Raw genomic sequence first — 72089 nt, forward strand, 5'->3', positions numbered from 1 at the left:
TCTGGTACAAGTAATGACTTCAAATCTCGACGACACGAAAGGTAATGGAGTGTATAAAATTTATCTAACAAAATATAATACCCGGTATATCTTTAAAGAGTTTCGGCGAGGGAATTCGCAAAAAGCACACTATCTCATATTTCAAAGAGTTTCGACAAGGGAATTCGCAAAAAGCACACTATCTCATATTCTTGAGTTCCCAATACAACTTTGAAATTATAAACGAAAGCTATTTGAATCGACGTAAGATTTTTTTAAATATCTCAACTAACCTAGAAGTATTTACTAATAACATCCTTTGTATCCACTGTATGGCATGTTAACAAGTTCGATAAAGTACGCTTTGCTGTGTACATATATAGACTGAATCTTAGCTATTCTCCGAGAACGAAAACATTCTGCCGAAGCATTACAAAATACGAAAGCATATGATAATGATGATGATGATGAGTTGATAATGATGATGATGATGACGATGATTATTATTTTTTTTTTTATTTATTATTTATTTATTTATTTATTTATTATTTATTTAATTATTTCAAGAGGGTACTGTTAGTCTGAGTAACAAAAAATATTGTAATTTACATTAGAGCCCTAATAAAGAACATTATACAAACAAAGAACATACTAATGTACAACCAAATTGTTGATCATGCCTTTGACAATCATATTTTGAGTAACCTCACACTTTGGAAGAATATTTCGGTAACAGCAAGGCACCAAATATAAAAAATACATCCTAGCATAATCCATCCTGATGGAGAGATTGTTATCGTATGAAAAGTACAGTTATTTTTACCAGCCATATCACTCTACCAAATGTCTTAGCCAGTTGCGCCTGCAACGGGTTTCATAGAAACTAACAAGTGCAATCTTCAGGAAAAATGACGCCTAGATGTTCATAATATGATACATAAATCATAATATGATTGCCATTGGAAGGTAGCTATCACCTTAGAAACAAATTTGAAACATTTGCCTTTCTTAGATTCACCGACGTTGCAATGAATATACAGGCAGTTAAGTATGTGCTGTAAAAGAATTACACTAAATTACTCTATAGCATCGTCCGCGACTTATACAAGTATAATTTGAACTAGATCGGGAGAAAGTTGTACCCAAAAGTTGTACTCCACGGTGATCACTGGTTTGTAAATAAATCTCGGAGTTTGCTGTAGTCAAGGTTACAGTGACCCCTTCACGCACAGCTATTCACGAGAAAATCTCGCAGCATGTCACGTGATCTCTGTTTCTTGTTGTGGAGGTGTTGGCACAACTCCTTCTTCCCTCAGAACTTGTACAATTTCTTTGTGGTTGTATTCTTTTGCGGTGTCCAAGGGGTTGCGATTTCTTACATCGATTGTATTGGGTTCAGCCTTGTTCTCTAACAGGAGTTTGACAGTAGACACACTCCGTAGAATACAGCCATGTGCAGGGCAGTCCATCCATTTCGATTTTTTTGGTCGATACAATTTTTGAGAGTTGTCCCGAGTAAGAACGTCACCACATCATTCTGCCCCAACGTGCTGCCCTGTGTAGCAACGTATCGCCCCAGTCATTCCGCTTTTGAACGTCAGCTCCATACTCAATAAGCTTCTTGACTGCTTCAAGTTTACCGCCAACGCATGCTGCATACAGTGGAGTGTTCTGATACGCGCCTGGTACATCCACCTTTCTGATCTTCGAACAGAAAGCATCAATGGATCGCAAATCCCCTATTCTGGCGGCAACATGCAACTGACACAAACCCTTTGCAAATCTATTGTGTATAGTGATCATGTTTGCTGTTGCCTTATGCTGTAAACCATAAGCGATTTGAACTGCCGTCATGCCACAAAACTGCTGTGCCTGTGGACCAACTTTCATTATGTATAGTTCCCCGTAGTCGCAAAAAGCATATAAAGGCGCAACTAACTTATATTGGTCGTATAGCGCAACAAGGTGCAGCAGGGTTAGACCATCTATGATATCCAAGCCATCTTGTGTCTTTAAGAGCTCAGACATGGTGAACAGATCATCATTTCTTATGGCATCAACAAGGCCTTTGTTCTTTGTAACCTGTTGTTTTCCTGGCGTCCTGCTCGGGGTGCAACTTCTGCAAAGATAAAAAAAAGATCGTCTCTCCTATTTCTAGCTTGAAATGACAGACATGGAGAAAGATAACAGGAAAAGATAACATAATTACTTTTGACAAATTTTGTAAAGTTTGCCGTTAACAAGCATAGACAGGTTGTAGGTTAATGGCAGATGACAGTTTGGATAAGAAGCAAGTTGTGATTGCAAGACACCATTCAGTTAATATTATGTCACAACAAACAACATAAAAATATATGCTAGCACAATGTCCATATTCGATTTTATAAAATGGAAAACATTTCCCTAAAAGCGTTCGATGAGTTTCCGCAAACAATGTCGCGCATTCAATTTCAAAACTCAAGACCAGCTCTGCAGTAAAACAATAAGGCAACCCATTGTCTTAAATAAGTGAAGAACGATTTACCCTTATCTGCCACACGTGCTGAATTTTGTGCTTCTATTTGTCCTTTGATCATTGTATTGTAGTCCCCGATCTGAAGGTGTAAATCCCCATGTACATTGATGAATCCTGAAATTCAAAATCCCAGTCATTACTTCGCACTGCAAATTTGTTCTCTCTATGGGTGAACGCGTACACTTGATAATCTTGATGTTATTGAGAAACATTCGTAGGACCTTCTTCTTCAGCGTTAATTGTCCCCGAGGCTATCTTCCGCCCGGTGTAAAGCGTTGTATTCATTGCTTCGCTTCGATATAGTTTGTGTGAGATGTATGATAGCGTGTGTGCTAGCGTGAGTGCTTCACGAACTCTACGGCGAGTGGAGAGGGCGCAGTCAGAATTGTAACATCCTTAGCTCGGTTATTGAACCAATCTTTTTTGAGATTGGGGATTTAGTCGAGCGGTTTGTCTGTTGTCCTCTGCGCTAGGTGATTGGGTGCCGTGCGTTGTGGGTTCAAGTCCCGGTTGATACCATCGTACTACAATGACATTTATTTGAGTCAAATGCTCAATTACCAATCTTTACGTTATGATTATTGATTATTTAGCTTATAATTTATTTGTTGTGCTCTCAGATTTTGGTTTTTGTGCCTTTGATCTTTCTGCAATTCATGTATTGATAATCTCGTAGATTCAGCCACGGTCGACTCAGTGTTAACGGCCGACTGAGGTAGAACGAGGGACAGGAAGCTCAGGACTTGTTTACCAAAATTAATTAATGGTGCCGCACTCTCTGTTCTGTCCCGACGAAGATTGTTAGTATTCACACTCGTACGTACTCGAGGGTTTGATAAATATTAGGTTTCCCTTCCATCTACGGTTTTATGTGGTCCTGGCGGCCAGCCCATCCTAGTGGCAACTTGAAAGAACTGGCTCAGCGCACGCTTCTCGGTAAGGCTGCATTCACTAATACTCGGGGCCGGAGATTTGGATGTGGGGGCTTGAAAGTTCTGGGAGTAGTATAGAGGGGGCTTTGAAAAATATTTTTGTCTATAGACAAAAATATTTTATTTTCAGTTCCCGCAGTTTGGCTGGTAGCTGTATTTAAAATAATGATCTCGACGGCTCTTATATTAATGGTAATTAAACAAATTTGGAGAATCTAAAATAGTATGGATTTCACAGAATTTGCATAAAAAAATAACAAAATGCACCTGATTACATGGGGCAGAAGCTGCAACTGTTGATACATTTTTTTCAATATTTCCATTCAATGTATCAACTACAGTTCCATGCTATCTAACAACTGCATACTGAAACGCATGTCAATATTCTACTGTCAATAAAGCCTGTATATGTGTATACTATTGATAATGATTTGAATATTTGGCCTATGATTGGGGGGATTTTTGATCATAGAGGGTGGGATTTCAATTTTTCAGGGTATGGAGAGATTTCGATCGCGATTCCGCCAGCCTCCTCTCCGTCAAGTATTTGAGAATGCAGCCTAAGCGAGTCGCTAGTCATGCCACTGCATGTCAGCCGACCGTGGGTTCAGCCTTTAAACGATCTCAAGGGACTATTTATATGATGGCACGCACTTAGTATAGACTTATGTTGCTTTGAGAAAATTCAAACTGGTTAGCTCCTTATATGGCAATGGTTGATATGAGGGCCTTGACGCTTGACAAAATGCCCCTCGGCTCTAACGCTAAAAGCCGTTCGAGGGGCCTTGGACCCTGGTTTTGTACTTAAAGTTATTATAAATGATAATGAACGAGAAATCATAAAGAAATAATTTGACATTGATGAACAACTGAAATAACAAAAAATATTAAATCACAAAATCATAAAGATTTTAACATTTAGAAATTCTCCTGCAATCATATACATGATAGTTAATTACTGCCTGTATACTCACTCTCAAAGTTCTCTTTTAAAATTCCGTCAGTTATCTTCACAATCGTTTTATTGTCTGTGAAAGCAACAATTGCATGAGATTTTTTATAAAGTGTTGACAAACGTATATTTGGCCAATGTACTTTAAAACTTCGCATACTGTACTGTAAATCATCAAAGTAACCTTAAGCCTGACCTGACAACTCCCTGCTGAAAGGGACAAGGTCGCTCATTTGTTGGCCTTGCTAAGAACAACATATTCAATCCACAGGACAACATATTGAATGCCCAGGACAACATATTGAATGCCAGGACAATACATTGAATGCCAAGGACAATATATTGAATGCCCAGGACAACATAGTAAATGCCCAGCACAACTATTGAATGCCCAGGACAACATATTGAATGCCTAGCACAATATGGTTAATGCCTAGGACAACATGATATTAGACCACTTAAGTCAGTCATGGCTTTCCATACCTTATCTTCCATAGTGGCGATGTTTATGAAAGCAAGTCGGAATAGGAAAAATTCATATTTTCAAAAGTTGACAAATGAAAATTTCTTTGCATTTATCAATTTTTTGATATTTTTGCAGTTATGTGCCTTTGTCATTTTGTACGCTGATTGACTTTATGCAAGTGTTCATGTTTTCTTGATATCGCAAAAACGTCAAAAAAAGAGTGATTTTGTCCCTTATTGCAGAAACCGATTGTGGAATAAACTTCCTCTTGAATTTAGACAGAAGCGCCCTCAGCCATACACTAGCTTCAGAAGCAATCGTAAAACTCACTTATTCACTGAAGCGTTTGCTTCATAACTGTTCAGCACTTCTGGAATATGGATACATAGAATACCGGCGCTTTAAAATTATTTGATTGGTCGATTCATTGTATACAGATGTAACTCTTATATAACCGAAGCGTACTTACATACGGGTCTGACTCAGACTGCAACTTCTCAGACTGATATAAGTTCTTGAGGTACTATCTGACAACAACTGCAAAACGTCCATACTTGGCTTCTGCCGCGGCCCACAGACTCTTTACGGCTGTTTGCAGCAGTATTAGGGATTGGTACGTCAACATAACGCCAATTGGCTTTACTTCTGACGGAGTCTGTTTCGGTAAGAAGTCTACCTGTGCTGTCGTCAGAATTATTATTATCATCGTCACTGCTCCCTGCAGGTTCGGAAGGACTGCGTAAACCACACTGCATTTTAGATTCAGAAGTTCTCAACAGTACTGCTTCATTCTCTTTCGCAGGACTACTGGACTCCGTCAATGTGACATCTGCAGCATCATTTCTCTCAGTTTTTCGTGTGTGATTGTCATGAACAGTGTCTACTGACATTTGACCCGGTTTAACGTCATCGATGTCGTCTGACGTATGGCTCGGTGCTTCAGATAACTTTGTTCCCGATTCCGGACAGTCTGTCACCGACATGGATGAATTTGCATCGATTTCAGCTTTGTAGCGAACCAACATTTCGGTCATGTGACAGGCACAGCAACAACGGCCATTTATCAAGTCATCTGCAGATATATTTGTTTGCACGCCCCTGTCTGTAGAGGTTGGGCTGGGAGCGTGAATGTTTGCTGGTGAACATCTGTTTGAACATTTTTGTCTTCAAATACCTTGATCATAATTGACACGTCCGTTACCCTTGTACCGCTGCTTTTGATCACGATGCTGCTTATGCAAGTAGGACAATAACTACTTCTTGTACTCCTTGATAATAGTAAAAGCATTGGCTGTAAAAAATGAGGAAAAGTCACCGTATTGGAAATAAACCTCTTTCTTGCTAGATTCATATGTCACTTATCACCGCATTTAGTTCTTCACCCCTGTGGTGCTAACTATGCCACATATAAAAGTTTTAAAACGATTTGCCATAAAAGACCCTTAAGACTTCAATAGACATGACTTTTTTATGAGTTGGTTGTGCTTAATAGACATGACTTTTATGAGTTTGATTTGCTTTTGCTAACTTGACCTGACAGTAATGTGTGTTTCGCTGTAGTGAGTTTTGAATACAAGATTTACTTGGATAGGAACCAATGAGCCTAAAAGCATCCAGGTCCGTCACTCAGTGTATGAAAATCTTCCAAAATCTCGACTAGCAGAGTTGCCCTATGACTTTACAGAAATAGTCTAAAATCACTGACCCGCGGAAAGAACCCAAATTGCCTTTGGCACATTATGAAGACAAGAACATTTGAATTCTTGTCAGACAAAAGACAGCAGCTATTTTTATTTGCCATGATTTCTTTGGCTAAACAAAACTAACGCTAAACGTATTGCAGGAGATATGAATTAACCAACCATTTGATGGTGTCACCCACCTCGTCCACACCACTATGACTATGTTTACAACATAAGCTTTACAAGTTACACAAAGCGCTTAAGTAAAACGTACAATGCATTCACATTACGTTGGCCAGGTTCGTTCTAAATTTGCCCTGAAGGACATGCTAGTCAATCTAGCATAGGTTTGCCAAGGCTTCTTTCAGTACCATGGTTGCTATGACTGTGGACTTGGAGCTACTGTGGACATACTGTAAACCCTGGAGCGACACCGCTGTAGGGTCTATGGACATACCTGGAAATATGGACGGGAGTTTTGAGTGAGTGCTTGCAATATATAGATATTTGTTGACCTTCAGTACTGTGGAAACGACTGCATTGTAGTGCAGGACTTACCGATATACTAAATGTCTTGTCCGTTAAAATAGTGAAGTTTGGAGCAAGTAACGACCCACGGTGATATACGTCAACGCCTGCTGTCCAGTGTCGACTAACGCCAACCGGAATTTACTTCAAGACGAAAGGCGTCGCCCCTATCGTATACGTATTGAACACAGAAACAAGGTCGCGGATGTTTACAGGTTTACGTGACGTGCATTCGAAATTCATAGAGTATCACATCTAACAAAGGGCAGTACTGAATACTGTTGCAGACAGGAAGCAATCGACCATGCTGAGCTCTCGCCATAGGATCTTGGTGAGTATGGGGAAAAGGGGGAACCATAATTTATGTCAGTTTTTGCGATAAATTGTGTTAGAGTATCTCTTTCTTACTAAAGTTTCTTTCGAACTGACAGTCCGTCAAATTTAGACACTTTGTCTACCATACTGTAGGCAAAATTAAAGGGATTCTGTCGTCGGAACTGCGCTCTAAGGTCGTATGAGATCCATACGACCAATGTAAACACTGTATCCAAGATACAATGGTGATTCATGAAAGTTAAAACATGTCTGTCATAATCTACATCGTATAATTTAAATACTGCAGTTATGACGATGATGTGCAACTAGATATCGTGCACGAAATACACTGTTTTAAACAAGAACTCGCACAGGCAGAGTTACGACGACGATATCGCTTTAAGAAGTGAAACATTTGATGCTATGTACACTAGAGGAAAGCGATGTTTTTGACTATTATGATGGCAAAGATTAACTTGAAACGGTGTTTGTCTAGTCGACGCAAAGCAAATGTTTCGAACCACCGAGTTCAATTTCAACCAACAAAGTCTCATTACTGCTAAACATCTTGATTTAGGCCCGATACTGCGTTTACACACGCTTGTTCCTCAGGGTAGAATGTATCTCGGGGACAAATATTCTGATTCTCAAATTCTTCTAAATAATTTTCTGGTCTACCGCTTGTTGATGTACATTTAAGGTGGAACTGCACCTAACCAACATAAAGTTTATCAAGCAATATTTCTCATACGGATGACACAAAAAACGCTCTTACTCTGTATATTTTCGAAAAGAAGAGTCTGAGCTTTAGAATGGTAACACTGGTTTCCTCGACGGAAATTATTTATTTATTTATTTATTTATTTATTTATTTAAACCTTTGTGCCGGATCTTTAGAAACAGGAAACACAATCAAGGTGCTTTCAAAACACTTTTAACAAAAGTCACAAAACACACACAAACGAAATAGTAACATCTCACAAAGCACGTTTTTAACATGATTAGGTTGCGTTGAGGGCGCTTCTCCCCTTCCAGAGAGTTTTGATGAAGCTCTTGCTTTTGGCACTGACTTTATCAAGTGGATAAAAATTCTTTATAATAATACTACATGCAAAATTAAGTGTAATGGCTTTCTTTCTCGCAATATTCATCTTCATAAGGGTGTGAGACAAGGGTGCCCCTTATCACCGTTACTGTATATTATGGCAGCAGAAGTGCTAGCTGAAAATATTCGTAAAGATGACAGCATATCAGGATTCATACTACCAGACAAACAAGAGGAAAAAATTAAGAGTTTTGCAGATGATACGACTCTTTATTTGAGAAATTTGAAAAGCATTACTCAGTCGTTGAAAATGTTCAACAAATATGAAAAGGCAACAGGTGCAAAGCTGAACAAAAAGAAATCCAAAGGTTTATGGGCTGGGAGTTTTAAAAACCGCACTGATTCAGTGGAAGGGATCGATTTTTCAAACAAGGTTTTGCAGATCTTGGGAGTTGGGTTTGGAAACAGTAACACATCTAGAGAAAACTGGAAAACAGTGATGGAAAAATTTACGAATTGTCTTAAGATCTGGAATACTAGAAATCTGTCTTTTAAAGGCAGGGCAATTGTAGCTAATATGCTGGCTGCATCAAAATTATGGTACCTGGCATCATTTGATCACGTACCTAAGGAAATTATTAATGAAGCAAATAGTAAATTATGGAATTTTATTTGGAGAGGCAAACGAGAAGTTATAAAAAGGGGCATTTTCATTCAAAGATATGATGACTGTGGCAAAAAAGTTGTCGACATTGAAGAAAAAATTAATGCACTCCAATTAAAGTGGCTTATGAAATTATTTGAGAAAAATCAAGATAAAGGGACCCCTAAATGGGCCAGCTTATCAAAATATTTCATAGCGAATTATGACAATAAACTGAATAGTGATTATCACTACCTCCATCTCAATTTCAAAGTCAACAACAAACGAACCCCAATGGTGTATGGGGATATGTTAAATACCTGGAAGTCACTTAGACTTACAAGAGTGAATCTACCAACATCGAAACAGAATCTTCTTAGAGAAGTTCTGTGGTATAATGACAATATTAAGAATGAAGGAAGTGTCTTCTTTATGAAAAATGGTCAAAGAGTGGAGTTTTAAGGCTTAGGGACATCTGGAATGATGACAGAAATGAGTGGCTTCAACCATGGGAAATAATTGCAAAAATTAGAGGAGGTACAATTAGACATGTGCAAGAGGAAATCAAGACAGAGTATGAAACACTCCTCAATGCTATTCCAGATTCCTGGAAACAAATCATCTCTTCAAACATCCAAAATGAAGAAAACTATAATATTTTAGACTTAGAGAATTATGGTCTGACAAAAGTGATGTCAAAACCAAGTCACTTATTGGAAATTAGTTGATAAGAAATGGCATGCAGTCAAAGGTCAAATTGGTCAAAAAAGGGCTGAGAATCTAAGTCTCACTGACAGCTACAAAGCTACTTTATTCAACCGTCTTAATTCAACAGGAATTGTCAGCAATTCAGTAAATGATTTAAATTGGAAGATTTTCCATCGAGGCCTTGTCACAGGAAGCTTGGCCAAAACTTTCAATTTAAGTGATGGGAAATGCCATATTTGTGGCCAAGAAGAAACACTGGAACACATCTTATTTGAGTGTAAATATGTTAAAGAAATCTGGCAGAAATGTATTTCTTTCTTTGTCAGAAAACACAACTTTGATAATAATATCAATATCAAAAGATTAGCAATTGCAGGAATCGAATATGATAATAATGCAACATCTGACATTATTTACTGTATTACTTCCTTTGTAAAATATACAGTTTGGAATATTCGAAATTCGGTTACTCTTGATGGGATTAAAGTTTCCCTTCAATCCTATGTCATGCAATTAAAATGTTATCTTTCCTCATGGATGAATACATTATATTTCACTTATAAGATGATGAACAAAACTGAGGATTTTATCACAAAGTTTTCAAGCCTTGTAAGACTTGAAGGAGAAGAATGCATCCTGAATGCATTCATATGATGATCTTTGCAATTAAACAGCTAATTATTTGGGGTTTTTTTGTCTTCAGACAAGACGCATTGTAATTTTAATGCATTCACAGTTATGTAGATTTGTTTTATTTGTGACTATGTGGAAATAAATTTATCTTTTTCAAAAAAAAAAGATTAAGCTCTTGGTTACCTTTGAAACGGCTTACCCTAGATCATGTTGTATTTCCCACAGATCATTACTGAATAATTATTACGCTCAAAATCCATGTCCCAGAAAAAAAGTTATTTATGATCATTCCGTCATTCATTTTACATCATTCAAATGCACGTGAAATGTCTTTCTGATCTCAGCAACATGTTTACATGCGAAGAGAAAATGATATTGTATCTTCGATTTCAACAAGGCAAAACTTGCGTTTTTTCTGTCCCTTTACTATAAGACCACCCTAACTTATTCCCTTCATGATAGGGTGAGTTTGAGCGTATTTTAAAGAACAAAGCGATGCCGTGATTGTCATGAATATATGGGTCATTTAGATATTTTCCCGTTTATTGTTTTTTTCCCCACAACATGTACTGCTGTACTTTATGGTCACTTATAGCCTTAAAACATTCAATCACCTCTTATGAGATGGATTTGGAATTCGCTCACATAGTTTTTGCTAAGTCATTTAATGTTGAAGTTTGATTAACAAGAAAAATAATGTAAAATAACTTTTTAACGGTAAATTTGCATGACTTATTAATACGTGTGTCAGTGCTGTAAATACTTTTTCATATTTGGGGCGTAAACAATTTCAGTGATAGTGATAAAAATTAATTATGCAAAAACTTGGAACTATTTTATGAAATTTAACATTTCGTTTAACACCTATGGATCTTTCTTGTCCCTTGGAAGTATGATATTTTTGTACATCTCAGTGTTTTTGCTGCAAACGTCTACATTTGTCATCGAAGAAAAGTGACCTCACAGATTCAAACAACACTCATGCTTTCCGCTCAGATGTAACTGAGGCTGGAACTCAAACCAGTGGCCATATCAATTTCAGTTTTGTTTCACACCACTATCATGCGAAAGCTCTGCCATCGATACTGTCGACAAACAATATTAATACAATGAAATTAGTGTCTGTCTATTCGAAAAATGTAAGCTCAACTACACTGACTAAAATACACAGTTAACGCAAAAATGATGACAGACGTCTAAACAAATAGTATGAATATATGTATCCGTTCGTCGGTATCTAGACACAAACAAGTATTTCACTAAACAACGTCACGATATACTCCGAAGAAAATCGCAAATTATCTTATCAATAATCATATATTTTCCACTCAACCGTAATTCTTTTGAAGTTACTTGCAGAACTTGTTTGTTCATAATGTATAAACAACGCGCATTACGGTTTCACATTTTTTGATACTTTATCCCAGACGATTGTTTGTTCAGTAACATTACCCTGGAAATATTGTTCACTTAATGTATTCATAACGCGTACCGTTGTTTGTTTTTTATCCAAAGTTACACGGAAAAGTGGAAACCCGCTGAAGCAGACAACTTTTTATCCCAGGGTCGATTACTGATATATCAGATTTGGATCAAAAGATCAAAAGATCTAAGTTCAGTGAGTTTAAGATTGCAGATAAGCCAGCATATACTCCATTTTCTACGGAACAATACTGGTTGAGATCGTTGTTGGCATCGAGTAAGACTTTTGTTGAGCGAAAACTTAGCATTGTAAGAGTAAACACGGTCCCTTTATCACGTGATAGAAGGACCTTGTAGTAAACAATACATTTTTGAAACGTTAGAGTAGTGTTTTCTGTCATGCTGCAACTTATAGAGCGTTAATAGTTGGTTAAGTTGTAGGAACAGACAAGCACACGAACGGAGTACAGTCCAATGAGACCACAATGGCACTTGCAATGTCTTAATGTATTTTATCTAGTAAATTACAGACTTTGATTGTAGTTTCCTCTATGTACACGCATGGAGTTATGTCCCTTTGTAGAAAGAACGAAGGTACACATTGGAATGCGAAGCAATCAGCACAATGTTAAGGATTCGACTTTAAAGGTATGAAAAATATAAAACAAGTCACTCATCAGACTCAAGTTGTTGTAATACACTATGTAGATTTTTATTCAGTATTTGAAGGCCATCAGCAACAAACAATTTATCGGTTAGATTTATAAAGACAGAAATCTTTTTTTTCCCAAAATGATTTGATATATCAATGTCCTTCCAAAGTGTCACAGTGTCAAACGTTAAAACTGCCGGTCTCTGTATTTCGTTTGAAGACATAAAGTAGACAATTTTTTTGACGCAGCAGGGGAATAATAAGTGCTGTGTTTTGTATCTACTCCTTTAAGATCCAAAGATCAGCAGAGTAAAACAAAATAACACAAATTTTCGATCGCATTTTCGATCGCATTTTTGGTCCATATGTTCACACACGTGAACTAATATGTCTGTCTGTCTGTCTGTCTGTCTGTCTGAATCAAATCTGGTACATGGATTCAGTTTGCAAATGGCAAGACCTAATTAGTATTTGCTTGTGATGCTTTATATTTCATGCTCATTTGCATAATTAATTATTTTGGAAAAAACAAACATTCAATGGGAACGGCTGCATAGAATTGTTGTCATGGCTGTTATAGGTTCATAGATGACACGAATTGATTAAACGATGGCGGGGGATATACATGTTCTATAATTGATGTTCTATAATTTAGCAGGTATTCCTAGCTGGGACTACTATATAGTTCTTCTGAACTAGTCGAGTTGTGGCCGCTAATATTTATACTATAGAGATTATATAAAAGAACGACAGGCCACAATTTGATGAAATTTGCTACAAATGTTGATCACACTAGGATATATCAGCTGTGAAAGGTATTAAGAGGTGACATGAAAGATAATAGCTAAGATGCATATTTACTGAACTATCCTAATTAGGGATATATTTCTGAATTGACTTGATCAAAACCGGCGAAACTTGCTATGTATATTGAAGGTAATATGATATAACATTATTAAAAGTTATTAAGCATATTTAAACTAATTCCTAATTTGTATATTTAATAAACTATGGTAATTAGGGATATATATCTGAATTGACTCGACCAACGTTTACTAAACGTACTACATATTTTGAAGATACTATGATACAACATTCCTGAAAGTCAGACATTTTTACTTTAGCCAATTCCTAATTTGCACATTTAATGCACTTTACGTATTAGAAGGTAAAAATCTGCATTGACTTGACCAAAATTGACAAACTTTGCCATGTATAATGAAGATACTGTGATATAACCCTATTGAAAGTCATTAAGTATTTTCACTTCAACCAATTCAATATTTAATGAGCTTTCTTAATTAGGTGCATATATCTGAACTGACTCGACCAATGTTGACGAAACGTGCTACATATATTAAAGATACTGTGATACATTTTTGAAAGTCGTTAAGCATTTTTACTTAAGCAAATTCCAAATTTGCATATTTAATGAACTTTCCTAATTAGAGATGTAAATCTGAATTGATTCAACCTAAGTTGACGAAACTTACTACATTGAAGATACTATGATAAAACATTATTGAAAGTCATTAAGCATTTTTACTTCAGCCTATAATTCCCAAGTTGCCTATTTAATGTCCCGTCCCAATTTGGGATATTTATCTGTATTGGCTCAGCCAAAGTTGATGAAACTTGCTACGTACATTGAAAATACTTAATACGACATTATTGAAAAGTCATTAAGCATTTTTACTTCAGTCCATGCTCCTAATTTGCATATTAATGAACTTTTTAATTAGGGATATATATCTTAATTTACTCCGCCAAAGTTGACGAAACTTGCTATGTACATTAAAGATGCTATGGTATTATTGAAAGTCATAAAGCATTTTCACTTCAGCCAAATTCTAATTTGCATATTTAACGAGCTTTCCTAATTAGGGATATATACAGGGATTTACTTGATCAAAGTTGGCGAAACATGTCATATGTACATTGATGATACCGGGTTTAAACAATATTGAAAGTAATTTCGCATTTTTATGTCAGCTAATTTATAATTTGCATATCTAATGAGCTTTCGCAGTTTAGTATATATAGCTTGAAAGACTTGACCAAAGACAATTACACTTGCTATATAAAGTGGTGATACAATGACAGCTGTCAAAGAAATTTTAGTATTTTATTTCAACTATATTACGTATTTGTATACTTAATGATCTTTAGCATTAATTTTGGTGAATATTGTCCATGATGTTGATCATAACACTTTCAATCAAGTTGCAAACATGTGACAAAATCTTAAATTTACACACAACAGCAAATATAATGAAACACGTGAGAATTTTTAGTTCATATATCGTTTCTCATAAAATGCAAGCTCTGACAATTCTAAAGCTCCTACACATTTCTATCCCTGTTTATCTATCGAGAGAAAGTTGTTCTCAACGGTATACATCGCTAGTTTGTCAATAAATCTTTAAGTTAGCTTTGGTCAAGGTTACAGTGATACCTTTACGCACAGCTATTCAAGAGAAAATCTCGCAACATGTCACTTTCTCTTTGCTTCTTGTTGTGGCGGTTTCGGCACAACTATTTCTTCTCTCTCAGTATCTGTACAATTTCTGTGTGGTTTCTTGTTTTGCTGTGTCCAAGGGACTGCTATTTCTTACATCGATTGTATTAGGTTTAGCCTTGTTCTCTAACAGGAGTTTGACAGTGGACACACTTCCGTAGTATACAGCCATGTGCAGGGCAGTCCACCCTTCGCGATTTTTTCGGTTGATATGATTTTTAAGAGTTGTCCGGAGTAGGAACTTCACCACGTCATACTGCCCCCAACGTGCTGCCCTGTGTAACAACGTATCGCCCCAGTCATTCCGCTTTTCAACGTCAGCTCCACGGTCAATAAGCATCTTGACTGCTTCAAGTTTACCAGCCACGCATGCTGCATACAGTGGAGTGTTCCCATACGCGCCTCGTATGTCGACTTTTGTCATCTTCGAATAAAAAGCATCAATGGATTGCAGATCCCCCATCTTAGCGGCAACATGCAACGGACACAAACCCATTGTATAGGTGTTATGCACCTGAATCATGTTGGATGTTGCCTTGTGCTGTAACTTGACAGCGATTTCAATTGCCGTCATACCACAAAACAGTTTTGACTGTGGACCAACTTTTATTCTGTACAGTTTCCCGTAGTCGCAAAAAGCATATAAAGGTGCCACTAACTTATATTGGTCGTATATCGCAACAACGTGCAGAAAGCTCAGACCATCTATGATATCCAAGCCATCTTGTGTCTTTAAAAGTTCGGACATGGTGAACAGATCATCATTTATTATCGCATCAACAAGGCCTTTGTTCCTTTGTAAATTGTTGTTTGTCTGGCCTCCTATTCGGCGTGCACCTTCTGCAAAAGTAAAACAAGATCGTCATCCACATTTTCTAGGTTAAAATGAGGGGAAGATAATTGGAAAGATAACGTCATTTTTGACAAATTTAGCAAAATTTGTCGGTAATCGCTGTAGACGGATGCAGGATGACGGCAGAAGATTGTGGTGATGAGAAGTAAGGTGTGATTGCAACGTGACGACACCATATAGTTAATATCATGGTACAACAAATAAAATATGACAATATATGTCAATCACTATGTCCATATTTAAAAATGTAAAAGTTTGCCCTAAAAGCACTTGATATTTCCCTAAAATTCAATTTCAAAATTCAAGACCAGATCTGCGGTAAAACATTAAGGAAAGCCATTGTCTTAAATAAGTGAAGAACGATTCACCCTCTTCTGCCGCATGTGCTGAATTTTGTGCTTCTGTTTGTCCTTTGGTCATTGAATTTTTGTCCCCGATCTGAAGGTATAAATCCCCACGCACATTGATGTATCCTGAAAAGCAAAATTACGGTCATTATTTCGCACGCTGCAAATCTGTTCTCTCCATGGGCGATAATCTAGATGTTCTTGAGAAATGACGTTTATGTGATTCAGAGACTGAGTCACCAATCTCTAGGTTATGGTATTGATTTTCTAGCTTGTCGTTTGTCTTACGCTCAGAATTTGGTTTGTGTATGTGCCTTTGGATCATTCTGTAGCTACTAGCAGTTAAGAGTATTCAGGGGGATCTAAAACGTAAGATTTCGATCGCGATTCCCACCAGCCCCCCCCCCCCCCTCGCCAGTAGTTTTGAATGCAGCCTATTAAAGCAAGCCACTGAAAATGACATTGTTCGTCAGCCGACCATGAATCTCAAGGGCCTCGTATCAGGGTGGTACATTTATATAATGGTACGTACTCAGTATAGCTTTTATGGTCATACAGCAATGATTAATATAAACGGTGGATGAGGACCTTGACGGTGACTCGGACAGGAGACTGACATTCCTCTTATGTCGGATTGTCTGCCCGACCTACCGCTCCTACTCGGTGCACTAAAGTGCCACACTCTGACACCAACCCAAATTTGGTATATTACAGTGTAGTGCATAAAGTACTCAAGTATTTGATCGGGCAGACTATCCAGCGAACAAACGACGTGTTCGTCTCCGTCTTGTGAGAGATAACACACTTGTAAAATCTCCTGCGAAATTCCCTGACACTGTCAAGATTTGTCGGGATGACTGCTGCTGTTGATTTTCCCGACTTGAGTGTTGTCTGAGCAAGAGGAAGCTTTGAGGAGCTGGTAAAGTCCGGTGACGAATGGCCCTGGCTGTAACTGTTACGCTAAAATCATTCGAAATGCCCTGAACCCTGGCTTGCAAACAAAGTGATTATACATGATAATGAACGAGAAATCATAAAAAAATCATTCGACGTCGATGAATTACTCTGTCTTCACATAGATAATAATGTCACTTTCTGAATACTCACTCTTATTGGTCTCTTCTAAAATTTCACCAGTGATCTTCTCAATTGTTTCTTTATCTGTGAAGGCAACCATTGCTGATACTTTGTACAGTGATGGCAAACGTCTATTTGCCCTTGTACTTTAAAACTCCGCGTACTTTCCTGGAAACCATCAAAGCAGCCCTAACCCTGACCTGACAACTTCGTACACTGAAGGGACAGAGTCGCTCCTTTGTTGGCCCTTTTCAGTAATTGTTTTAATATGAAAAGAAGTTTTTTAGTTTAGCTATTGAAAATAGCTAAAATAGTAGTCAACTGTGCACAACCTTGACGTGTGTTTCCAGCCACATAAGATCATAAATTCAGTGAAACATTTCACGGCGTGTACAAAAAACTGAAGTTTCATGCACAATTCTCACCATGCGTGCTGAACACGCGCTACTACATAAAATTTAGACCTAATGCAAGCCTTTTAATTAAACTTAATTGATGTCTTAATGTATAAGGATACAAGTTTTTTCTCACATTGCGGCAATCTTTATAGGAAAACAAATTGGAATAGGACAATTTATAGGTGACAAACGGAAAGTGTTTCATGTTTCTTGATATTTCTTAAAGCTCAAAATAGTGCCTAAATGCAGTAAGTAATACGAAATGTGGGTATGCATTATCATGCCTCGATTGTGGAATAAACTTTCCTTTGAACTTTGGCACAAGCCGTCAGCCACTAGCTTCAGAAGGAACCTTACAACTCACTTTAAAGTGAAGCGTTTTTTTTAATAGCTGTTCAGCGCCTTTGATCTATGGATACTGAGATATCGGCGGTTTATAAATTATTTGATTGGTTGTTTGGTTGTCAATGATTGATTGATTGATTGATTGATTGATTGATTGATTGATTGATTGACTGACTGACTGACTGACTGACTAACTGACTGACTGACTGATTATAACAAAGCTCCATGATGCTACTCTTATATAACCGAAGCGTACTTACGTATGGGGTCTGACCCGGACTGCAAATGCTTTTTCTCTGACATCAATTGCAGAACGTCAACACTAAGAATACTGCCGCACGCAGACTCGTCACGGCTGTTTGCATCAGGAGTCGACATTGGTATACCAACATGGCGGTGATTGGCTTTACGTCTTACGGAGTCTGTCTCGGTGAGAATTCTGCCTCTGCTGTCGTCATTACCACCGTCACTACTGCCAGGTTCGAGATAAGTGTCTATCCACTCTGCTTTTTGTCTGTTTTTTGTCTTTTCGGACGATGTGTCAACGATACGGATGAATGTGCATCGCTTTCAGCTTTGGAGTGAACCACCATTTCGGTCATGTGACAGGCACAGCAACAACAGCCATTCATTAAGTCATCTGCAGATGTATTTGTTTGTACGTCCCTGTCTGTAGAGGTTGGGTCTCGGAGCGTGAATGTTTGCTGGTGAACATCTGTTTGAACATTTTTGTCTTCAAATACCTTGATCATATTTGACACGTCTGTACCCTTGTACCGCTGCTTTTGATCACGATGCTGGTTATGGAATCCAAGCAGGACAATGACTTGTATGAGCTACTTCTTTTACTCCTTCGATAGTAGAAAAAGCAGTGACATTATTGGCTGTTGGAAAAAAGGGAAAAAACAAGTCGAGCTCATATATTTCTTTAATTTATGGAGCGTAATACTGGGCCAATTTTCCATTTTTTCTAAACATAATTAACACGCATTCACGCATGAGTAAACATGGAAGTCATCGTATTAACCTTTTTCTTGCTAGATTCATCTGTGTCAATTATCACCGCATTGAAGTTCGTCACAACAGTAGAGCCAACTATGCCACGTATATATTTTAAAACCATTGGCCGTTAAAGACCCTCGAAAACTTCAATTGACATGACTTTTATGATGTTTGTTTGTGCTTTTGCGAAGTTGATCTTACAGTAATTGTGTGTTTCGCTGCTCTTAGTTTTGAATACATATTTTCACTTGGATAGGATCCAATGAGCCTAAAAGCATTCCAGATCATGTCACTCAGTGTGTGAAAATCTTGCCAAGTCTCGACTAGCAGAGTTGGCCTGTGACATTACAGAAATAGTCTACAATCACTGACCCGCGGAAAGAAACCAAATTGCCTTTTGGGACATGTGAAGAACAAGAACATTTGCATTCTTGTCAGACAAAAAGACAGCTATTTTTTTTTATTTGCTATGATTATTTTGGATAAACAAAACTAACGCCAAACGGATGAATTTTATTCGAACATTAGATAGTGTTACCCTTTTCATCCATGGCATTATGACTACGATTACAACGTATGCTTTACAAGTTTCACCAAGTGCTTAAGTAAAACGTTTAATGCCTCCACATTACGTTGGCCAAATTCGTTCTAAATTTGCCCTAAAGGACATGTGTGTCAAACGAGCATAGGTTCAGGTTTTATTAATCCCATGGTTGTTATGACTAAGGACTTGGAGCTTCTGTTCAAATGCCTGGAAATATGGGCATGGCAGTACATTGAGTGCTTGCAATAGATATTTGCTGATCTTCAGCATTGTGAAAACGAGTGCGTTGATTAAGTAGCTGTAGGACTTACCGATATACAAATATGCCTGGTCTGTTAATAAAGTGAAGTTTGGTGCTGTCGAGTGTCGAACACGTCGCCCGGAATTTACTTCAAGACTAAAGGCGTCGCCCCTATCGTACGTATTGAAGACAGAAAGAATGTCGCGGATGAACGACTATGGTCATCTGATCACGAAGGAATCTAAAAGCCCTTGTTCATTGTTTACAGGTTTACGTGACGTGCATTCGAAATCATAGAGTGTGCCCTGAAGGATGAAGCTCCTCTGAAGCAGAGAATGTTTTTCCCAAGGGTCGATTACTGATATATCGGATTTGGATAAAAAAATCTCAGTTCAGTGAGTTTAAGATTGCAGATAAACCAGCCAATACTCCATTTTCTACGGAACAATACTCCGATGCGATTTTGTTTTGTGAATATCAATGACAAATCGCGTTCCGATTAGAATTGAACGAGATGGATCCGATTACCGAACAACTGTTTGACGTTTGGGGACAGATCTGATTCAGTAAAAAGATTAAAATTATTAAAAGATTTTTTGGACGGATGATTAAATGAACGATTGGCCTAGGACAAGATTTTAGGCATGAACGTTTTACATAAGATACAGTTAGTCAAATATCATTTACGAACTCTCTGTATTGTTCAATCTGTAACATCTCTGTGTCCTCATCTATCACTGTGCCACATGCTACTCTGTCATGTTTGCAACAGTTTAGAGTCTATGTTATAGTTTATCGTTTTTACATCACTGTGATTTATATTTCTAAGATTGGGAGTGTATTACTTAACAAATGCAGGAATGATTAGAATTGTTATTTATTTGGATTATGTTTATAATATTAAAATAACAACTCTTCCAGTATTGCAAAATTTAAAAACCTTCAAGATTTATTTCATAAACTACATCTGTATCTAAAAGAGGAAAACACTACTGTAATCTTATTAGGTAAAGGAGGCCATTTCATTTCGAACAGTTAAACTCTACGAAATATCTGTTCCCCTAGCCGAAGCACCTCATACAAGTGAAAATTTGCTAGTAAGGAAATTGGGTAAGTTGTATGTCTTTCCAAAACATACAAACTCTTCGGTAAATGCCGAGCCTTTGCATTCTCATTACCCATAACACAAATACCATGGATTGTATTGTATTGTTATATTGCATTTATTCAACCATTACCTAAAAAGGTCATGGATGAAATTATTTAGAGGAGACGATTTCAGTTTGATAAAAACAATTTTAGGCAGGTCCCCATTTTCAGCACAGACATTTAGATCCCAGTTGGATACATTTACCTACTCGATTAAAACAGAGTAAACATTTTAAACATAATATCCACTCCGGATTATTAATTAACATCCCCTTTAAAATAGCTTTCCATCAGTATATGCCTTGTGTCTTTGCACTTTGCGTGATTGATAGTCTTATCACGTGACGCACTGGCTAATAGTTGTCATTTACCTAGTGTATTCTGCCTGTTGGCTCGATATTTCAAGAACTACTCATCGTAATTGTACTTTTTGAAATCAAATATTCTTAGATTACATTATAGTATCACATGAATCTCTTTTACTAATGTTAATGAGGAACCATATGGAAGATTTTAAAGTAATTTGTAAGTTTTATGCTTATTTGCATATTTCCTGAATTTGCTCAATGGATGATTCATACCTTGATTGATTGATTGATTGATTGATTTGACCAAAGTTAACAGTGAGGATACTATTATATATAATTAATAAAGGTTGTTTAGAATTGTTACATCCTCATCTGCTACTTACACATTGCATGTGTAACGACTGTCCTTATTAGGGTTTTATATCTTAGTTCACTTGACTTCAGTTAAAGCAAAATGCTATGTATAATGATGATATAATGATATAACAGTGGTGAAAGACATTTACTATTTTCAGTTAATCGGTACTTTGCATAAGTAATTAACTTTCTATACATTCAATACACAATGAAAAAGTAGTTATGAAAGACATATGAATTTCAATATCATCTAATTGGCAATTTGCATATTAAGTGAGCTTTCATAATTTAGCATGTAAAACTTAAAGAACTGGATCATGGCAATTAAACCTGCTATATAGAGTAATTTTTAATGATATGACAGTTGTATAAGAAATGTTCATTTCATCAAATTACAAATCAGAATACTTAAAGATATTTCAATTGAAGCTATACAAGGAATATTATCGTTATGTTGATTATAACAATTTAGTAAAGTTGCAAATGCATGGCAAAAATGTCATAGAAATGTGTCCATTTACTGATACTGAAACATGGGAGCATTTTCAGTTCATATATGTGTTACCACACTGTTAACACTAATGATTCTATCGAGGACTTTTGTCCGTTCTTATTGCAATGAAATCTAGCTGCTGTGTTATCATTTGTACTTACCAACGTTAGAGGGCGCCAGATTAAAATGTTACTCTTATCTGTACCCTTTCCTGATTGGCTATGAAACAGGCAATCCTTTTGTGTATGCCGCCATTAGAAACACTGCCCTATGTGACCCAAAAACGTTAGCAATAATTATCTCGTAAACCATCATTTCAAGGAGTTTTATATTTTTTTATTTTTTGCCCTTCATAGGACACTTTGCCTTATTACATACCATGGGGGAAATTTTGCCTTAAAAGCCGTTATCAATATTTAGATCCAATGGGTGAATTTGATTTGCAGTATAAATTGCATGTAACATTGCATATGTATGCAATGCGTTGTATTTGAAAAAGGTAACACTTTGTACAACACAAAAATTCTAGGGAGAAGAAGGTGGAAAAACTCTTTTCATTGTAGTGAGCATATTACTGTCAAAGTTGTCCGCTCAACATTTCAGAGAGACGATGTCATAGGTCGTATAGTGGCAGCGGTGGAAAACATTTATACTGTGTACGTTTGTTTACTGTAGACCTTGCGTTGAAGTTGGCATGCACAGCGCCATCATTAGATCAGGATGATTTTACACTTGTTTTATATTAAGACAGTGATTGTTACATCAAAATCCTATTTACCTATAGATAGTGATATCATTTTTCGCAATATCACAGGGGATGTTCATTTCATAACTTCTTTTTACGTTTTGTGAATTAAACGATGCTCAATCCGGTTTTCGAGTGCCATCCTATGCCCCATACATTTGATCTTTAACTACAACAAAGTACCCAAAGAATGTTGACCTTAGCATGTTTGACGGTCAACAGAAATTTTGGTAAGTCCTAACAGTAATAAAACATTGAGCAAATGGAGGAATACCTTTAAATTCAAGCATTTACTTAAATGACGTTACAGCATGTACGTTATGTATACTCAGATGACTTACAGGTTTTATTGATTTTAATTTTGGATGAACCAGCAGGAAGTGACCGGAATCTGTATTGAATGGAATATACTCCTATCTCATCGATAGCCGTTCCGATATCCGTTCACTCAAGCGAAGGATATGGTGATGTCATGCACGCTACAGTTGGAGATGTAATCGAATCAGTAATGTGTAGCAGCGAAGTACAGTTCAAGGTTAGGAAATGTTACTGTGTGTCCATGGAGCTCTACGACGAATATTTGATTCAGTTGTGAAGCATCTCGTTAATTACGTCGACTTTAAAATTGTGCACATAATTGTTGCATAATTCGAAACAGAGCTCGTCACAGAAACAGGTGTCTCATACTTTCCGATGACGTATTCATATGTAAAACGAAACAACATTCATATAAGCCATTTTTCGATTATGAGGTACGATTGAATCTACCCGATCAAAACTATATTGTAAATGGTAGCACTCGCATAGTTCAACTGTGTGCTCAATACCAAATGACATCAGCTTACAATACATATACTGGCATTAAAGCAATCGTTATAGAAAATTTTGAGGATAGGTAGAGCATTGTGTTCGATTTTCACAAAAAAAAACATAGCATTTGTGCTGCCCAGAATTCAAAATCACAAGTGTACCAAAAATGTTTCTAGATGCATTCTCCGTCAAAGAGACGTACAGTTTCAATAACACGGTACGCCAATTTTTTGCCCTGGTTATACACGTTGTCATTTCCATGCCTTCAACACTGAGCCGTTTGTTAGTCGTGCCTGGGTGTTAGCAATCAACTGAAATGACTCACGTCTACATGAAATCTGCGTGGAATAGAAACTGCAAATCTGACAAAATCAAATTGACTCGGCTGTTAGCAGAAAGAGTTATGGCGTAAAGGCGCTAAAACGTCCTCCTGTACCACAGTTTGGCGAATCATTGACACATATGTTCAATTCTTAGGATTAATTATATACCCGAGGGAGGATATGTTTCCGAGTAACTTTCCAATCATGCGCTAATAGGGGCTCCAGTTTCATTTATTTCAACGCCGAAAAAGTCACTTGAACTTAAAAATACATTTCATCGTGACATGTTCATAAATATGTGCATATTTTAAAGTCCGTAATGGAATAATTGCGGCCACGTACACTGAAATATTCATGCTGGAGTTTAACATATACGGGCGTATCGTCTTTCAGTTGATCTGTTATAAGGTACAGTTGCTCTCACGAAATGGTACAATGAGAATATGTGAATGTCCCATGTATCGTTAGAATTTTCTTGTGTACTTCAAGAACTAAGGGCGTAGTGAAAAGCTCTGAGATGTTAATGACTCAACAGGACAATTTTTCTTTTAAGGTAGAACGCGCCTCGAGATATTAGGACTCTCGAATTTCTATAATTCTTTTCTGATATACCACTTGTGGGGACTCATTTTCAAGCTCTTGGAGAAAGAAAAACTTTCGCCGTCTTAGTTTTTCGAAAATCCAAAAATAAATAATTCCTCCATAGAGTTAACACAAGAATGGCAGCCATTTTGAATTTCAAATATCGCAAAAGTTTAGGTAATTTGTGTCGCTAGTTCCGAACATTGTAAGCTGACTCCCCTCCCCGATTTTTACTAATTATTTAGTAAAAGAATGGTGGAGAGTTTCATTTAGGAAAGTTTGAGCACAAGTTTAAGCCTTTCACTTTCGAGGCGCATACTACCTTAAACTGCACTATCGTTGCGAAACAACATCATTATCAGCTATTAAAAGAAGGCTTACGAAAGAATCATCTCAATGGTGTTATCGTTGTTGTAGAGCATGGAATGCGTCCCAAAGCCCCATCGATACGGCGTTGTCATGGAGTGCTTCCCACGCAGTGCATATTTCGGACAGTACGCACGCCATGTAATGACGTGTCAACAGTCAAGATCCATCCATCCTTGCCAGACGTTTTAACAAACAATCTAAAGATAATTGGAACCTCGTCAGAAGAACTCTCCTTTATGTAGGGTTTCAGCCACAATCAATACGTGTGGATGTGTGTGGGTGGCCGCCGATTGAGATCGTTAGAATCTTATGTCCGAGTCATTATAAGTGAGATGTATGTCGTCGCATGGTCTGTGCCACAATAAGAGCACAGTGTCAAGAGGAGCAATCTCCTTGTTATTATTTGCAGTGTCACTGAAACCCATTTCCAACAAATTAGCCGGCTTGATCGACAAAAACTTAAAACGCTGATCTTCTTTACTTACGCAGTAAAAAAGTGCAATCGACGGAAAATCTACCGCGACGGCTTTCCTCGTACTTCTACCCACAATCCCTCCACCCACAACTTTGCACCTATCGGAATAATTACGTGAACATTCAAAGTTGAAATATTATAAGTGACAATATATATCCGACCGCAAAGCCTGGGACCCTTATTCCATCTTGATAGCAGCCAGTAACATCAATTTCAGAGAATTTTCCATTTTTATTTTCCCTCTTTCAATGAGTGCAACTTGTAACAAAGTCTTCTGAGGCATGTTTCCGATCTACAAATATGAATTCTTCTTCTAATTAATGAAACGAAGACTATGACTACGACATGACAACTATGACAACGAACATATGACTGCGACCCTTCTTTTTGACGCGTTCAGTGGTTGAGTATAATGAATGATAAATGAATGTGTGTGCAGATTAGCGCATCTATTGTAACGTGACTGAACTATTTTGTTATTGGTACACTGTAAAAATAGTGGACGCCAAACGCGTCTTTACGCGTTCAAAATGTACATGTCGGTGTTCAAATTTGAACGGCTAGTGTTCATATTGTTAACACTAGTGTTCATATAATTAACAATGATGTTCTAAACCTGAAAACGATGTGTTAACAACCATCTCCTTCAAGTGTTCAAAAACTCAGCATCACTGAAATTTTACAATACTGTGAAACAATCAACAATCTTTTGTGTTTTTTACTTTACAATGGCTATATAAAATTTACTACTGCCTCGCTGTCCGGCAAACGTACACGGATTTTGGTGTTACGAATTTCACACTAAGTGAAAAATATTTCCGGTCTACAATTGCTGAAAGCATGTTTTTTCTAAAAAAGGAAGTATACAAAATAATTTTACACGTTTATTACGGGTTTAAATTTTCAAAACTTGAAAAGAAAATCGGAAAACCATCAGGAACGATTTGATTTTGACATTGGCGTGCAAGAGGCGTTCTACTTCTAAACACTTGGTGTTCAAGTTTGGTGCCTTTTCCTATCCCATGATGCGTCAAAACGGAAGTTGCGACATTTTTCTTGTAAGCGCACCCTGAAGTCGTGATCGTGCGGAAGCAAGACCAGAAAGGGTAAGTTTCCTCTCCAAAATAGTAAAAGGTATTAGATTTTGAAGCATCTGTATTATTATCCTTCGAAATTAATTGTATTGTACCTTGAAATAGCTCAACTACGTGAAGAAACCTGTTTTCTTTCATAGGCTGGTATACCAACAACTATCTATAGCTGTGAATACGCAGTGGTACTTTTGGCCATAGTCTATCGATCAATCTCACTCGGGTCAAGGGTCAACTCAACACTACTGTAGCGATAACCCTTGACGTGAGCGCGATCGATACGCCTTGCGTAGTACCGCTGCGTAATAACAGCTAACACATGTCTTTTAGCAGACACAATCGCATGTAAAACATCAGTGAAAGATCGCAGAGTATACAATGTATTATTTCAGCATATGAGAGTTTGGCTTTTTTATTTTAATCAGTTGATGACAAGAAGCAGCAAATATTTTGTAACAGTATTGAAGAGAGACACTTTATATGAAAGTCTCACACTTTTCCTTAACCTAATCAGCCCCTTGTCTTTCATTTAAAGTCTCATCTCGCCATTACCTATTGTTGCATTATTTTCAGGATGTAAAAAGTTGGATTTAACTGAAAATCGAAGAGTTGTTACAGACGCTGGTGGTACAGATAATGAAGAAGATGAGTGTACAGGTAGCTGTCTGGAAACAAGCTTGAGAACCTCAGTTCATCTATAATGTAGATTTAAACTTCCAAGGGTCAGTAACTGAATTTTGATAAGTTTCTGTACTTTTGTTCTGAATTAATCTAAGCTTTGGTAGCATGCTATGATCAACTAAATGTTGCTGGAGAATAAGCTTTCACAGATATGTAGTCCCCCTTATCAGATGCAATGGTGGAATAAAAAATTGAAGCTGAAAGCTACAGAACATTCAGAGTAAAAATGTCCACTCTGAATTACTGAATGTTCTGACATTTTCACTCTGAATTTTCTGTCACTTTCTGCTTCAATTTTTCATTCCCCCTTGCATCTGATAAAGGAGACTTCACGTCTTTGAAAACTTATGCCCCTGTAACATTTAGTTGATCATAGCCTGCTACCAAACCATAGATTATTTTGTATTGTAGCTCAACACCTCTCTTTTACTTAGCAACTGGTTTTTAGCTTTGCTGTCAGCTAAATAGGTGGATGTGTAGCATTGTCCTTAAATTTGTACATCGACAGGTTTTTCTTCAAAACAGCCCGTACGAATCCTTTAATATTTGAATTACAGGTCCCCAGGAATTACCCTAATCAGATACGTTCAATTTATAATGAAATATGCAAATTTATATTTTTGAGGCTAATTTTGCTATTTTTTGGGCAAAAATCTTCCTCTCTTTTACTGATGTCTTCAATGTTTGGTAAACATGTCCCTAAGAATGACCTTAGTCAAATTTGTTCTAGTTGTGATGAAATATTCAAATTTTTATATTTCATGGTAATTTTTTACATTTTTGGTCAAAAAATCTTTAAAAAGTCTTCTTTAAAACTGCTAATTGAACAGCTTTGATATTTGGGACATACACCTCCACTGATAGCCTTTTTCAGATTGTTCAAATTATGCAAAAATCTGCAACTTTGTATTTTTAAGACATTAAAGACATTTCAGATATTTTTAAGACATTAGGGATTACCATAATATTTAAGTTATAATGAAATCTACATTTTTACCATTTTTGGTAAAAATATTTGTATAAAAATTAATAGCAGGGTACAACAGAATTTGTAAGGTCTTTACAAATATGTCTTTAATTTCTGAAAAGTAGATTTTGAAATGTCACAGATTTATTTCAGGGTTTATTTAAAGGTATTACAAACAAACAAACCTTTTTGTTCATGAAGGACTTTGTTGGACAAGGAAATAGGTTTTACCCTGCCAAGGACCCGCTTTCCCCACTTTCTGCATGTTGTGCCTTACTGTGACACTTTGACAACTTGACATCTTGTGTTTACTTTAGTGTGGACAACTATATACCATGTGCAATAGAGAAGCCTTGACTAACTTTTTTTCCTTCAACATTTACAATTGTCTATACAAGAGGAAATGTCTTTAAGAAACCATCTTACAAAAACGGAGTATGCATTTCATACATATACGTGTTTTCAACGCATAAATATGCCAAATTTTGAGCTTTTTCAGATTTTTTGTACGTTTTAAACAAGTATGAACATAAAACGTAATCCACAATATTTAAGTAAAACTTGTTTTGTCATTACTTTGTTCATATTTTTAAAACGATCTAGAGTATTTATGGTGATTTTTTAATGCTTATGTTTTCGATAGGAGGGTGTTAACACCGTTGGTATTTTCCTCTGACAAATTTTACATACAAAGTGGCAATGTTTATTTGCCCATTTTACAGTAAATTATTGTATTTTACTCTAGAAATGTTTTGTGTATTTTTAGAATACAATACGTTTACTGAATATCTGTGGTCTGCAATGTTATTTCAAGGCTTGAACATCCCCCGGAACGCCCAAAATTAAAGGTGTTCAACAAGCGCGCATCATGTGTTCTAGCCTTTAACACACTTATCGTTGAACGGCGTCCATGCGTTCAAAAAGTGTTACAGCCCTTTGAACGCGTAAATGCGTTCAATTTTTTGAACACATTTCATGCGCAACGTGTGTTCAGATAATTATGGAACACCATGGTGTTCAATATAATGTCTGATGAACACGTAGCGTTCAAAATCTGCACACGTGTGTTCAAAAATTGAACGTTGGTTGAACACGTAGTGTTAAATTTCTGAACGTCTAGAGGCGTTCAAAAAGTGTTAAAAAAGGCGTTTAATTGGTGTTCTATCCTTGAACACTTAACTTTACAGTGTAGCTAATTGACGTTTAGGGGCGAGACGGCGAAAGCCTTAAGCCCAAAGGAGACATGTGCAGTATGCAATACATTTCACACTTTCAAAGAGAAAAACGCCGGTTTCCATAGATACCATACAAAACCCGACTTTGACCAATGTTCCCGTCCTGTTTCCGAGAATAACTATATAGCTGCGTATCATTTGGCCTTGCATCATCGCGTGACCCACTGTAACCTGTGGTGGAGGTCAAAGAACCCTGCACTGCTTGAAGAATGTGCTGTTCACTTAATGATTGCGACACTTTCAGAGACCCACCCAAAAAGACACCGGCCTCCCACTGTACTTTCTGTCCACTCCCATAAGTGCCCTGTTGATGACGCTGTTCTTTAGCCTTGTAGCCTTAGTACTGGCTGCTGTAGCAGTTGCATGTGCTCTGGGACTTGTGACATTGGAGCTATTATGCGTTCTTCTTTTGTGTTACCCTTTTTGTCTTGAACTATGTCTATTAGTGAAAAAGGGGAGAAAGTGGGCCGAAAAAAATTCAATTGAGTCTTGGTATTAAGTGGTTGCAATAAACCTAACAGGTACTCGGATCAAACACCTGATCACCGTGCAAGACTCTCGCGAGTGTAGAGACAAATAATTACAAAAAAATCTGCGGTAGAGTGGCAGCAAGATCCACAGGATAGAGAATCCATTCAGTGGCGCTGCTCTGAAGATACACCACCACCCCCCTGCAGCGGAAAAATTGTCATTGCTGCTGACCCAGCCAGCAACAGTATGGGGAAAACTGTGAAAACACAGCTAACTTCAACGATGTGGATAAATATAAAGGGCTGTCAAACAGCAAATTCGACCCAAGTTGAATACAGTAACACTCGAGATTGTGGACCTGTAATGGGCTGTAAGCGCAGCAGTATCCTGCCTCCAGGGAAGTGTGTAGCATGATTCTCGTAAATGATTCCCATGCCGTGGTCTGATGCCACTCTGTCACGGCAAAAGATCCACCACAGCTATTAAATCCTTTGTCAGCAAAGATTTAACAACATACTATGATAGTGCTAGATAAGCGCGAAGAAGGGCACCTGTTGACTTCGATGTACCGGCGAATAGCTATCTCATTAAGGGAGCCTTCAGTTATTATGAGGGGATGGGCCGGAGGAAATAGAGGGTGGTCCACCATGTAAAATGTGACCCTCCCCTTGATGCCCCTTTCTAAAATGTGACCGTCAACTCCCTCCAAACTCAAAAGTTTGAAATGTGTGTATAACCTTGATAGAACTGCTGACTTCCTTATATTACAAGCAAAGATATTAAAGGAGCATTTGCTGTAATTTTTGGTCATGCTTTTAGTTTACCTGAACTATGTAACAAATGCTGTCAACATCCTGTCCAACGCCCTATGCCAAGTATTCTGCTTGTCAACAAAATCCATACACGTGCAATGACTATTGTTATTGTTGACAAATGAATTGTTGTCGGATTTGAATTCGATTTTCAACAATGTTGGACAATCATGCAGAAATTACTGAGGAAGTTCCTGCACGTATATTCCCCTAGACGACGTATGAAGAATGCCCCATAATAGTATACGAATTAGGGGCATGATGTCCTGTGAAGACGTGTTGGTATAATTACCGTATGTGATGTCAGAATTGACCAGAGAGGGTAACTTCTTTTTCGTTCTTAGAAATAAGAAAGAAAGGAAACCACTGGTCTGAGTCAACAACCTTGTCTTCATCCACAGCTTGCTTTTTTTCCGATAACTTTCAAAAGTTTATTGAGTTCATCACCTAAAAGTAGACTACTGCTGGCTTAATTAGTGGACAGGGCTCTACGTCATGATGCAATAATCTTACAGTAACATACCTATACATCTTGTAATAAATGAGAAATTGAAGATAATGTATGGTATTAGCAAAACTACAACGGCCGTGTTATCTTGTAACCTTTCAAACGCCATGTGCTCTGTCGTTTCCGCCTTTCTTTAGCTAACAAGTAGATAAATGATGGCCAAGAGGTCACGGCAAAATGGACGTTTTGATGTACCAGCGCTGGCACTTGCAATATGCAGTTGACGCAATAAGCTGTTGAATCGATGAATGCGTGGAGGGTTTTCGGAATCACAGTCTTTGCCAAATTCCTGTGCTGAACTAATGTTTCCATTGACAGATCGACTTTTGATACACACTATGCTCTTCGTTTGGCGGGAGAGCTAGGCAGCGTACAGGATAAATTCGTGGAATCAGTTGCCATTGTTTTCACATGTAGGTAATGTCTAGTGCGCGTGCAGTATACATGTAACTCACTTGTGTTACCTAATGTTGATATGACCTGCCTTGCCTGAAAAATACCAAACCTCTGAATTGGCAATCATTCTTTATTTCACAGACGTGTTCTCTGGTGTGTCTGCGTGACAGTGCAATATCAAAAAAAAAACATTATGGTCAGAGATTACTTTTTAGGAAGTTTAAACCAGTACACGCAACTTACTATCTTTTAAATTCTCTTCAGGCTCTCTCACTTACGTAGTCTAATTTTGATTTGTAAAATGACGGTCCACTTTTTTCAAAGCAGACAATACTAGCTACATCGTGCTCTGAGCTAGAACGCGCCTCGGAGACAGATAACCTGTGGACTCAGTTTGAAGCCTGGAATAAATGTATTTTTCGTCATCATGTTGTGAAAAATCGAAACTTTAATTTTCCTAATAGACATAATTAGCGACAGTGAAAATTTCAATATCAAAAATCGGTAGGTGTGGGTCATTTGTTTCTCAAACACCGATTTTCCACAGTGACCCTTGATTACTGTTCAACGATTTTCAGAGAAACTGTTGAGAGATTGGTTTAAAGTTTCCATTAACACAGTTCAAGCAAACTTGTCTTTCAGTTTCGAGACGCTGGTTACCTTAAACAAGCTTAAGCCCGGTTAACGTTTAACGCTTTTATTCCTATCATCCCCTCTAGAGATTTAACATTTCCACACAGAAAAGATAGGATCGTACGAAAATTTTCGCGGTGAAAAGGTTATTGCGTATTTGAGCTTATCAGATGGCTGAGGAAGTTCAAAAAGTAGAAATGTGGCAAATGTGCATATATTACGTACATTCGAACGATTGCTTGATGTTTCATGTACATACATAACAATCAAATTCTTGCAGTTTTAAAAGGTTCAATTTTATTATGAATGGCAAAGAGATATAAACGTTTTATCCTTAATGGGCTCAACACATCGTACCTTTCCAACCTATAATGCGCATATATTCTGCTTTCAAAATATTTGAAATATTATAATGGCTTTTCGGTGGTTAAAGAAGCCCCTCTGGTAGAATTTTTTCAATTTTTTCAATTTTATCTTTTTTAGGGTAAATGTTCAGAAGCGCTGCATACAGGTGATAATTTTTCAGTGTAAAGATCGGGTGAAAAATGGTTGGCAACATCTTGTCGATTAGTTACTAATTGACTTATTAAATGACTTTGTGGTTTTACGTTTTCCACTGAACTGATTCTCGACAATAATAATGCCCTGTATCGCAGTCATATGCATCTTTCTTCGTACCCTGGAGGTCAATGTAGAACGTGCGCCCGAATGCTATGTCGATCGCGCGTGCTGCCCCTCGTAATTCTGACGAAAAGTGGCACTTTGAATGTGCGTCCTTATCTGCCTATTCTCCAATGTTTGTAAAACAAAAGCATTGGTATTTTACAACATTTGGTCAGGCAAACGACCTCATTCACTTTAAGAATGAATATGTCATTTATAGTACCAAAATTCATCATAATTCGTCCTATAGCAGCGGCGCATCTGTAGACAGTGTGTAAAATTTATACCGTTTACAAACGTCGAAGACAATTTTTGAACAAATATTCCGAATTCCTGACAGTGTACAGACGTTCTCATTCTAAGCGATGATAACAACTGCATACATTCGGAATACCGTTTACGGATGTAGTGCAGTGATACTAAAATATTTGTGGAATTATACCATGATGGCAGAAGTAATATGTTTGCTTATTACCAAAGTACACATTTATAACACATAATTACATAAAAACAATTTGAAACTTTGTATTTGATTTATTATGCCCTAAAATGAAATTTTGCTTTTCGATGCAAGTCGAGGTAAATTGTATATGGGTTGCGTTGACCGTGACAGGAGGAACCCCTGTAGTTCTAGATGTCAGTGCGCTAGATTTTCAGTCACTGACCAAAATCGTTCTTTAAATAGAAAACTGACTCAAGAACAACTAGCAGATTACAGCTGCGTGGAATGACCGCCAAGGAAAAAAGTCCTAATCATAACTTAATACGTTGCCTTAGGCATGGAAGGAACAGAAAGGTGGGTATTCCCTCCGGTGAATTGCGTGTGTCAAACGTTAGAGAAATTAATGGAATACACATTGTAATGTTGTCAAAACAGCGAGTTTTCGTATGCTTGGATGTGTGGTTCTTAAGTCTGTCACATGTATTGGTGAATCCATTTGGGTATATAAAGAGAGGATTTGATTCACGCCTGTTTGAAAGTTTGCAATGTGTTACACATAGACCATCGTTTTTGTACTCGCAAAGATGTTGTCTATGCCATTCATGCGCTGTGCTTTAAGATTTCGTTCTGCTGGATATTTTGACGTAAAATTAAACCACCCTTCTGATGAGACCGTTTACGTTCTAAAGAATGATAGAAACTTTGATTTTATTACTAGTTTCTAAGTGTCAGGGCGATTGACATTTATGATATCAATTTTCCACTCCAACATTTTAACACCTGCATGTAATTTTTTACTATAATTTGTATATCAGAGAGAGAGAGAGAGCGAGAGAGAGAGAGAGAGAGAGAGAGAGAGAGAGAGAGAGAGAGGGGGAGAGAATGTCGTCTTTTTCTGTGCGATTTCTTTGTTAGTAATCCAGCAAAAACGGTGTTTTCCGTGCAAACGTTAGAAAATGAGTATCAAGTACTCCATGTATTATGCATGATGTGGACAAGAATTTTAAGAACATATTTGCTAATATTAGCATCATTCCGAAGTGAGCAGACTTTTTTATCTGCGACGACACCGTCATGACCGCAAATTTTCACATACTTACACTAAGGCCAAAGTAATTAAATTCTTTGTTTTGCGTCCACTCTGAATGGGAAAAGGTAAGCGTCTAAGCGGCCGAAAAACACACACAAGAAAATTAACACAATTTAATTTGATTGCAGCAAATAAAAAATTGTAACAAAATTTTAGTTCAGAAAAGCTAAGCGGGTATATCCTAAAATTTCCTATTCAAATACACTGTGTGTGTTTTTCATGAAAACACTAAAAACCTAGGCGGGTAGGGACGCAAAACAAAGAATTTGATTACTTTGGCCTAACTAACATTCAGCGAATCATAGAATTACAAATTACCTACTTCTTTCAGTATTCCCTCCAGGCACAAAACCATGCGCTTTTTTAATCCCTTTAATCCGCCCAACAAAGTTGTTATCCTTTTGAACCAAGGGAAAATTGACTATAGAGACGCGTAACTCCATTAGAGTGGCAATTGTTCAGTAAATTGAAATATCGAACACGCGTTGGGATTATCTTCAGGAATAGAGATGCCGCGAGGTTGATTTATGTGAAGCGCAGATATCTTAAGGATTAAGCGGCTCATTAAAAAACGCGCAACAACTGCCAAATTGTTGTTCTTGCGAAGGAGGGAGTTTGGGAAATCTTTAAAGTACTCGGTAGACCTGATTCATCTTTTTTGTCAGGTTTGCTGTGCCATGATCAGAATTGTCAGGCTCAAATTTCAAAGGAAGTGTCGAAGTGAGCACGGAGTGGAGGTTTGTGACTGTTCGCTCCCTAATGAGTGCTATAAAACAAACAAACTGATTTTGCTGTGTAATAACAGTAGATGACGGTTCACTGCAGTCACGAAGAGCAGCAGGTCGTGAACTCAGTATGTACGAATGTTAAACTTCGATTTGTCAATCGAGTAACAATGTAAAAGTTTAGTTGAATATATTTCACTGAAATGCCATATCGCGCAAGTCTTTTTCAATGTTTGTTTCCTTGATTATACATCCAAACAGCATACGGCATGTGAAGATACTAACATACCACGAAATCTATGTGACTTAGGAATGTCAAAACTAGTCATTGTGTCTCTTGTATTTAATCAACTTCTGTCTGTTTTTAGAAAGTCTCCTGCACTACTTGATCTCTGCCCGGTCGATTTCGACAATAACCCGATCGAAATTCGACTTTAGATAAGTTAACTTCGAACATGCACGCCTTAAACTTACACCATAGATAAGATAATGCTAAAGGTGATCCAGATTAAAGCGTATTCAACCATATCATCTGCCGTGATCTTCAATGTGACGAAATCCATTAGTGCATGTATTATAGTTGTCAACATTCCTTATCGTCACCTTAATCAACGACACTTTGTACCTACTTTTATCCCATCTTGTATCACAGAACGAGGGCAAGGAAATTGCAAGTCACCAATACCAGTATCAGGTATTTTACGTTAAACGACTAAAACTACAGTGATAGCAACATGAAAAAATTGTGTCACTCAGTCTCAACACGTTTCCTGTAATATTCCCCTAAATGTTTCAAGTTTTGGATAGCGATAAAAACTGACCCCGATGATGAATGTTCAGCAGCGCATCGCGTATTCAAACGATGCCGGTGAGAGTGTAGCTATGGCTATCGAATTAGGGATGAAAATCATGAAAAATCACGCTCTAGGTGTTTCTAAGTGACAAAGCATTGAGACAAATGTGAAACTTCATCTGTCGCATGAGATTAGATAAGGCCTCGTTGAACACTTCAAGAATCGTATAAGGACATGAAGTAGGATCAAACAAACAACTCGAACGACCAATGTGAATGGGTTGTCTGCTCACAGAAGAAAAGTAGTTCGCGCTGACATATATAGGTTCAAGTAGATCATATGTTATAATGTTGTTAAACTAAAGTGTTTGTGTGCGAAACTAAGCTTATCGAATTCATCCGTTTAAGGCATGAATATCGACTCTTGTGTTGCGTACGCACCTGGTATTTGGTCTGTCGTTTCGGTTGCCCGACAGATCGCAGAACAGCTTGCTACGGATACGTCCATCGCATGAATGACTCTATAAAAATACCGTAGGCATCAGATGTAAGTTATTAACATGTCGATTGACAAAGTGTACGGCACGACAGCTGACTCCGAAGACATGAACGTCTCCATGTATCAACCCGATCTTGACAATGAAACGCTCGTGCCAATCTGCTCTCAGGAAGATGACAGCACCGCTTACTACAGTAACTGTATGTATGACTGGGACAACTACTATCGCTTTGTTCTGCCGAAAAGACTGGCGGAATTCATCTTTCCGAGAACGCATGAATGGATCCTTATAGCTGCTTACATATTGGTATTCGTCCTCGCACTTTCCGGCAACCTTCTAGTGTGCGTCGCTGTTTTGAAAAATCGACAAATGCGAACAGTCACTAACTTTTATCTGGTGAACTTATCTGTGGCCGACATATTGGTGTCTCTCGTCTGCTTACCCGTCACTGCTGTACTAGACACAACAGAGACTTGGTTCTTCGGAACAGTGGCTTGTAAGTTGGTTCCGTACTTGCAGGTACGTACAGCTCTATCGAGGTAATTCATGATACAGTATCGTATTTTATGATGTTTACTTATTTATATAACTGTTTTCTTTTTATTTTACGCGACTTATCTATATGGCGCTTTTGAACACATATGCAGGTTTAAATGTCTAAACGATGACCATCTTCGTAAGCCTGTACTAATTTTCAACGAAGCGTCAGTGAACTGACAGATGGGAGAATGTTAACATGCTGGCTTGGTTGTGATGTTTAGCAGCTTAATTTGCGACTTTTTTCCAAGTACAAATCTTAAGCCTTTCTCATGTTTCGATTTTCAATCGGACCAAAGTTTGGCCAAGTTACTGAAGACCGTCATTCTTATATTGTGAATAGGCACTGAGTACGAATTTCAGTCAAAGCGGCAGTCTCAAATCACTGGTTCTCGCTAACGTGCTTGCTGACTTAGTCTTACATGGTATTAACCTTTGCTTTTCGCAAAAAAAGGCAGCTTTATGAACCTGCTCCTTTAACGTAATGCTATAAGCTGCCCTGTTCATGAGATTTTTCAACATATTAATTACTGCTGAATCTTTATCATATCAGAAATGTGAAGTCACTACTATTGACAATGTCAACGTGCAGAAATATTAGAGAAACTTAACATAATATAATAAAAAGTAAGGGGATAATAAAGTACATATAACAATCAAGTTACAAAACGAGATCCGATATATTTCACAGTGATATATATCACTGTAATATATATATATATATATATATATAATATATATATATATATATATATATATTATATATATGTATTATATATATTTTCTCTTGACAAACTTATTTGTTATCGAGAATTTAAGTCCTCTCTCGAACCAGAAAAATATCTTTCTGTTGTTAAAATCAATATTCACATGAAGATGTTGGCTCGTCTACGTTGCTCCTCCCATTGTTTAAGAATCGAGATAGGTAGAAGACAAAATATCGATAGAATAGAACGAATTTGTATACTGTGTGAGAGAAATGAGATTGAAAATGAGTATCATTTTGTCCTACTTTGCCCCTTTTTTGACAACATAAGAAATAAATACATTCCACCGTTTTACTTCAATCCACCATCTGAAAGAAAATTTTATCTTTTAATGTCTTCAGAGGACACTGCTACACTACAGCGTTTAGCAGCATTTGTATTTCATGCGATGACATTAAGAAAAGAGATATATGATAGCTAAATTATTAAGTACTTTGTCAGATTGCTTTTCCTGTCAGTTTTTGTAGAGTTTAATTTATTGTGAAGTGTATTGGGCCGATGGCCTAGAATCACAAAATAAAGACCACCATATATATATATTATATATATATATATACATATTATGACTTAGATCTATAAGTAACGGTGTTTTAGGGGTGCTCAAACTTTTTAAACTTTACTTTTTGTTCATATATATATATATATATTATATATATATACATATTATGACTTAGATCTATAAGTAATGTAACAGATATTATTACTTTGTACTTGAAGTAATTTGTGTTATTATTTATAACGCTGTTCTTTCCGCATCAAGCACTGTAAATTTCCCAAAAGGACATATGTATACTTCGATATATATATATATATATATATATATATATATATATATATATATATATATATATATATATATATATATATATATATATATATATATATATATATATATATATATATATATATATATATATATATATATATATAAGAAACTGTAGGAATTCAGGTGATCCCCAGTGGAGCGTGGAATGGGGTGAAGATAGAAGAAACTTTGGTTGAAACACACTACCACACCTGGTTGTTAGGTTCCAAACGTATTTATTATACCTCAAACACAACGTTTCGCTCTAAATTTAGAGCTTCTTCAGGTGTTTTCTACAATAAAAAGTACGAACATGAAAATTACAATGGTTGAATTGTGTAGGAAAACGTGCAATGTAGAGTTATAAGTCTGTGAAAATCTGGAAATGTACATGAATGACAGGAGAGACTAAAAAATTACAATGGTTGAATTGTATAGAAAAACGAGCAATGTGGAGTTACAAGTATCTGAAAATCTGTAAATGTACATAAATGAAAGGAGAGAGACTAACCTCGAGGTTGTGAGTACGGTCAAAACTGTCTGGACCTACGCCGAGAGCTGGAAATTGGCGCGCTGAAGTCCAGGGGGGGGGGGGGTACTTTAAATACTCCAAAGCTCGTATGTGGGGGCGCTGTCAAATGCTATGTAAATTTTGGGCGAATGTTTAGGCCAGCTGGAGACAGTGTGTCAAGTTTTTTGATCCATTGTGATTCTAAATGTTTGCGTAGTTTGTCATCCTGTTTATTGACTTGGATGATGCCAATTATTGAAACATCACTGATACTGTGTTGATCAGAATTAAAATGTATGGCGACCGGGGTATCTTTTTTATGACGCACTGAGGAGAGGTGGTTATTGAAACGAAGTCTGAGAGATGTTTTAGTTTCCCCGACATATTGTTTATGGCAGCGTTGGCATGTGAGGAGGTATACGACGTTTTTGCTGTTGCAGCTGATGGCATTTCTGATTGTGTATGTTTTCTTGTTGACTGTGCTTTGGAACTGTGATGTATTAAGGGTATATTTGCAAATGTTGCAACCCCTCGTAGATTGACATTTGGTGAATATATATATATATATATATATATATATATATATATATATATATATATATATATATATATGTAATTATATGCAAATCAAACAGCGTAGTTCTCTCTCGAGCTTGTTAGAACTTGTTTACAAGTGAGTAACAATTTGGTAATGTTTTTGGCGTCTGAGCTTACAAATGTGTTCCGTAGACTTCAACTGTATTATATAAGGGTTCTAGGACAGTTACCACCCAGACAAACATCCTCTTGACAATCACCACCAGACATTTACCCCCCGGCTAATTACCACCAGCCATTTACCACCGAGACATTCACCCCTAGACATTTACCACCCGGATATTTACCCCCTATTATACTATTTATAACGACAATATTGCTTTGTCGAAAATGATGGGAAATGACGAAAAAAGAAGGTTCCCGAACAATCGCGAAGACTGCGTTTGCATCTTTTTTAGTATTGTCTCCTGCTGGGTGCAACATGACCTACCTTTCGCCATGCCTGGCAAGAGTTACCGTACATTCTGATTTTTACCCTTTCCATTTTTTACCCTATGCCTAATAGCCCCGATACTAAAGACCCTTTCTCTAACCACTACGCCACGAGTTGTCTGTGGCAGTCAGTTGAAATGTTAATCTTGAACTTGACACTGTATGTGTAACCATGCATTATACAATAAATGAATAATATAAATGCATGATAATAATAATATAATTATAATAATATTTATTGTTTTAAAAACGCACTACACATATATCTCAGTGCGCTTTACAAATTTAAATAGATAAAAATACCAGCAAAGCAAGAAAAGAAACGTTAAGTGTGAAAACATTTAATTAGGTAAAAATGTACATGGTTTAAAACGACGTTCTGCAGAGTAAAAACAGTCAAAGTAAAAAAAATGATTAAAATTCTACGGAGCATCAGTAAATATTAAATATAAATCACGCATCAACGGTTACTGAAAAATGGTGTCCCTCCTTATACATTAGGAATAGTGTTGTAAAAAAGGTGAGTCTTTAAATCGCGCTTATTAATGACATTAAAAGAACAAGTATATGGTGCTAACGGACTAAAATGATGTCTCTATACGAACCATTTTATTGCCTTACCCTAAACCTAACCTTCACCGTAACACTAGACAACTGATAGCATTTGTCTCTTTTTCTATGTTTAGATAGTGTCTATGCTATGTCAAAACAAAGTTGAAACTGTTTGAAAATAAAGATAATAAACGAGACATCCATTAAAATTAATTTTTAAGAGAGGGGGTAATTGTCCGGGAGGTAAATATCTCGTGTGGTAAGTGTCCGAGTGGTAAGTGTCCGGTGGTAAATAGCCGGGGGTAAATGGTAGGTGGCAAATGTTCGGGGACTAAATGTCCGGGAGGTGGGGTGGGGGTAACTCTCCTGTTATCATCAGATAAGTGTCGTAAAAACAGTAGATTGTGATATTATACCATCCAAATATAGACAATACTTATTATTTGCGCAACTGAAAAAGTTGACGAGGATAACTTTGCACTTCATTTTTTCTATCTTAGATTGTAACAGACTTGCATTGATAAACGGTCACTTGAAGTTTACTTATCATGAACCACCACTCTGATTCACCGTCCCTCCTTACATGAAAGGGCTGTCTCACAAAACAATATCTATATATATATCTATATATATCTATATATATCTATATATATATCTATATATATCTATATATATATATATATATATATATATATATATATATATATATATATATATATATATATATATATATATATCAGCCGTTTGGGATCCAATGATATTAGTGGCGCACATACAGCGATTTGATTGGTCGACATGTGAAAATGACATTGCTATATTCGCGATATAGCGCGGTTGGCACACACGCGAGCTCTCGGCAAGATTAAAATTCCCTTTTTGACGTCCCATGCCAGAATTTCAATATACTGCAATAAACCACATCCAGCGATGGTATAACGCACAGTTTTGACCAGTTTATTTCACATATGAACTCGTTGTCGCTCGTGCATATATGCCGTGAACTGGTCAAATCTTGTGGTATACTGTCGCTGGGTGTGGTTTATGGCTTAAATTTATATATTTAATTTTTGTACAATCGTTATTGTAATCGGTAAAATATAAACGGAGATATGGAATCTTTTAAAACGGTGTTTTAACATGCTATATATTCTAGAGATATTCAGTCGCAGTTCAGGATTTGTCTTGTCACTACCATGGTGAATGCCATAGTATAAATATGGCTAACGATTTGTCCAGTATACAAAGGGGTTAAACCGTTTAATCTTCCGGGGAGGCTTTACTTATGGCCCAAACTCTGCTTTCAGGTTTATTGGAATGCTCAAACAATGAGGCATGACGAAAGAGCTGTTAAACGCAGCCAATGTGTGTGTTTCCTAACGTATAGATCGAAATCACAAGTAGCAGTGAGTTTTGATCATACAATGTATTTCTTTCGAATGAAATAAATGAATAATAATTATTCCATAATGGCGTTTTCTGATTATATATCATAACATGTAATGACTCTGCAACTCTCGTAGAGACTTCAATTTCTCGTTGTCTAAAAAGATTTATTGCTCCTAAATCAAAAGTATGTCACAATTCCCAAGATCACGTTTACTGTCGTGATAAATTGCTCCCCCACGTTCAGTACTCAGCTGTTCTTCGCGATCGAAGTAATCCCCTCCAGGACAGCCGTTGCCAAAGTTTTCGTAATGGAACACCAGTAATGTATTTCGCCCGGCAAAGAGTGGAAGAAGAGAAGACGTAACCAAGTTAGATGATGAAGTTACTCTTTACAATTGATGAACACTCACTATGGCCAACACGTTTTACTTTGTTTCGCGTTTGCATAAAATGGCCTTTGACCTGAGGCAACCAAAGGGTAATGCAATACGAGCGCCAGCCAATCGACTAGAACGTTGAAATGCAAGAAAAATGCACAAACACTGTCATGTAGCTTTCTTTAAATTGTCACAGATAATCAAAAAATTCTTACGATTAAATGTCAGGCTGTCCATGCTGAGCGAACCCTACAAGATACTAAGGTTGATGCGCACGCGCACGAGCTTTGAAATCTTGTGCCTTGCCCGCGATGAATGATTCACCTGTTAAGTCGAGCAAGTGAATTATTTGAAAGCATCCGGTTAAGCGTTGCTGCCGCGGGTAAAGTATGGACGTTTGTGCGTTACTGGTCACCTTGGAGCTTCTATGGAAAGACTATGTTTGGAACGGATAATATAGCTACAACGGTTGTTTCGCCGTAAATAATGTTAGGCAGCTGAATAAAATTGTGTACCACCTAGAATGTGGATTGCCAATCTAAATTGTGTTTTTTACAGCGGTATTCCTATGACGCTATAGATTGCCTTTATAGCGTGGTGAATCCGCCTTCAATAAAAAATAACAGCTGCCATTCTTAAAGACTACTTAACCTGTTATCTCTAGACCAATGTTTCTGCTTCAATTGTCGAGGCCGTAAAAGTGGATAAAAGCCGGCGTGCCCTAATAGTGCAACTCCGACTGTAAAAACGGTGATAGATTTCGATCAAACTTTTCAATCAGAAAGCTAATGAGCTGTAAAAGACAAAGTGGGACTGACAAAAATAAGTCGTTTATGTTGAAGAGTGTTTACCTTAATGGATCGTTTTATCACCTGGTCCTGTTTAGCAAGATCTCGCAGGCTAATAGGATAAAAGATTACAGAATCTTAGCATAAATTGTCGCGTTTGATTTCATTGTTGCACATTCCACCAAGCAAGATATTGAGGTTTTGTAAACTTTTTCAATCTGTTTAAAGGATGGCATTTTGGCTGTAATTACCAAAATTTAGTCAAATCGCACCATACATGTATATTCTTCATCGTTCCTAGATAGCCAAAGGCTAGGTCAAATGCCGGGTGTCTTTGTACGCAGGAAGCCTGCCAAGGAGGATATATGCAAGAATGGAGCTGTTTGACTCCCTGAATCCAGACGTACATGTCAGTGTCACGATGGCAACGCCGTTAAGGATTGTGTAGGACAACAATTTCAACTCGCCATGGTGAATTATTTTTGTTTCAAGTTAATCACATGTAGCAGAATTTTTCCCCTTTCCCTAAAATGTCAAGGATATGACAAGACTACGACCGACATGGTCATTTATAAGTTATCGAATACAAAATGTCAATATGTAATATAAAAAAGTATGAACAGTAATGCTTATTGTAGTTTAAATAAGCCGGCTTTGAGGGTGTGAGTGAGACTACGATCCTGAGACCAGGCCACCTCATCGTGAACCATAATTGGCTTCGACCCTCGAGCATTCCCCACTCTTCCTTCCTATTCCACTAGCTCCTGATTTTTTCTTCCGTTGTCGTCCTTATAATCTGGATCTTGATACGCCTACGGTGGCGGAATTTGCTTATAGTGGTAATAAAGTTGTCGACCTTACCTCCCCAACATTTGTGTCCGAGATAGTTTGCTTTCGACTGTATATATTTAATGTATGGCATGAATAGCGTTTTTTGGAAAAGTCGCTGCAACTTATAAAATACACCATAAACGTCTGGTCGTTAAGGCGGATAAATCGGCAGGTCGGAGGTCCACAATAGCAAACACGCCGCCTGTGTTGGAATTCGCATACCGCGCAAAGACAGAGTGTCGACATTTCTTGAAAGCTGGATACCGATAGGTCATGGTAGCATCCGTTTAATAATAAATGATATAATCAAGCAATCAATATATCAGAAGCGAGATAATGATTTATTGGTAGTCCGAAATCCGAACCCTGTTTCTTAGGGACCTTCTTCAATTAGGGAACACTGCCATAATGAAGCAATGATGTTGAGAGGAAAGTGATAAAGGCCGGTATTTTATTTTTGAACCACTTCATGGTTTCAAATACTTCATTTTCATACCGACTTAACTTCTGCTGTGATAACTATCCAAGACGGCATAAATCAAATCACTTAAAATTCTGATGTTCTGGAGTGGAGATGTGATAACTCTACTATCATCAAACTTCTCTCTGCCCCTTCTCTATCTTGTAGGTTGTGTCGATGAGCGTATCTGTGTTCACTTTGGGTGCCATCGCTGTCGATAGATACTTCGCTATCTGCAAACCCTTGTCGTTTCGAATGACTGTGAGGCGAGCCGTAACCGGAATCCTGTCCATATGGTTGGCAGCCTTCACCATCCCCGTGCCACTGTGCATCGTCTACGAAGCCGAGTCCCCTCTAGCGCCGCTTGTGTATCTCACAAACTGTTATGAGGTGAGACAATATTCTCCATGGCTCAACCTAGAGCTTTTATTGAACTGTCTTGTTTATTTGTGTATTTTGTCTGTAGGGGACGCAGCAGGGCGCATGGCAGGTTTGTTAGACTATAAGGTGATTTCTATTATCTCGGAACAATCAGTGCAATATTGCTTGTACTTCAACCAAGCACCCAGAGTGACACTACATCATCATATAAACTTCGTCAAGACTGTGCGGTGGCACTTCTTGTAGTAATGGATGGCCTTTGAAGCGCCCTAGATGATAAAACCGTCAGCATTACACCTCAGATCGAGCAGACAATTACATTAAATACCATATATCACATTCTGGATCTAGCATGATTACGTGGTAAGACTCTGCGTGCTGTGTTTATACCACGCTACCACTTGCGTACCTGTACAAGAGCCATTGCCACGTACCACACACCATACTTTACTACGATCTTCTGTCTACATATCTGACTTTTTGATCTTATCTATCTTTTCACACAAAATCTCTCAATGAGACCATCGGAAACACTGCTTCATTTACATTTCAGTTCAATATCAATTCAGGGCATATCACGTTGACCAATCAGAGTATCAAATTCTTTCATCGCGTAGAGTATTGTTTTCGAGGGCTAAATCAGTGCTGTGATAAAGAGGTTATCAGATGACGGATAGCGACCAACAGAATAACCTCCGTAATTTTTACGATGTCGTTGCACATAACACAGCGCATTTTGCTAAAAATAACTTTTTTCGCAAAGATTCATTCAATTTATATTAATTGGTTAACCAAACATTAATATATTTATTTGGTTCACCTTTTAGTCTGACAAACACTCGTAAGTTAAGAGAGAAAGAAGTGTAAATTTATTGAAATTATCACCCGATTTACAGTTTTTTCTCTCCCGTTTTCAATATTTCAAAACACATGTGACTCCTGTAACCTCCATAAACGTAATAATCTCCACAAATGTAATGTTAACCAAAATTGTAATGAAATGTAAAAACAAAGGTAATAAACCAGCCAACCATTAATATAACAACCCTCAACCACAAATTAACCATAAATGTAATAAAACTCAACCATAAATATAATAAACTTGAATTTATGTGATCATTTGTTTATCAATGCCCTGAGTAAATGAGATACTTTAAATTAATAAGACTATATGTAATGTTATTGCATACTTTCCTAACATTAGATCTTCTTTCCGAAACACAGAATTGAATACATTGAGAAAACTATGATAAAACGGCGAGATACCGATCAAACCGTTAGATAATGGAAGTGGAAGAGCAGTTCTGGACACTAATGATTACATAATAAGGAAGCGTCAAAATAACTCGTCAACCAGTGATACCACACAAAGTTTATGACAGATGACTGAAAACAAACAACAGAGAAATATACAACCTTATAACAGAAAATTACGACTGTCACACAAAACATGTTGACGAGAACATATCTCTATATTTCAATCTAGTAAAAACAATACGAGAAATCCTAGCATCCCCAGTGAAGGAACAAACTTCAAGTGGGACAACATAGGAATACAGACAATCTATCGATTATTCCAGACAATTTATCCACTGAAGACGAATTTGGGGAGACTGGTGAAGAAAGTACGGCAAATTTTCCAAAAAAAAAAACACGGCGTTAAAGCATCGTAGTGTTATACAGTCTCCTCGACACTGGTGTAGAGACTGCACTGACACAGAGATTACAGCTGTGTCTCGCCATGGCCAATCAGTAAAATACACTTTCAAAATACACAGAATGCAATCAAGTAAGATATGAACAATGTGTGATGTTGCTTTGAAATTCCTTTATTACATAGATAAATATTTAAGGACTAATTCTTCAATTGCAACGATAAAATAGATTTATTACATTCGTGGTTGACAAGAACTACATTTATGGGTGATTTTTTAATTACATTTATGGTTAACATTCATTACAATTATGGTTGGTATTTTTATTACATTTATGGTTGATTTTTGTTACATTTATGGGTGATATTACATTTATGGGTGCACTTTATTACAATTATAGTTGATGTTACATTTATGGAGATTATTACATTTATGGAGGTGACAACTCCACTCTGGCTGGGTCAAATTTGGTAATTTTTTCACATTTTTTTTAAATGCTATATAATAAAACTGTAATTTTTTGGCATTAACGTTCAATTTCTTACATTTAGAATCAGATTCAGTCATTTGAATGTTGCTAATCATGACTATAATCACGTTGTTGAATGTCATTCTTTCAAGCCCTTAAATTTAAGAAGGAGAATAGATATTGAAAAACAAAATCGAGGTTTTTTCTACATAGATTACTCCAATTTGGAATGAGATATTAAATTTTATGAAAGTGGAGTCAAATTTTCGACTGAAATCAATTTTTATCATTAATACCAAAATTTAGGTCTTTTACCCCAAATATGTATCACGTTCATTCTCCCAGTAAGCGGCTACCGTATTAAACTTTAGATTCTCTGCTTTTTAAATATATGTAGTGTGAGGGGGTTTCATGTCATATCCAATAAGAAATAGCGCTTTTAATACCGCTGCTCTCATACTTCAATTAGATTTTTTATCGTGACCGAGGTGTTACAGCGTAAATATTCGGCTCCCTATTCCTTATAATTGAATTGTAGTCATACTCTTCCCATGATTCCTTTCTCTATATCTAGAGCTATATGACAGCATAAGTATGTCCATTACATGTAGATCGTATCGTGTACCCGCACTGTGACAATGCGGTCGCCGGAGCCACTTCCGTCGCATAACAATTCATAGTACAATAAATTACCCATAATTCTCTTTGATTTGTATCATTTAAGGCTACTTTTTCATTGTTTTTTCAATTCTGCATATAAGTAATAATGTGCAGCATCGGAATAATTGTTAAATAATATCTTGTAAAAGTACGTTTAGATAATTTCAGTGAAAGTTTCCAATTAACCAATACACAACCAGAACAGTCCCTTTCTGTAGGTACTACAAAACGATACTTTTTGGCAGCAAGTTATGACGAACTGAAGGGATCATTCTCTGAGTAAAGTTTAGCATGCACATTTCTTTTGTCTTTCCTTTGAAAAAATCATATTACTTTTAATTCATAAAACAGGTGCCGCTAGTCTCCCTACATTCCATTACAATATTCTGTGTGGCTAAAGACACAAGTAGGGGAAAATTTTACAAAACTGCTATCTCCTCTCTCAATCATGCATACTTTTCCAAATCATTTGATGTGAGAATAGGACATGGTGTGCTAAAAATAATTTTCAGAATTTTTACAATCACTCTATGAATTTGTCTACACATGGGAGACACGGTAGATTTTATTTAGGAATCTCCGAGGGTACAAATGATAATGAATTATGGGAAATCTTCTGTACTGCGTAATTGCACTTTAAAAGAAACGTCAGTATTTCTGTATAAATATCGTTTTCGGTCGATGATGTACGTTGACTACGTGTGTAGAGAGAAATCATATAGCCCTCACAACAGTGCTGTTCTAACATGTTGAAAATATTTGCTTGATTTACGAGTATCCCTCTTTCGTCTTCTCTTCCAGAAAAAGTGGAACCAGTCCATACAACAGAAAGTCTACCATATTCTACTACTTTGCATAATATACGCAATGCCACTGATGCTTATCACTGTATCGTACGTGTGCGTCTGTAGGCAGCTGTGGTTGACGATTCCCGGCTCGGCCGAATCCAGCGGCGAGAAAACTGCGATGGCTCGGCGAGGCAGCAGCAACCGATCGATGCAAGTGCAGTTGCAGGCCAGGCGGAGAGCTGCGAAGATGCTCATTATCGTGGCGGTGATATTTGCTTTTTGCTATCTGCCTCTGCACGTTCTCAATGTTCTTAGGTGAGAAGAGCACGCCAGGGTGCTCTCACTATCAAATGTTTTATATATGGCAGTGTATACATGTTCAAGTGACAGTAGCTGTATCTTTCGATGATTAAATTCTATTTTGCCTTTTTTCTTCGGTTCTTGTTATTCGTCATAAATCACGTTGGGATACCCAGTACTGAGCTTGTCAACCTTACCTTCACATGTATAGATTGCATCCTTATTGTTTAACGGATTAACTACAAATGACAACTTTAAAAAAGTGGATTTAAAACCTCATACGTGGTGTTAACAAAAATGGCGAAAAAAAAACATCAAAAGTAATTTACAGATATTGGCTTTTTACTGGTAAATGAGCTGTATTTACAAGTTGAAAGGAAACCTTTCGACAATGACTTTTGAAGTAAAAAGAAGAAACTGCATTTCACGACGTCATCAATAACAATGGAAACGTTGGCAGTTTCAGCTTCATTAGCTCTGAAAATTTACATTGCACTTAAAAAACTTTATTAAATTATGTTGTCGTCGATTTCAGACAGTTTGCTGTATTTGAAGTGGATCATGCAAATCGACATTTCTTCCATGTTCCTTTCCTCGTCGCTCATTGGCTTGCGTTTGCAAACAGCGCCATCAATCCGATTATATACAATTTTTTAAGTGGTAAGTGAAACTAACATGTACATGTTCATCAGCATCGAAGTCGGGATTTTCGTACCGTCACTTTTCCAGACTTGAAATAATCAATCGAAAAATTACGCACCATGTGTCAATTACGCATCATTTGAAATGATAATATATATTGAATATATCGTGAATCTTCAAAATCCTAGTGTACCTCACTTATTGTGGGATCAACAAAATTATAAACAAATAAACAAATGGATGATTTATACCCAAAAGAAGTAATAAACAGCGGCTATTTAATTGTTTTTACAGTGAAGTTTCGCCGTGAATTCATGTCGACCTTCATGTGTTGTCGAGTGTGCCGCCAATACTCACGGCAGGAACTCTTCAAAAGACGAAGAACGGTGTACCGTGGCTCCGTTCTCAGCAGCAGCATCAACTCGACATCAAAGACCAACGCAAATCAGTCCAAAGACATCACCATGTCGTTCATGAGAAATTCAACTGTGCAGACTTAGTGGCGAAAGCGCGAGTGGTTACATGGTTGTCGGTTTTACAGGTAATGGTAACGTCTTTCTGACGCCCGGTTCTGACGGGAGGCTGATCGCACAGAGGGCGATTATAATTTGTTCAAATTAAGCAACGCACTGGATGTATCATAACTACCCAAGAATTTGTATCTCATGGCGTATGATATCTGTTTCCAAATGCATTAATATTATCAGCCTTTCCGTGGAAACCTGGAGGCCAATGCTGACGCTCATTCTTGCCCTGATGTGTGTATAATTGATGAAGACCTTTTAATACTCTAATTCTCCCAGTATTTACCCCACTCGAACCTACTTTTTCCCACTTAGTACTCGACAACTTTGCTACAAATGCACGATGTGTAAGATGTAAACTGTTACATTACCTGTTGATAAGTGAATTTAAGACTAGAATCCAATTCCTCTCAGTCAACGAATCACCAGATCCTTTTATGAGGCGTTTCAAAATGCCTTGTTGAGATTCTCTTATACAGCCTGATTTCACGCGAGTTGAAGGTTTGTCTTTGCATGTTCAAAACCATGAAAGATATAAGTGTTCGCCAGGGTGTTGTTGCCTTTTCTGTATTGACCTAATAGCCAATCTTTCAATGACAGTGATGACGTTAAGATATATCTGTTGGGCGAGTATGCAGTCAACAAAGGTTTCAACTTTGTGCTTCTTCATTGACGTAGAATGTGCCTCTGGGACAGATATTCGAACTTTCAATTGTTTTGGCAATACTTTTCTGATCAGCAACTTGTCATTTGGAGCTTTGGGAGTAAATAAAGTTTGTTCGGTCTTATTTTGCAAAAAAAAAGAAAGTGTAATTTTTCCCATGATACCAACATAATGCAGCCATTATAAATTTCAAACCTCCGTGAATTTAAAGCAAATTCTTTCTCTTTTTATCCCAAAATTTGCACAGTGATCCCTGGTTTTTATTCTTGCTTTTGAAAGAAGTGGTTGAAAGTTTTCTTTAGACAAGTTTTGGCAAAAGTTTTAAATCACAGTCGGTGTGAGTGGAGAGACTGTGTTTTAATCATTGACTTTCGAGGCGCATACTGCTATAAAGGGTTTCAAACTCGCTATTCATCTCCGTATAACCGTCACTGTCATCACTTTGTATTCTTCCTTGTCATCCCCATCAGATAAATGCCATCTACCATCTAAATCAAAGCCCGTAGATGTATCATCTGCAATCGAAGATCGATGACGACGACGTCTGATGAAGATAGAAGGATTGTGAAGATGACAAGTGATATATGTAGCAATGACAGAGGCGTGCCAGTGATCAGATACTTTGAAATTATTGACAGATTTAGCTACAAAACGAAAAGCAGAGTCAACTATAACAATGTCTCTGATCCTAAACATTATGTGGCTATTTCATCGAATGTTACACGTGTCAATTTTGCTCTTAAATTGCAAATTTGTAAATTATGAAAACAGCCTGCCAGATAGATGAATGCTTGGCATCCTACCGTGATATATCTCGCCTTTCTTTAATTATTGCATCTTACTTTCATTCGGCGTTAACATAGGAATGGCAGCCATTTTGTGTCCCAAATATCGGTATTTTTAGGTATTTTTCAAGTTGTCATACCAAAATTTACATTATGATCCCCGATTTGTATTTTTGATTTGGTGAGAAAACGGTTGAAACTTTCATTGAGACAAGTTTGACCTAAAGTTTAAGGCTTTCACTTTTGAAGCGCATGCTACCTTAATTTGTATATACATTAAATATGAAATTCATTGTGTGTGTCAGTTGCGCCATGGGATTTTATGTGTTCAAGACACTAACGTGAAGTGATACATAATCCATAATAATTTCCTCCCGGCCATTTTTATGCAGTCAAGAAAATAAAATTTTACAGATTTTACCGATACTCTGTTAAAACCGGCACACAGTTGTCTTTTTATACATCTAAAGTGACTGAATACTGGTTCGCACACTTGATGCTATTTTGAAGTTCACCCCGATGTCAATTGAATGTCGAGCGAATAATTGTCGTTATAAATAAGAACTTGTACGCGAAAAAACATAATTGAGTTTTACGTGGGGAAGATATGCATTGAAGGAGAGAGAATAGCGCACATCTTGATTATCAACATACATACATACATGCATGCATGCATGCATGCATACATACATACATACATACATACATACATACATACACACACACACACACACACACACACACACACACACACACACACACACACACACACACACACACACACACATACATACATACATACATATACATACATACATACATACATACATACATACATACATACATACATACATACATACATACATACATACATACGTACATACATAAATTTTCATACATACATACATGGTAAAAATTGATAATTTGAAAAAAGGACTTGGCGTTACTCAGACTTTCACGCAACGTGTCCTCTGTAGCGATCATCAGACGAAACGTAGCGTTAATCTCTGAGACATGCCTAAGTCCTTTTTTCAACTTGTCACCAATTTTACTTTACAATTGAGCACTGTTTTACACCTTGAATATTTCCGAACTTTACAGAATATATATATATATATATAATATATATATATATATATATATATATATATATATATATATATATATATATATATATATATATATATTAGATTGATACTTCAATTTCCATTTTCCATAGGTATGCAATTTTGTAGACCACATGTTACAAAAATAAGGGGATAATCACTGGTTGATTTCAATAAGTTTTATCCAGTATGACTTGCGGTGTTCATTCGATATCCCTATCATAAAATCAAAATCGTTACAATGCTTGTAGAAATGTCACATTATCTGAAATCGAAGAAACGGCGAAGAATTACAACACCGCTATACTGTGAGGCTTGCAGTACTTGTAGACTTGTCATTTCCCTCACGAATCTCTAAAATTACAACAAATGTTTTTGTCTGCAAACTGTCGGAAAAGATAATTGAGCCAATAGACTCTGAAATACCACGTGGTAATGCATCTCGCCTTATCCGTGAATCCATATTCAAGAGACGAGATTAAATCTCAAATGCGATTTCCGTAACTCCTTAGTTTCCGCCGGTCGTTGTGAATTATCGTTGCGGAAGACTACTTGCGACAAACTGAAGGAATCGACTTTCCAAATTCCACTAGAAGCAATTTGCTTCATTCTCTGTCGTAGAAACGGCGGGTTTTTTTTTCAATAATCGTCTGCTCTCCAGCCCTGTACAGGACCGATATGAATCAACAATTGATTTAGCCTCGTTGTTTGCACTGGTATCGCCGCTGGTTGTTCTTATTGATATGGCTTAAAGGTCTACAGTCACCTGTAATCTAAATATGCCCATATATGGTCAAAAGGGCGTTCCTTGGTATTCAAAATGGCCATGTGGGGGCGCTTTTTTAAAAAGCGGCCACCCGCTTAAAATCTGTGATTGGTTAGATTTTCCTAACTGTGGCAAAATTGGAACAGGTGACAGTATACCTTTAAACACACAAACACTCGAGAATCATAAAGATCCACTGCAATCACAAGGATAAGAACATGCTTCCGATTCGAAAAAAATTTCAAACAATGTTTTTAAAGGTATACTGTCACCTGTTCCAATTTTGCCACAGTTACCATGGAAAGAGAAAATCTAACCAATCACAGATTTTAAGCGGGTGGCCGCTTTTTAAAAACAGCGCCCCCACATGGGCATTTTGAATACCAAGGAACGCCCCTTTGACCATATATGGGCATATTTAGATTACAGGTGATTGTATACCTTAAAGGGGTTTGTATTTCTAACTAATGTTAAAGCGGGATGCAAAGACGATAGCTGTACAGAAAATATTCGTCCATGACTACAGTTGCTCACATAGAAGAAGACGGTTTGACCATATTTTTATTATTAAGGTGTTGAAGACTTTGATATTATAATGCTTCTCAAGCTCATGACAAGTCAACTGGTTAAAAATATTATTGTCTTCAATTTCAAGAGGAACAGTTTATGAACATTAGCGCAGGGTATTCTAGAATTTCATGGTTTTTCATGGGAGGCAAAGAAAATGTCTAGAAATGCTACTTGTCGATTTCAATTGAGACACGTGGATATATGTTAGATTTAAGATTGAAGCGTATTTTGACTGCTAAATGTAACTACTATGTGTAAAATTGTATGATCAAAAAATTCAGCTACCTTTATCGGCGAGGTGAAGAGGTATCGCTCGTCTTCCGTCTGATCACTTTTGCACAGTCAAGCATTTTATTGCGTGGATGAATGCATTCCGTTGATGATCAAATTTAGATTGCTGATTTCCCCGTCGTTCTCAAGACGTGCTACTTCTCGGGACATTGCCACAATTGATTATCCGCATCTTGTCATGATCGAGTGATCGACATTAGCCAGTCTAACATAACGTCTTTATGTAGCGTGTTGTAAAACACTACACAAACATGGGAACGTCCTCGATTCTGAGATTTTTAAAAATTTTAAAACGGTTTTAGATATAAAAGCCGCCTTGTAAAATACCAGTCTAAAGCCAAGGAGAAGTTTTACATACTGGGTTCCCATTTGTCTCTAGCAAGATCAAAGCCTATTTTGGAAATCTAAGTCCAAAGTGTATAATCAAGGCAAACAGTAAGAAAGAAGATAAACAATAAAAGCAATTAGGGATATCAATTATTAGTCTCTGGGATTCCAAGACCTCTTTACGTTCAGACTGACTAATTCAGTATTTGTCTGGAATATAGCGTCGACATTGCGCTCTTTTTCCGTGCTACCGTAAAGGTTGTCAGCATATGGAATTGTCGAGTGCTCTGTGTCACGTCAAGACACTCATGTTGTTTCTTTAGAAGCGGCAGAAGGATGCGTCTCCCTTAAACATTAATGGCGACGCCGATTGCATTCGTTGGATATCACTCTTGTGTCTGATACGCTGTAAATCTGTAAAATGCTTGGAGAAGAAAGTGGCACAGTTGATATTTTCAAGTGTTAATATCGATAGCCACAGAGGATCTGCTGAACTTTTACTGCAACCTTTGTGTATGACTGCATACATAAAAGTGAGATCTTGGGGGTCTGTGATGTGTTACGGGTAAAGGATGAATGACAAACAAATCATTTATCGCCGTTGGTTATTTTGAACCAAGGTTGGGGTGGCCTCGTCTTGTCAATCATAAAGCCGACGAGCTGTGCTGAAGAAACAAGTATTGCTATAGTGAACAAATAAGCTACCTATTGTGTCTAAAAGCTCACGCTATAACCAGTATCCAATCATACAGTATTGTTTAATTTTGATGGGTATCATGACATGGTTTTCACTAGGATATATGGCAGGGCAGAATGCACACCTCATCATCCAAGTGCTTTTACACCTTATCGACGAGAGTGTTCGTTTGTGTTGTTGTTTTTTTCTCGCCTCCACGTCAAAACGAAAGTACAACATCAGGGTCCACGGAACATACGTTTTATGACATGTCATGTTATTGCCCAATATGAGGTAGTTAGGCCAAAGTAATTAAATTCTTTGTTTTGCGTCCACTCAAAATGGGAAAAGGTACGCGTCTGAGCGGCTGAAAAACACACACAAGAATATTAACACAATGTATTTGATTGCAGCAAATAAAATATTGTAACAAAATTTTTAGTTCAGAAAAGCTAAGCGGGTATATCCTAAAATTTCCTATTCAAATACACTGTGTGTGTTTTTCATGAAAACCGTAAAACCTAAGTGGGTGGGGACGCAAAACAAAGAATTTAATTACTTTGGCCTTATGTTGACAACACTGCGTTGACAATATCCCAGAATCCTTTAGGTAGCCTTGCGCATAACAACACACTATTATTCAAAGCAATATATCTTATCGAAGATGACATGAACCCTCCTTATTATATATTTTTTAAATGAAAAAAATCTTAAGTTTAGTATGGTGGCAATAGTGTACTCGAAGGATGAAGAGATACATTTTCGAGGTCGAAAATCTCAGTTTTGGTATCAATGATAAAAATTAAATCAAATTAAAAAACTTGATATATAAAATTTAATATCTCATTTGAAACTAGAGTTTATGTCGGAAAAAACGAGTTTTGTTTGGCATTTTTTTATCACTTTTAAATGGTAGGCTTTGAAAGACTGACATTCAAAAATAAGTGATTAAAATCGTGATAAGCAAAATTAAAATTACTCTTATTCAAAATGTAAGAACTTTATTACCAAACAAAATTGCTGCTTTTATATAGTATTATACGAACATAATGTGAAAATTTCATCAAATTTTATTTGGAAATATATTCTTGTATTACGTCATTATTAGTACAGTGTCTTACTATAGATACTCTGATATCATTTCTTCTAGGACTAAGCTTTGAGGCACCGCTTCCTATCACTGTTTATTTTACCAAAATAGTCTAATACTTCATGTGCCTTTCTTGCGACTCATAGACACGGTAAACTTCGCCTTCCCAAATCAGAGACATTTCTACCCTCAACAGAGACACTTCAAATCACTAGACTCTATGCATGGTCTCTCACCCAAGTGTTATGCTTCACTATATGTAGCCACTGTCTATTATTAGTATAGTAATAAAGTAGTCATCTATAGTATTAGACGATTACATCTCCCGACTGCTTTCTCAGACCTGGTCATATTCCACACGATTTTTTGAAATGTTGAAAACGGGGGAAAATAAAATAAATTTGCATAAACTTACTCTTCTACTCACCTGACTTACGAGTGTCTTGCTACAAGGTGACGCCCGACCAATATTTTAAACTATGGTTAACAAATGAAAATTGAATGAATCTGCAAAAAAGTAATTTTGAGCAGAATATGATGTGTTATGTGCAAAGCTAGACGAAAGAATACAATGCAATGAACACTAAAGAAAGACGTGACGCAGTTTTTAATTCATTTTACAACGACTAAATTTAATAAATACCGAGTCCCATAAGCACCATCAATCAATCGTACATTTTCCAAATCTATTTGGACACTATATGGTAAAAGAAAACGTATCTTAGTATCGTAAAAACTCTATTATCCAAGCTGTTGTTTGGAAACCACAAATCACATGATTAATCACTCGATGTACATTACTATACAAAACATTTGGAGAATTAACACACCATTACATATATTTTGAAAATGGTTTATCTAGAATTCATTTTACATTAATATACACTTTCATATCATATGATTCTTCGATAATCATACATTTCTTCTGGGTTTTTAATAGCTTTTTTTTACAACAACTTTACATTTTTACAACGGAAATGACCACGATATTGACATATACTTTGCATTCCAGATCTTTGGTAGAACGTTTCATGTATAGATAGAAGTCTGTTACTGAAAGCAGTGATGCAACTTATGTGTAGATAAAGGGGCGATAGATTCTGTCATGATAAATGGAAAACATTCGTACCATCTGACGAATTATCGGCGACTACAAGAAATCATGACATTGATGATATAATAATGGGGGCCAGTGAGGTGGTTTCTTGTACGCACATGGGACAATCGTCTATTTGCGAGATGCAATATTTCCCCTGGTGGCTGGTATAAATCGCATTCGCAGCAAGAGGGTCAGCAATATTTCACAAGGATGAAAATTCGCGTCAGCTAGATCTGTAGCCTAACACTGTAGATAGCCTCTACACGGAACATAAAATCAAATGCATACATATCACTAGAGGCCGAAGAGTTTCCTGCCCCCCCCCCCCGAAAAGCACGCCAAAAGCAGTGAAACATACGTAATTTAAGGGAACGTCTCAGATTGTCGCACAAACGAAATTCCTTCGTTTACATCAAAACCCCCTCCCCCTTCCGCTAAACGAAAGTTCAAAAGTGCGAAATGTTGGTGTCTGCCTGAGAGTACAAGGTAGCATTTTGTTATAGATACTGAAGAATAAGTTTCCTCTGCTAACAGCATTACATTAATCAATCAAATTTGAGTGCTAACCGCAGTCAGTATGACACGAACGAGTTGGAAATAGGTACTGCAAATTTGTTGGAACGAGTGTGCCATTTTTGTTTATTTTACACGCAATATAAAGAGAACTTGTATTCACAAAATAAACGTGCGAAAGTGAAGTTCACTACCTGAATGGAGGTCAAACCTCCCCCCCCCCCGAAACGAATGAATTTCGCTTTCTGAACTTATGCGACAATCTGAGACGATCCTTTAGACTTCAAGTCGATCGCGTCAGAATATTCCATTTCCAATATCGGTGGAAAGAAAGTTTATCGGAGTGTGTGGGGAGGAGGTCTTTCTCCTATATCACTATTAATAACAGGGAAAATAGGCAATTAAACTCGCCCATTTCTCTCATTTCAAAGACATTAGTTTAGTGGCTAGAGTAGACTTTACACCCATTCTCCTTATTTCATTTTTCTCTCGACATACTATGCGTAAATGCGCAATAATTTACAAGTGGAAGCCGTAAAACCCCCATAACCCCTATTTATCAATAATCCACGCACCGTATTAAATTCTGATGGACTTTCTGTCCCAATAACTGAAGTAATTATTACATTTCGTTGCACACTTCGTACATTTTAATCATCATGACAGACATAAACAATTTGTTTCTGGAGAAGTATTGCGCTATGAGTGCGGTGTATAAAGAATTTTGCAGAGCGAGCCCACAACGACATACGGGTATGTAATTTTCACGTGTTTTGTGCTGAGAGAAACACCTCTGGCTCATTTTCATGCCGTTTGGGAATGTTATATGGAGCGGGCTCTGATAGGGTGCTAGACATCCAGGCGACCCAATAGCTTATGGCTGTTTCTGTAAATCGACGCGATGTTCCAAGCAAAATGGTAGTGACTTTGTAATCGAATACGGATATATGATTTCAGAAAAATGCACGTCCTTACAGGCATGGCGGTGTGAAAGTAAGCAATTATAGATTATATGTTGGCTGTAGGCAAACACACATGTTGAGTAATAACCTGGCTTTAATGATCCATTTTCATTCTTTTTTGTCTGGAGATCTTAAGGTCACCGGATGTCTTTAGGCGCGATGAAATCTCCTTTTCTACCACGTTCATAATATTAGCTACATTAGAGCATATCCAACTCACAATAGGCTCCCGGCAAAGTAAGTGCACGTCAAACGGGCGGGGCAGCAGCGCTGGTTGAACACAAACCAGCGTAATTCAATTGGCTTACGTTCCATCCGCTGAACAGATAGTGTGTCTTGGGGGCCTGTCATATCATGCCATGGCTAATGTGATGGCTTGTGTAGGCGCTTCCAGTCGGACTACATTCTCGGCTCACATGCGCACTTTATCACTTGAGCGTCTCAGAACAGACATGGAGATGTGCTCGGTGGTGGTGTACATGTTGTACGACTTGGAGTGCGTGCTGCTGTTGAAGAGCGACGTGCGGTAGCCTGGTCTGCGTCGTCTCGGCCGGCGGCGTCGCTTGCAGCACCCGCAGCATTGTTGGAAAGCCGCGCGAAACTCCCTCCGAAATTTTGCTGTGGAAAGTTTAAGATCGGAAAAAAGTCAAAAAGGTGCTTGAAAGTGCGATGCTTGTATAAGAAGGAGGCTTATTGCCCTTGCGTTCATTTAGTAAATGGAACTCGGGTGCGTTATTTCACGCATGAGGCCACTATATGCAACATCGATTTTTAATATTTAGGCAGAAACTGAAGTTAGTATCGCTTTGCGTCATTTGAGTTACTATAAATATCTAAGAGATGTTTTTTAATGCTTTGATCTGTGAAACATTAAAAGTTATTGGGATTCTGAGCAAAACCTGGAAAACCTGACTTGAGATAAGCTAGAGTGAATTCACAATGACGTCATGATTAACCAGTGCAAAGGAAAACACAAAGGGAGAGTATGGTGACCTTCTTATTGACGTGGAGAGGAGTCCCTTGTAGTGTGTGCTAAGTACCAGAAATTGAGCTTTTTCTCTCGAAATAACCAGTGCGAACTTTTAAGCTCATGGATATGAACGAAATAACAGATCGTCTTATTTTCTACGCTTCTTCTCGTCAATATCGATTATAAGGTAGAATGCGCCTCGGAGAGAGATATTCACTCCAATTTTTTTACAATGTTTATATAGTGTATCACTAATTGGGGCTCATTTTGAAGCTCTTTGAGTAAGGAAAGTTTTTACCTCCTTAGTCTTGTGAAAACTTTATTTGTTTTCCTAAAATAGCTAACAAAAGCATGGAAGCCATCACGAACTTCAAATATTGGCAACTTTTCAGTAATTCTCTAGTACAACACTTTGCACAGTGAACCCAATATTTTTATTTTTGATTTGCCAAGAGAAAGTTCTATTAAAGGGACAAAGTCGGCCATTTTTCATTAATTTTGTTTAATGAGAGATACTACTTATAATGTTTGACATGAATATTCGACTCCTGTTTTAGATACGATAAGGGAAACCATTGCAAAAATGAATTAATGGGCATGACCATTAGTTCATTTTCGCAATGGTTTCATGTATCATGTCTAAAACCGGGGTCGAATATATGCATGGTCACCTATTCATTCAGTATCTTTAAACATGTAAAAAACAATATACGTAGTATCTTGTATCAAACAAAATTCACGAAAAATGGCCGACTTTGTCCCTTTAAGGAACGTTTGCGCAAAAGTTTAAGTCTTTCACTTTTGAAGTGTGTAGTACCTTTGTTTTTATAGCACAAACTATTGTCATGTATACTTACCACTTAGAAAGTTGTAGATGATAGGGTTTGTAGCGCTGTTGGCGTACGCAAACCAGTGGGCCACGAAGAAGGGTACGTGGAAAACGTCACGTTGTGAAAGATCATATTCGAACTGCATGAACACGTCTGGGAATTGTCTGAAAGAAAGAGTAAACACACCAACAATAAAACTGCAGTCATAGAGGATGTGGTACCGTAAAGTGCAATAGTTAACAATCGTGACTTTAAACGTTACTGTAATGTTTCAGTTTGATGCTAAATGACTTTTTCCATGCTATCCTTTTTTTGTTTTGTTTTGTTTTTTGTTTTGCTTTCTTTCATGTATATCCGATATTCTTCGGCGACGAGAAACTGTAAACTCATCAAAGGAGAATGGAAGTAGCTAAGCACAGGCTTCGTCTGGAAAATCTCGTGTAATGAGACTTTAGTCTGGGGATAAAAGATACAATAAAACAGCTTTCATATTTTTATCCAAAAATATATATTCAATGCAGAATTTTGAAAATGTTGTTTTTTATTTTAGATTCACCTTTCCACAAGAAATGTTACTTCGGAGAAATATTAAGAAATAGTACAGTGTCACGTGACTATGAACAAGGCTAAACACTTAACCTTTTTTGCCAACAAGTAATGGCCTGCCATCAAAACATAGGTTGAGATATTAGAAATATCTAGTGGCGTGATGACACTTCATGTCATATATGATTTTTGTCGAAGAAAGAGCCGCGTTTTGTATTGTGGTATGAGTTTGCGGATGCATTTGTTACGCCCTTATCAAAAAATACATCTTGCGATATCAATGAAATGTTCTTTGTCTCTCAGCGCAAATACTTTGAAATGTAATATTCGGTGCTTTCTTAACCTCTGTCTTGATTATTTTTTTTCGTTTGGGAATTTAAGGTTTCGAAGATTGGGGAGACGCATATCTATATAAATCTCTGCGTATTCAACCACAGCATGTGAAGCCGTATGAAAGCCACTGGGTCCAATGCCTTAGCGTGCACGCTGTTTTGCTGCAAATCAGTCCCTCTGTTATGGTACCGTCAATCTTTTTAATCATTATTATAGTACGAATTTTTACATGGGTCTCTGTACTGAATCATTAAAAACCACTCATCATCATCATTTGAAGTCTCCCGTCGCATCTGAAGAATTTGTGAATTTGATACGGAAGATTATTTTTATCATCTTGGATAAACCTGACCCACAGATATTACTTGACTTCATCTAAGCACTATGCAACCCAGTGTTCAATCTCGTTCAGTAAAAAAAAACTGCGTGTCGATTTTTCTGCATCAAAAGAACCGTTAAGGCATGTCTCAAGTTGTGTTAGAATGCATTATACACGGCCTGGCCAGTTCAAGGGTGTATACATGACTTGTTATCGCGCATTCACTCAGTGGTTTTTGCGATAACATTTTAAGCAACAGCCTAGGTTATGCTGAACCACTTACGGCTACTTTCACTTTATCTAGGTATATGTTGAGTTCACCTTTTCAGAGTGGGTATAATGAACTTTGCCCTTCACTCACGGTTGCTCAATTTGTCACCAGCCTCAAACACTGTTAAGCGCGATATGCGCACAATAGTGTAGGTGTGAAGTTGTTGTTGGGGCTTTATTGAATTACTGCCTTTGATCTGTCACCGATGGGCTTACCTCAGTATGTTCAGAACATGCAACGGTAAATAACAGATGGCGAATATGATCACCACCACAATCAGCATCTTAGCCACCTTCCTTCGAGACAGGAGCTGGTTCTCTGTCGACTTGTTGATGACGTCATTCTCTTTGGTCGACTTCCCGTCGTTCCTGGACTCAAAGGTTCCCGGTATCGACGACCATAGCTGCTTGCACACCAGAGTGTAAGCGACGGTTACCATGGAGAGGGGAATGACGTATCCTACGCACACCAATATGATGTGATAGACTTTTTGCTCAACTGTTCCTTGCCAAGATTTCTGAAATACAATTTGTAATTCATTTAGTATCGTAAATCCGATGGTTGTGTACACGCTCATAGAAGTCCTCAAACAACAGTGTATACAATACGCACTTAAATGATAAGGTACAATTTCAGAACGAATATCCCTTAGATTACTGAAACGCCATTAAGGTTGAACGCGCCTTGGGGACACAAATTTGGACTCTCAAACTTTTACAATTCTTTTTTTGATATACCACTTGTGGAGGTTCGTTTTAGAGCTCTTGGATTGATGTAAGAAAACTTTTTACCGGCTTAGTTTTTCGAAATTCGAAAATTTTATTTTTCTCCATAGAGTTAACACAGAGGGATGGCGGCCTTTTGCACGGTGACCCCCGATTTTTATTCTTGATTTTGAAAGAGAATGGTTGAAAGATTCCTTAAGCAAAAGTTTAAGTATTTCACTTTCAAGGCACCAACTACCTTAAGTATAGGTATCTCAGTGAATACAAAACTGTCAATTTCAAAATTTTAAAAATAATATATTAACTCCCTTAGTAACACTAATTGTAGAATATCGATAACAGGCGTGTGACATCACGCCCTCGGACGATCACCTCATTAATTCCTAAGCAAGCTACATTCACATTCACTTCAGCTATAACTGACTTCACATTTACGAGATCTTTTCCAATCGATTCGTCCATTTCAATGTCTGGAGTAAGACTACTTATTCATTAGAGTTCAGTTTTATTTATCACTTTTAACGAATGCTTCGTTTTTATATGTTTTATTAACACTTCTCTGGGTAATACATCCTTTGATTGATAAATCAACTGTGCCGTGGCAATTGAAGTACTTCGCAGTGACGGCGGCTGTAACACGGTGGACCAGGCAAGCCATTCATAGCAAGAGACGGTTTGCGAGAGTTGATAAACTTTCCATTTCGCCATAGAAATAAAGATGATTTGGCCTCCAACATCATCTCAGAAAGCCCGACATCTCCCCGATGAGAAATTCACTTTCTGTTTATTTTATGTCTATCCTAAATGCACTTGATAATTTCGATTATTGTGCAAAAAAAATCGCTCGAGACTTGCAGGCGACACGTCGTACGACAAGGCACGGTATAAACTGATGCCTTCGAGTGTCCAGACGATGATTTAGATGCCAGTCGACACATTTGTCGTCGAGAGAACAAAATTAGACGGACGGAGTGACATACACACTCAGGGAGATTTGTTGTGTATTGGATTCAACTGTTGCAATTAACTGAAAGAGAGACACTGTAAAGTAGACAGGTAAACAAGCTTATGTCAGTCATAGTGACTTACATTCTGTAAACATTTAGGTCGGCTCATCTGGAGGCGATGAAGTGGGAATCGAAATTTAATATTCCCTTTTAGTTAGTAGGGAGCATGGTGGCCATTTTGGATTTTGAATATCTGTAAAGTCTGGGTGTTATTTTCTCTCAACTCACACTTTGAACGGTGATCACTTATTTATATTCTTGACTATGTGGAAGAATGTTTTGAAGCTTTCATTGAGAAAGTTTTACTTAAAAAGTTAAAAACTTTCTGCTTCAAGCTCGTATGACCATAAATATACAAGGTTGACATTGTAAGCTTCGTATTCTGCCTAGCCGAAGAACATTGAATGTATGAAAAACTAACAGCTCTGCTAAGAAACAGGCTAATTGTGTTTGTTCAGTGATTTGCAAACAGTGTAAATACGTATAGTGCAAGACGTTGATGGCAGAAGGACAACTATTGAATCTCAGTGTAATAAAACATGGCGGAGATAATTATATTAGATCCCGAAAATATTTCAATAAAAGACGTATTGTGATTTCATCGTTGTAACGGTTGCTGCTCAGAATCTACGGCACGATGAGTGATTCATGGGTCCTTCGGGACCATCATATATCCAAAACAACTTAAGAATCATTTTAAAGGCTATCCTTGAGATTTTCACGCCATAAAGGAGGCAAAAGAATCTGAAGTGGGCTAAGTAATTGAATCAACGCTGTACACAACATTTTTCATCTGAGAGTAAATCGACCTGGCTGTAAATACCCCTTGTTTACCGTTCAAAAATGAGAAGGCTCAATACCGAATGCAATGGGTTCTGCTTAACTCAATTTGGAATTCCACAAAATACACGGTTAATCAAAGTTCAAGAACACAGAGAAAATTACTAATTGATGGGACGGCATTTTAAGAATATATCAATGGCGGGGTCTCGTCTCTTTGCCACAAGCGATCGGAATACTGAAGGTATCTTGTGCAGTGCACAGTCCCTCTATCCACTGTGTGCAGTGCAAACAGATGACTATTTCGGCTGACGATTTCAGATTTTCCGGGAAGATTTTTGAAGTTGATATTTAACCACATTACCAGCATTTTACAAATTAGTCATCGTGACGAAGTTTACCCACTTTGTATATCGATACTTTTAGTGAGAGTGAAATTAAAATCGGAGAGCCCATGTCGAAAATGTAAATGAACGTAGAGGGGATAGGAGCTGTGATCTTTTGTGATATTTAATAGTTTTGTGTTTTTTGTTTATTAATTTTCTTCGGGAGAACTATTAATTTAATTCTTCCTCTAATGTCTCTTAAAATTCACGCAATTATCCTTACCAACGTGAGCGCGAATTAGTATCTCGTGCATACAAGATAGTGTCTCCTGAGTGCGCACGAGGTGATATTTGTTTTTCTTCGGAGATGCCCCTAGTGGGCTTTCATTGCATTTCGTACAATGTGAAATTTTATTGTTGATAAATGGTTTCTAGATAAATGGTTTCTAGTCAACACTAAGCATAACATTGGATACTAACAGAGATTTGACAAATCGAACACTAGGGAATTCGAGATTGGTTGGAACAGAAATTATGTATTTTACACACAGAACGAAAATAATCGTAAATATGCATTGTACAGTTCATTCCAACGAAGCCTTAATATTGATGTTTAAGATATTATATCATTTGATGTTAGCGTACATGTGTTAACGCTTATTATGTATTGACGGTTGCATTATTTTGCTAGTACGCTGACGACAAAATACAATAGTGGCGTGCTCTAAATCATAAAAAATATTAAAAAGCCAACACACTGAATCACTAAATTAAAATTGTATGGGTGACTACAGCGAATGTAGCATTTGGGACAATGAATATTTGCACAACTTTTACGTTCTTTAGCTCAGAGTTGATCAGTCAGTCGGAAATATTTTGTCCTAATTCCATCATTTTCCCGCTGCGTGCTTACTCGAAACAAATTCATGTTAAATACGGCCTTACACCCGTTTTCATGATAGTGTTGAACGTCTCATAATTAGTAAGCAACACGCTTGCAGTATCTAAAGTCATCCATTAATGCTTTGTACTTTAGCCAGTGTCACTCAGGCCACATCAATTACGAAACGAGCCTGAACGTCCGTCAGATGCATTAGCGACAATACGGACACCAGGGCCGATCTGACGTAAAGAATACCCGATCTTAGGTATTGACCGCCCTGATGCTCCCCTGGTTTCTCGGTAACACAAAAAGTGTTAATTTCATGACCATTTTATGCAACACGGGCGCTTTAAGCTCAATTCATGGTAAAACACGTTTTCCACGTAAGGTCGCGCCTTTCCGTGAAACATGTCTGACAGATCATTACTCCAAGAATCGTGATTTCATTGTACATCACCCACTGTTGTGTAATTATGCCTAATTACCTGGACAACGGGAAAGTCGCTACTGACACATTGCGATGTGCCATGGCGTCGTACCAACGCAAAGCTTCAAGACAATAAGAAACTGCAAATTTGTACCGGTCTTGCTGCTCCTACTTCTGATTTTCGTTTTTTGTCAAAATGGCACAAAAATCACCTACAACACTTAGTTATTTAGCCTTCAGGTACTAGGCTGCCTCCAGGGACTAATACTCGGTTTTATTTTTGTGAAAATAAAAAACTGTATTTGTGTCCATAGAGTTAACACGTGGATGGCAGCCATTTTGAATTCAAAATTACGGTTAATGTTAGGCAATTTGTTATTTTTAGTACCAAACTTTGCACGGCGACCCGTGATTTTTATCCCTGATTTGTTACGAGAACGATTAAAAGTTTCGTTGAAGAAATTTTGAACAAACGTTCAAGTCTTTCATTTTCGAGGCGCATACTACCTTACTTATCAGTGACAGTGCCTTCCTTGTCTTTCGAATGGCTGTCCGTTTACTTCAAACAATACCAGGCGTTTGTTCCCGTCCCATGATGCATCGCCTTGCATTAGGCGTACAGTGATATGAAACTACTAGGAAAATTTACTGGCTCGCTTTGTCTTGTCAAAGCAATCCAACACACATGCAAGCGTTTTCCCTAGAACTATACAGATAATGTGGATATAATTCATCAATTGAAAGTTTCTCCAGAAACACGTGTGTATCTTTATTATACAGGCATATCATTCAATGGATACTAAAAATGTCACAAACTTTAACTAACGGTAAACGGCAACAATAAGCTTTAATGATAGATACATACACGCACATAGCAGGGGGGTCGTTATTAAGAATAACCAATGGTGTCATCTTTGTGACCAAATCACCTACATTATTCCACCTCTGAAATTTTAATTATGAACTTTGACTTTTGTAAAAGCTTCACCGTTTGATGTCACTTGAGTATGACATGGTGACTAGACGTCATGTGGCAAGATACTGCTTGTAATGCCATATATGTCGTCCAGCTATGGATGGGATACCCACTCAAGACACAAAATCAATTAACTGTATGATTTAGATTGTACGGTGCACTAAAAATATAACAGCGCATCGCAACATCTGAGGAGTGCAACGTAGTGAAACCATTTTGGGACACAAGACATACGAAATCATCGGTTCTTTGCTTACTTCATAACACTTTGTCAGGTAAATGAACCGCTCCAGGGGTCGCTCGGTCTGGTACACCACGGCCTGTGGTGCAGGAATGAGGAAGGACACGGCCCATATCAGCAGGATTATGGATAAAGCTCGTTTAGCCGTGGTCTTGAACAGGAGTGGACGGCATATGGCGAAATATCTGTCGATGGCTATGGCGCTCAGTGTGAAGACAGACACGCTCATTGACACGACCTGGTGGAGAAGACAGTAAAAATAATTTAATTGCATGAATATATCTGTTAAACACATAGGATCATTGCTAGCTTTGGATCCACTACAAAGCGATAGCAAACATTAGTACTTTTATTTTGAACGCAGTCTTGCGGAAAGATAAAAAAACCAGAAATTTTGACATGAATTAAGATTCTAATGTGCTATACCTTTATGGATGCTAAATACTGTACGTGATAACACGATAAATAATTGATAACAAACCTAATTTAATCTTTATTTTCTCTGTGGAGAATTCCTAAATATTACCACTATAACGTTATCAAATCACTTTGTCGCAAAGTAGCTGTAGACGACATTGAGTTAACATCATCCATTTCCGATGCCACTCTACGAAATTTCATTACCATAGGAAAAAATGTGGATTTTCACGTGTTCTGTGTGAATATCTTTCTTAATTTAAGGTAATGGTCGCGCCTTGGAACTGAAAGACTTGAACTTCTGCTCAAAGTTTCCTCAAACAAACTTTCAACCATACCAAAATTGACAAAAAATCGAGGACCGCCGTGAAAAATTTAGTACTAGACAAACAAATTTGATCGACTCTTGAAATTCAAAATGGCCGCGATTCCTGGGTTCACACTGTGGGGGAAAATTTCGATTTTCCCAAAAATACGTCGATGACTTAATCTAATTCCTTGAGCTTCAAAATGAGCCCGTCTACCCCCCCCCCACAAGGGGTAGACCAATAAAGTTTTGCAAAAGTTTGAGCGTCCGAATATCTGTCCCCGAGGCGCATTCTACCTTTAATCTAAAATAAGACCGTACATAGAAAATAAAGAAAAATGCAGGAAAATCAAAGAAATGTGTTATGAAGGATCATTGGGTTATTAGGTCGTGTTGCTGTACGATCGTTGAGTCAAGTTACAGTTAAGGTGCTGAGGGTGAAATCGTCACTGATTTATTTATATATAAGTTAATCTTTTAATGACATTGACGTTATACGGCGATTGTGGAGCTTTAACCCTTTGAGCGTCAAAGTCAATTTTTGTCAACTTTGTAAAAATACACCTATGTCAATTTTTTTCAGACTTTTGCCAACATTTTGATAAAGAACTGTAGCCAATGAAACGTGATGTCAAGTTGGTCCAAAATTATGAAAAAAATACAGAAAGATTCATAAAAATAGGTAAAATGTCGCACTAAAATTTTGGTGGGAAAAATTACAGCACTACGTCTCCCGATTCAGTGCATTGATGTTTAAAAGTGGTTCGCGCCTCGAAAGTAAAAGACTTAAACCTTTGCTCAAACTTGCCTCACGGCAACTATCAACCATTCTCTTTCAAAATCAATCCCCCCCAAAAAATATGGGGTCACAATGCAACGTTTGGTACTACAGAAAAAAAATTACCTAACGTATTGACCGACATTTGAAATTCAAAATGGCCGCCGTCTCCATGTTAGCTCTACGGAGAAAAATGAATAATCCTATTTTCAAAAAAAAACAAACTAAGATGGTGAAAATTGTTCATACTCTAAGAGTTTTAAAATGAGGCTCAAAAAGTGGCAAACCATGAAAGTGTTGGAAAAATATGAGCGTCTGAATATCTGTCCCCGAAGCGCAATCTACCTTTATGGTCACCAGCGGTTTTGCTATCTCACTGAGATGTTCGGAATTGCGTGGGCTAGAAATTGCAACAATTGTATTTCTGAAATGCATCTGCAGTAAGGTCAAAAAAGAAAGGACAGAAATGGTCATTTAATGTACATATTAACGACAAGATAACTTTCAGTGTCCACTCAAAGCCCTCATTTCGAGTGTTTTCCCCCTCATTTCCGCGATATTCAAAGAGAACTTCCGCAGACGGCATGAAAAGCAGGAAAACGTGAGGCATCGAAAAGTCTGTCGCGCGCAGTCCCCATGAAATCCTGTGAAATCTCGTGCACTTCAGGAGACCACCGAAGGTAATTATTAACGTGATGTGATGGACCTCTTATTGAACAAGTGAGAGGTTTCGAGAGTACAGTGACAAGGTTTGAGTTTCCAGATATCGAGAATCGTGACATCGTATGTCGCATTAAGTAAATGCCTGTCAAGTCGAGGATACCATGTCAATTGCACCGGTCGCCATCTTGAATTTCACCGCCCAATAATGTCTGCTAAAGCGCGGGACTGTTTGATCATGCATACTATACCGCACACACATTATGACGTGTTGGCAATTTTTATGAAGTATTACCGACAGTTCTAGTTATTGTCTCTTTAAAAAACAGTCATTGCAAGCAGCTGATATAATGAACAACTCACATCTCTATTTGAAAAGTTGATGTAATTCTCTTTGTGGAAACATTCGTACCGCAGCTCTCACGTATGATGAACTAAATACAACTCATTAGATAGAGCACAGTCCCTTTATCCATATGTAGGGACTGTGGATAGGGCAAATCGAGTGCCCTCTGTGTTTTGTTGACGCAATCTTTTGCTCTTTTACGTCACAATTTTCCGACTGTCGGGGCCATAATGAGAGAACTTACAGTATCAAATGGTTTACTTCCCCTTGCAGTCGGTGAATAACATCAGCATTATGGTATATCTGAAGATATAATGTATACGAATGTATGTAAGGCTTTGAGTCCTGGCTCTTTCTATATCCGGCGGCGGATTGATTTCAGGCTGATTATATCACGACGTGAGTGTGCCTGTGACAGGCCGGGGTGAAAGGTCAACTTTTAAACCTCTTCATAGCTCGACTGGTGAATCACTGGTTTCTATAAGTGTCGTCGACTATTTTCACGCGCAGATCGGACAAACTCCGTTCTGTCAGATATTAAATTTTCCCCCGCACGTAAACTTTTATTTTCTAAGCCAAACTGTCTTAACATCTGATCGCTGCCATATATATAGTTTGTAGAATTTCCGCCGTCGTTTGCAGCTGAGGCCTTGCAAGGAAAATATAGTCCCCAGGTACAGTAAGCCTTTCATTTCACTATCATAAACACCATTAATTTAGCAAAGGTGACATGTATATTTTTCCTATCAAGTTGTTACAGGTTATACTCATAAAAATGTAATTTGCAGTTGTGCTTGAGCGGAATGAAAATACCGCCAAATTACAAATAAAACGATATTCAGAATTTAATGTTACATGTCACAGCCAATAAGTCTGAAAAATGGTGTTTCTTCAATTCGTTTACACAAAAATTCTTTTTTGACCGCGGTAGTCGATAGGTCAATTTCACAGAATTTAGCAAGTGGATTAATTGCCGTGGCTAAGCACTTCGGATGCTGCGCCTTGTACATTATGGTAGAATTTGCCTCGAGGAAAGATATCCGGATTCTCAATTTTTTCCAAGACTTTTTTCGTCAACCGCTTGTGAGAGCTCATTTAAAGCTATTGATGGAAGAAAAATCTTCCATCGTTAGTTTTTCGCAGATCGAAAATCTTATTTCCCCTCCTAGAGTTAACACAGGGATGGCGGCCATCTTAAATTTCAAACATCGCTAAGCTGAGTAATTTTGCTTCTCGAGTACCAAACTTTACTCTGTGGCCCCTGACTTTCGATTCTTGATTTGGTAAGGGAGTGATTTGAAGTTTCCCCAGGGAAAGTTTGAGCAAAAGTTTTAGGTTGTTGTTTGCTTTCCGGGCGAGACGCATATCAACTATTGATTTGTAAAGAACACAAATGAGACAGGTTAGATATGCACCAGAACAAAAATGTACTACATTAGCTCGATTTAACCAATCACACTGTGGTTTGTAGAGCTCCTCTCATAGATTATTATCAGAGAACATTTACATGTAATTCGCTATTGACTTATGATGACTCCAAAGTTTACAATGTCCCTGTAATCTACGCTCTCTGTAAAATGTTAAAACGTTATTGAACTCTACTCTTCTCAGACTTGAAAGGTCAATGTGATCGTCAGCTCTTCTTCATTCACGCACTCGACTATTTATGAAGCTGATTTTCAAATATAGGTGTACCTTAACGAACTCTAGCTTGTCATTTTATTCAAATGAAGGGAGTTAGAAGAGCGGAAATAAAAAGTTCGATTTTCGAAAACTGACGGTGTCACTGATTTTTTTCTCACTCCAAGAGATTGAAAAGGAGCTCCTACAAGTGGTAGATCAGAAAAAGATTTCTCAAAATCTTAAGAGTCCGAGTATCAGTCCCCGAGGCGCATTCTACCTTTAACAGCCACGATTTATTCATGGTGTTTAAGAGGCACTGTCTGTAAAAACCTGCAGAGCGCCTATATGAGGTGGCCAAGGGTAAATTTCAAAAACATATAAATTATATACAAAAAGATAGGCCGTTACCATAGTAACAGCGCTTGAAAAATAAGACGTCAATGGCGCAAATTTTACATCAAATGGTCAAAAACAACATTTCTATATAACAAATATACCAATATTTCACCAATCATTACTTGTCTTCGCTAATTTTCCAATTGTACAGGTACAGTAAAATAATTACGCAAATGGTCAAGCCAATTAAGACAATGGCTAT

The 72089-nt window shown here is 37.4% G+C and overlaps 3 protein-coding genes and 1 long non-coding RNA gene across 5 annotated transcripts in view; 1 reads left to right on the forward strand and 3 right to left on the reverse strand.

The window, feature by feature from the left end:
* Positions 1–534: 534 nt before the first annotated feature.
* On the reverse strand, positions 535–7240 carry LOC139133510 (uncharacterized). Its single transcript, XR_011552608.1, has 5 exons — positions 7085–7240; positions 5314–6135; positions 4401–4454; positions 2504–2608; positions 535–2098 (listed from the first exon to the last, which is right to left on the reverse strand). It is a non-coding gene; the product is annotated as an uncharacterized lncRNA (long non-coding RNA).
* Positions 7241–12508: 5268 nt separating this feature from the next.
* On the reverse strand, positions 12509–19997 carry LOC139133509 (ankyrin-3-like). Its single transcript, XM_070700148.1, has 5 exons — positions 19868–19997; positions 18271–18894; positions 17298–17351; positions 16212–16316; positions 12509–15830 (listed from the first exon to the last, which is right to left on the reverse strand). The coding sequence occupies exons 2-5, from the start codon at positions 18386–18388 to the stop codon at positions 15022–15024; spliced, it is 1086 nt and encodes a 361-aa protein (XP_070556249.1). The 5' UTR covers positions 18389–18894; positions 19868–19997; the 3' UTR covers positions 12509–15021.
* Positions 19998–23213: 3216 nt separating this feature from the next.
* On the forward strand, positions 23214–50713 carry LOC139133512 (orexin receptor type 2-like). 2 transcript variants are annotated; one of them, XM_070700149.1, is made up of 5 exons: positions 23214–23384; positions 44627–44848; positions 48425–48726; positions 49247–49371; positions 49648–50713. In XM_070700149.1, the coding sequence occupies exons 1-5, from the start codon at positions 23250–23252 to the stop codon at positions 49851–49853; spliced, it is 990 nt and encodes a 329-aa protein (XP_070556250.1). In that variant the 5' UTR covers positions 23214–23249; the 3' UTR covers positions 49854–50713. The 2 variants fall into 2 exon arrangements, with proteins under 2 accessions (XP_070556250.1, XP_070556251.1); XM_070700150.1 differs by lacking the exon at positions 23214–23384 and adding an exon at positions 36483–36934.
* A 6047-nt stretch (positions 50714–56760) lies between these two features.
* LOC139133513 (orexin/Hypocretin receptor type 1-like) overlaps positions 56761–72089 on the reverse strand; it is a 54110-nt gene continuing 38781 nt past the window's right edge. The window contains exons 3-6 of the mRNA XM_070700151.1: positions 67377–67598; positions 62211–62512; positions 60554–60690; positions 56761–59344 (exon numbers count right to left, since the gene is read on the reverse strand). Coding sequence (XP_070556252.1) covers positions 59139–59344; positions 60554–60690; positions 62211–62512; positions 67377–67598 — 867 coding nt within the window. The 3' untranslated portion in view covers positions 56761–59138. The remainder of the gene's footprint in view (positions 59345–60553; positions 60691–62210; positions 62513–67376; positions 67599–72089) is intronic.

Source organism: Ptychodera flava, chromosome 5 (assembly GCF_041260155.1).
Source record: "Ptychodera flava strain L36383 chromosome 5, AS_Pfla_20210202, whole genome shotgun sequence".
Classification (NCBI taxonomy): domain Eukaryota; kingdom Metazoa; phylum Hemichordata; class Enteropneusta; family Ptychoderidae; genus Ptychodera; species Ptychodera flava.

Coding starts and splice junctions, on each gene's coding strand:
- LOC139133509 (XM_070700148.1), bottom strand. CDS start 18,388: ATGTCGACTCCTGATGCAAACAGCCGTGACGAGTCTGCGTGCGGCAGT. Junction 16,317..17,297: donor TTTAGAAGAGACCAATAAGA/GTGAGTATTCAG, acceptor TTTGCTTTTCAG/GATACATCAATGTGCGTGGG. Junction 15,831..16,211: donor AGCACATGCGGCAGAAGAGG/GTGAATCGTTCT, acceptor TTACTTTTGCAG/AAGGTGCACGCCGAATAGGA.
- LOC139133512 (XM_070700150.1), top strand. CDS start 36,521: ATGAACGTCTCCATGTATCAACCCGATCTTGACAATGAAACGCTCGTG. Junction 44,849..48,424: donor ATCTCACAAACTGTTATGAG/GTGAGACAATAT, acceptor CTTCTCTTCCAG/AAAAAGTGGAACCAGTCCAT. Junction 48,727..49,246: donor CACGTTCTCAATGTTCTTAG/GTGAGAAGAGCA, acceptor CGTCGATTTCAG/ACAGTTTGCTGTATTTGAAG.